This window comes from Quercus lobata, chromosome 2 (assembly GCF_001633185.2).
Source record: "Quercus lobata isolate SW786 chromosome 2, ValleyOak3.0 Primary Assembly, whole genome shotgun sequence".
Taxonomy (NCBI): domain Eukaryota; kingdom Viridiplantae; phylum Streptophyta; class Magnoliopsida; order Fagales; family Fagaceae; genus Quercus; species Quercus lobata.
In genome coordinates this window covers 26,708,834-26,773,343 of record NC_044905.1, presented here as the reverse complement: position 1 = coordinate 26,773,343, position 64,510 = coordinate 26,708,834, and the positions used below count along the sequence as shown (strand labels likewise).

At 34.7% G+C, this 64,510-nt stretch overlaps 7 protein-coding genes and 1 pseudogene across 12 annotated transcripts in view; 3 read left to right on the top strand and 5 right to left on the bottom strand.

The window, feature by feature from the left end:
• The first annotated feature begins 2,701 nt into the window (after nucleotides 1–2,701).
• LOC115975140 (WAT1-related protein At5g64700-like) lies at nucleotides 2,702–4,758 on the top strand. The gene is made up of 6 exons (XM_031095811.1): nucleotides 2,702–2,911; nucleotides 3,112–3,291; nucleotides 3,383–3,635; nucleotides 3,739–3,897; nucleotides 3,999–4,150; nucleotides 4,405–4,758. Exons 1-6 carry the CDS (start codon nucleotides 2,739–2,741, stop codon nucleotides 4,577–4,579), a joined length of 1,092 nt encoding a protein of 363 aa, XP_030951671.1. The 5' UTR covers nucleotides 2,702–2,738; the 3' UTR covers nucleotides 4,580–4,758.
• A 7,699-nt stretch (nucleotides 4,759–12,457) lies between these two features.
• On the bottom strand, nucleotides 12,458–17,955 carry LOC115978283 (probable cinnamyl alcohol dehydrogenase 1). The gene is made up of 6 exons (XM_031100308.1): nucleotides 17,788–17,955; nucleotides 16,846–16,959; nucleotides 15,374–15,604; nucleotides 13,215–13,500; nucleotides 12,948–13,098; nucleotides 12,458–12,824 (listed from the first exon to the last, which is right to left on the bottom strand). Exons 1-6 carry the CDS (start codon nucleotides 17,874–17,876, stop codon nucleotides 12,628–12,630), a joined length of 1,068 nt encoding a protein of 355 aa, XP_030956168.1. The 5' UTR covers nucleotides 17,877–17,955; the 3' UTR covers nucleotides 12,458–12,627.
• Nucleotides 17,956–29,127: 11,172 nt separating this feature from the next.
• On the bottom strand, nucleotides 29,128–33,802 carry LOC115975139 (probable cinnamyl alcohol dehydrogenase 1). Of its 2 annotated transcripts, XM_031095810.1 has the most exons (7): nucleotides 33,515–33,802; nucleotides 33,086–33,180; nucleotides 31,643–31,756; nucleotides 31,222–31,452; nucleotides 30,165–30,450; nucleotides 29,898–30,048; nucleotides 29,208–29,772 (listed from the first exon to the last, which is right to left on the bottom strand). In XM_031095810.1, exons 2-7 carry the CDS (start codon nucleotides 33,172–33,174, stop codon nucleotides 29,576–29,578), a joined length of 1,068 nt encoding a protein of 355 aa, XP_030951670.1. In that variant the 5' UTR covers nucleotides 33,175–33,180; nucleotides 33,515–33,802; the 3' UTR covers nucleotides 29,208–29,575. The 2 variants fall into 2 exon arrangements, with proteins under 2 accessions (XP_030951669.1, XP_030951670.1); XM_031095809.1 differs by lacking the exon at nucleotides 33,515–33,802 and having other exon boundaries at nucleotides 29,128–29,772; nucleotides 33,086–33,192.
• A 7,097-nt stretch (nucleotides 33,803–40,899) lies between these two features.
• On the bottom strand, nucleotides 40,900–45,187 carry LOC115975138 (protein FAR-RED IMPAIRED RESPONSE 1-like). 3 transcript variants are annotated; one of them, XR_004088089.1, is made up of 4 exons: nucleotides 44,943–45,187; nucleotides 44,728–44,827; nucleotides 41,497–43,673; nucleotides 40,900–41,392 (listed from the first exon to the last, which is right to left on the bottom strand). XR_004088089.1 is itself a non-coding variant. In XM_031095808.1 (3 exons), the coding sequence occupies exon 3, from the start codon at nucleotides 43,667–43,669 to the stop codon at nucleotides 41,681–41,683; it is 1,989 nt and encodes a 662-aa protein (XP_030951668.1). In that variant the 5' UTR covers nucleotides 43,670–43,673; nucleotides 44,728–44,827; nucleotides 44,943–45,187; the 3' UTR covers nucleotides 40,900–41,680. The 3 variants fall into 3 exon arrangements, 1 of the variants encoding a protein (XP_030951668.1); XR_004088090.1 differs by lacking the exon at nucleotides 44,728–44,827; XM_031095808.1 differs by having other exon boundaries at nucleotides 40,900–43,673.
• A 1,952-nt stretch (nucleotides 45,188–47,139) lies between these two features.
• Nucleotides 47,140–52,914, top strand: LOC115975136. 3 transcript variants are annotated; one of them, XR_004088088.1, is made up of 6 exons: nucleotides 47,140–47,402; nucleotides 47,653–48,620; nucleotides 48,764–48,836; nucleotides 49,541–49,736; nucleotides 51,932–52,247; nucleotides 52,574–52,914. XR_004088088.1 is itself a non-coding variant. In XM_031095806.1 (5 exons), the coding sequence occupies exons 1-4, from the start codon at nucleotides 47,283–47,285 to the stop codon at nucleotides 49,685–49,687; spliced, it is 1,308 nt and encodes a 435-aa protein (XP_030951666.1). In that variant the 5' UTR covers nucleotides 47,140–47,282; the 3' UTR covers nucleotides 49,688–49,736; nucleotides 52,574–52,914. The 3 variants fall into 3 exon arrangements, 1 of the variants encoding a protein (XP_030951666.1); XR_004088087.1 differs by lacking the exon at nucleotides 51,932–52,247 and adding an exon at nucleotides 51,566–51,649; XM_031095806.1 differs by lacking the exon at nucleotides 51,932–52,247.
• Nucleotides 52,915–53,535: 621 nt separating this feature from the next.
• Nucleotides 53,536–57,029, bottom strand: LOC115975137 (probable cinnamyl alcohol dehydrogenase 1). Its single transcript, XM_031095807.1, has 6 exons — nucleotides 56,963–57,029; nucleotides 56,575–56,687; nucleotides 56,224–56,454; nucleotides 54,504–54,789; nucleotides 54,234–54,384; nucleotides 53,536–54,114 (listed from the first exon to the last, which is right to left on the bottom strand). The coding sequence occupies exons 2-6, from the start codon at nucleotides 56,592–56,594 to the stop codon at nucleotides 53,918–53,920; spliced, it is 885 nt and encodes a 294-aa protein (XP_030951667.1). The 5' UTR covers nucleotides 56,595–56,687; nucleotides 56,963–57,029; the 3' UTR covers nucleotides 53,536–53,917.
• A 4,295-nt stretch (nucleotides 57,030–61,324) lies between these two features.
• Nucleotides 61,325–64,510, bottom strand: part of LOC115975135 — a 4,206-nt gene continuing 1,020 nt past the window's right edge. The window contains exon 2 of the mRNA XM_031095804.1: nucleotides 61,325–61,901. Coding sequence (XP_030951664.1) covers nucleotides 61,671–61,901 — 231 coding nt within the window. The 3' untranslated portion in view covers nucleotides 61,325–61,670. The remainder of the gene's footprint in view (nucleotides 61,902–64,510) is intronic.
• LOC115975134 lies at nucleotides 61,908–64,353 on the top strand (annotated as a pseudogene).

The window sequence follows — 64,510 nt, the reverse complement described above, 5'->3', positions numbered from 1 at the left end:
CTTCCTTCAAGATTTCTCACTTTTCAGACTCAGCTGCGTTTTTATTTCCTTGCTGTTATTATTCCCAAATAGTTGGAATCTTTTACTGCTGGGTTGAAAGTTCTCTTCCAGTTGCTTTTACGTATGATTTTCTCATTCTTGGTTCCTTGTGATACAGCTCCTTTGTTCATGAATGTTTGCTTTATACTTTCTGATTCTTTGCTGCACCCGTGGGTACTTGAGAAGGACATCTCTGTTCTTCATTTCTTGTATTTCGTGGTACCTTTGAGTTTTCTCAATCCTACAGCAGCTGTCCTGCATTACCTGAGGATCCCGAGCCTTTGAGGATCCCGGGCCTCTGGCAGCCTCTGGGTATCCCAGCCCAGTTCTTTCACTGAATTTTGCTGGACTTTTTGATGACCTTTTTGTTGGAAATCTGAATATAAATTGGGCCTTAATGTTGATTCTTCTTGCTGCTTGAATTGGGCCTTGTTTACTTTTCATGGAATGGGCTTTTTTTGTGAAATTTTAGCCTTCAACAACCACCATAAAAATAATTATCACGCACAACGCGCGGGTTTGTGACTAGTATTACTAAAAGCTGGAACGTAGCGTTTAATGCTGCTGCTCTCACGTTACACCACATCAGCTGCCACGTCATTTTTATTTTATTTTAAATATAATTTGTCCTACAATTTTAAAATGGTTTTTACAATTTTCAGCCCTATAAATGCAGTCTACTACTTATTTATTTACTTCCATTATCACCCTATAATAAATCCAGCCCACTACTTATTTATTTATTTACTTCCACTATCACCCTATAATAAATCTATATAATTAATCCAGCCCACTTCTTATTTATTTAGTTTCACTATCAAGCCCAACCCAAAGCCTTTTCAGTTCAGTTTTAAGGTTTTGTGTGAGCCTTTTCAGCTTAAAGGAAGGGGAAAAAAAAAAGTTGAATCCTTTCAAGCTTTAGGGGTTTTTTTTTTTTTTTTTTTTTTCAATTTTCCTATAATTTTTTTTAACATTTATTTTTTTTAATATTTACACTTCTCCAACCTTTCTCTATCCCTTACCGTTTCATTTCTCCACTACTTCTTCAATCTTTCTCCCTCCCTTACCTTTTCATCTCCCCACTACCCTTTACATTAATATCATTCTTCCTCTTTCCCTTCATCTTCCTTTATTTTTGTCTCTTCTTATTTACACCCTCTCACTATAAATTTGTCACTATCTCTTCTATTCTATGCATAGTTTTTCCTTAAAAATTAAAAAAAAAAAAAAAGAGGTTCCCTTTCTCTCTCTAAATTTTTTGGTGGATTTTTTTTTTTTTTTCTTGCATCTCTACTTTAGGTTGATAATTTTTTATATTCTTTAAAACTCTATTTTGGGTTAATGCGATTTAGTTTTGTTTTTTAAATTGTTGTTATTTTTTTTTTAATTTTTCTTTAATTGTTAAATGTTATCCTATTGTGTTCTAAAGAATTAAATATAGCATATAAAAATATAATATTATTCTATTACATAGCATGATTTGGATAATTTGATATTTATTTTGTTACATATCATGATTTTTTAAAGTGCTCAATTTAGATGTTAAACTATGAGACTTTATTATTTTTTGTTTATTTTCTAATCTTTTGTGGTGGACAAAGTACTCTTAATAGCTATATCAGAAGTATTCTATAATGTCATTCATTTAAAGAAAAGTAAAAGTTAGCCAAACGAAAATGATCGGATAGGTGACAAATTTTAACTTTTGCAATTTTATTTTAATTATTATTATTTTATAACAATGCATGTATAGAAATTTAATTCTTAGATTTTGCTAATAATTTTTTATTTGATAATATGTTTTGGGTGGCTGAAATTATAATTTCTACAAAGAAAATAACCTTAATAAATTATCAAAAACAAAATTTTATCCTAATATTGTTTCAATTAATCATTGTTAATTTTATTAATTTTTTTTAGTTTACGTTTTTTTGATGTTTTGGATGGTTCTTATATTTTCCTATAATAAATAAGAATATAATTACGAAATACATTACTCATTATTAAATTAGTTTAAATTGTAAAAAAAAATTTAATAAAACCACCATAAAAATAATTATCATGCGCAACACACAACTTCGCGGCTAGTTGTAATAAAAGTTTAAGCTATTAGGAAGTGGTAAATTTAATTATTTAATCATAGTTCAAACAAATATAAATTGGGGTAAAATTACAACAAAGCAAGCTAAATTACCTACTTATCAATCTTTTATGAGGGTTTTCCAAGATCAATAAGTGCTGAACTGTTCCTTCTGCAAGAAATAAAATGTGCTAAAGGTGTGTTGAACTGTTCCTTCTGTAAGGAAGTTCACTCAAAAGCAGTACAGCTCCTGTAACTAGACATTCCATAATAAAATTTCTCTATAGAAATCATAAAATTAAAGAAAATAGGAAATATTAATTGGGAAAAGAGACGGTATCTGATAGTTTGGCTTCTGTTTCAAGTGTGGTAATATGCTTTTCAAGCATACTGGTAGTGTGATAATGCATTCCACTTGCTATTGAAATGTGATTCTTCCCATATGAGGCTTAAAAAAATGATTCTTTGCGTGTGTTTGCATAGAAATGAAGCTGCGGTTTATGTTTTTGGCTGGGTCAAATTCTGGGTCCCACAGACCCTTTGAAGAGGTGGCTGAGGTTATTTGTCCACTACTTCTTAAACCAGATGAACATCAAGAGGAAATGCATTATGAATAGCCATGAAGTCCTATGCTTCTTATGGGGCAATGGTACTAGTCCAGTTAGCATATGGTGGAGCAAATATCCTAACGAAAATTGCCCTTGAAAGGGGACTCAATCAACTTGTCTTTGTGGTTTACAGGCATATAATTGCCATGCTTTTGTTAGGTCCCTTTGCTTATGTACTTGAAAGGTTAGTTATTCTTCTTATGGTCAGTCTTCAGTGATGTGTGTATGTGTGCGCGCATGCGTGCACCATTTTTTCCCCTATTGAGATGTAAGCTAATCACTAGAAAGGCATATGGTCAGTGATCATATGCCTTTTAGGCTCATGACTAGTTGCTGGAGCATTTGAGAAAAAAAAAATTTACTTATTTTCTTCTTGCAAAGCAGGAAAAATAGACCTCCACTCTCATTCTCTGTGATTGCAAAGATTTTTTTGCTTTCGTCACTTGGGACAACTATCCATCTTAATGTTTACTATGCTGGTTTAGCATATACTTCTCCAACAGTTGCAATTGCCTTAAGTAATGTTATCCCTAGTTTGACCTTCCTCATAGCAGTAATACTCAGGTATTATCTCAGCTTCCCTCATATAAAATGCAGTTACCTTCTTTACTAGTTTACCAGATGCCCTTCATTTGATTTTATATCTCTTATTTAGGATGGAGACATTGAACATAGCAAGTGTTAGAGGTCAAGCTAAGGTGCTGGGTACACTGATTTGCATTGGTGGGGCACTTACTTTTACCTTCTGGAAAGGAAGATATCTTTTCAAAGGCTTTGTGCACAGGCCTCTGATAATCATCTGTAGCACCAACAGTTGTGAGTTGAGCCATGGCAAGGATAACTGGATTAAGGGTGCTGCACTTATTCTGACAAGTCACATAGCATGGAGTGCATGGCTGATTCTCCAGGTGATGTACTATATATTTTCAAATGATAGCAATATATCATGTATGAAAAAATTCCTTTCTTTTTTCATATTTTTTTCCCCAAATTTGGTCTATTTATTCTCAGGCTGTGGTCTACAAAGTCTACCCAGCTAGATTATTGCTGAACACTTTGATTTGCTTCTTTGCATCATTGCAATCTTTTTTTCTTGCACTGTTTTTTGCAAGAAATCTAGACTTATGGAAGCTGGAGTGGAACATGCAGCTATTAACCATCCTCTACTGTGTGAGTGTTTACTCTTACAAATGCATGTCTTTCATGGAATTTGATACCTTTGAAAGTAAAACATTATAGTCTTCATCTCTTCCTGCTTACTTTTGTAATAGGGAGTGGTGATCTCAGCTTTAGTCTACTACTTGCAAACATGGTGTATCAGTAATAAGGGACCAGTTTTTGCAGCAATGTTTAGCCCACTACTCTTAATTATTGTGGGAATATTCTCGGCAATTGCTTTTGCAGAGAGACTACACGTGGGCAGGTGGGCTATAGATAGAACACAAATTCTTTCTGCCACTTGCAAGTCATTGGTTTCTGATTCTCCTATCATAAAAATTTGCTTATAACAATCCAGTTGTAGCTTTCTATCACAATTTTCTGTTTTCTGCTACATGTCACAATTGTTAGTAAATAATAAAACCTCACAAACAATCTGGCATTGTGTGTATTGTCCATATTGCTAGGGAGGAAATGAGGAACTAAACTACTTTCTTTTGTATATTTGGTGTTGCCCAGCTTGGTAGGAGCGTCTCTCATCGTTGTAGGCCTTTACTGTGTACTTTGGGCAAAAAGGACAGAAAATCTTGTCATTGGGCAGCCAGACGATGAAAAAGGATTTGATGATGACAAAATGCAAGAGATTTCCATCAATGAGACTCAGATGAATTCTGTCACAAATGAAACAAAATGAAATACACCTTTATTGGAAAATAAATATAAATATATAGGTGTTTTTCATTTCCCTTGTAAAACAGATTAGATGTTTTTCTTTTCATTTGATTGTCAAAACAACCATTCTTATCATTTCGTTTGCAAGTAAAGGTTGTAAACCTGCAACATCACTTTATGAAGTACTTCAGGAATTTGCAACTGGATTGGAACTTTCATCATTAGTAATCCTGGATGCCACTTGTGAACCGAACAGAATGATATGTACAAAAGAGAGAGCACATTGTTGCTATTTCAAGTTTAGAAGCAGGGAGTGCAACATGTGAAGTAAATTTTTACTCTGAAGGATAAAGAGATGCAAAGTTATTATAATCACAGAACATACAACATTTCATTTGGTAGAGAAGGGACCTGACACACGTTGAGACATGAATATTACTTACCCCAATCAATTAATGCCATTTTCTGCTTCTCTACTGTGGCATGTATTAAAGTCTTCTAAGATTTTCAAACCATTAGCAAAAATCTCCAAGATTTGTCCCATTTTCCGCAGTGTAGAGGTCACATTGTTCATAAGATTCCTCCCTACCAAATCGACATCCCGAATTTGACAAATTAGCAAGCATAATTTCTTCATTAAGATATCAGTTACCGAAAAAATCAAAATACCAGTATCCACTTTTTAAGCATCAAGAACATATGCTTGAGGTTGACAATTCATTCTAATTAATATATACGTTTACAAAACAACTCTTCCAATGTTCATTATCCTTAGAATTTCTCCTCCAATGGTATTTCTTCCCCTAATTAACTCAAATGCGCTTATACAATTACTATCCTTATCACACGCGATTTGCGCGTTGGATGAGGCTTTTTTTTTTTTTTTTTTTTTTTTTTTTTGGGTTGTCTAGTATCATAATTTCTCCCCTTTTTTATTTTATTTTTATTTGTATAAGTTTGCTTTAAAGACATAGATTAGTAGGAGAGTGCCCTATTTTGTAGGTATTTTAAGTGGGGTTGGAGATATATTTTTACCCGGTTGTCCTCAAGTTTTTCCCCTATTAAACTAAAGTTTAAGAGGGTGTTTTTGAACTACATAAAAATTCAATCCAAAAAGAAAAACCCTCTTATAAATAGTATAGATATTAAAACTTAAAACTAGTTGCATAACAACGCGATGCGTGGAAATATATAATTTTTTGGATGAATTGCAAATGATACCTCTAAAGTTTAGGGGTATTTGAATTTTACACTCTGAAGTCTCAGAATTTGGATTTTACAACCTAAAGTTTGTGGGTGTTTGGATTTTACACCCTGATGTTTAAGAATTTAGATTTTATCCCCTAAATTTTAAGGATGTTTGGATTTTATTCTCTAAAGTTTGTGAGTGTTTGGACAGAAGTAGACTGAAATGGATTGGAATTACCAAACTAGACCGAATGCCGAAACATAATTATTAAACATAACTCAAAATAATAATAATAATAAAGTGATGTAAAACCATATTCTATCATAAGTAATGTATTTGAATGTGATGGAAATGATTTGTTACTGAAATAACATCAATCAAATTTGTTATCACATTAATATTTTTAACTAAATTATTATGCATGTGTTTGTGATTCTATGTGCCTGTTAAAGGTTTTATTAAAGTTGGATTCGGTACCATGTAGAGAAAGTTTGTACACCATAAAAAAAGAATATCAGGAAAACCATTTGCCTGTAATACTTTATACCAAAAAAAAAAAAAAACCTCTTCGTTAATACTCATGGTTGAAAATGACATATGATTCTCTATGTAGAAGCAAAACTGGACCCTTTAACCTGGCCTGGAATAACATTAGCATACGGAAATGAATATAGTGGTGGAATGAGATTTTTTTTTTTTTTTTTTTTTTCAGATGAGTATTAAACTAAAAATAAATAAATGGTGTCTCTGCCCCAGGTGTTTGTATGACATGTATTTTCTATTATAAGTTACATTTAGGTTTTAAAATTTGTAAAGTCATAATAGTGAAAAATGATGGTCATATTATGATTGATAAGTTATAATTAATTTTGAAAATGAGTAAAGATATAATGCATTATTGCATAAATAAATATTTATATACATTTTTTTTTTTATGAAATGATGGAAATAAAATAATGACATAATCACTGATGTGATTCAACAAAAACGTATAACAATAAATATTATACTTCAGATTTTAAATATTATATATATATATATATATAATTATGGATAAAATATTGTTTGCATTCTTAAAGATTTCATAAGTTTTTTTCCGTTCTTAAAACTTAATGAGTTCTTTGTCCTTAGACTGCTGAAAACATTATATTGTTTATACCAAATCTTAAAAAAGATCTTTTGTACAGTGTACATGACCAACAGTTTCATGCCACTTGTTCACCTCATGTGTGTTCTTTTCTCATTTTCTTTTTAAAATATAATGATCCATGTGTCATATTCTCTAATGCTAAAACTAGTAACACCTACTTAGATATTAGATACGTAGGATAAAATTTAACCGAGCGAATAGAAGTACAAAAAAATGAAACATTTTCAACAGTATAGGGGAAAATAATACGTTTTGAAATTTAGGGACTAGAAAGAAATTTCAAGCAAACTTTATGGATTGAAACAATTTTTTTTTTCCTAAAATAAATCCAAAATGCCAAAATATATCCACAGCTTTTCAAACATATGACAAACTCGGTTCTAAAAAAAAAAAAACAAAAACAAAAACATGACAAGCTCAAATGCTTAGAGAAGTAGTCTTTGGATGCTTCTAAAAAGCATAAGCTTCCCAAAATTGGCGAAAAGCTAGGCAAGATGGAAGTAATTTCAATCTTAGAAGAAGCACCACTAGAAAAAGGCCTATCAAACAGAGTCCCCGTTTGGCATTGCCGCAGGAAGTAAAGTTTGAAGCATAGAAGTTTAGTAATAGAGTTTTTTGGCTTTAACTTTAACCTAAGAGTTGTTCAGTTAAAGTAAAAGCTCTGTATCGCAAAAACTCTATTACTAAATTTATATAGTTAAAACTTTACTTCCTACGGTAATGCCAAACGGGTATTAAGACTTTGTTTGACAGGCCTTTTCTAGAGGTTCTTCTTCTAAAGATTGAAATTACTTCCATCTTGCCTAGCTTTTCGTCAATTTTGGGAAGCTTATGCTTTTTAGAATCATCCAAAGGTTACTTCAGCTTGTCAGGTTTTTGTTTTTGTTTTTTTAGAACCGAGCTTCTCATGTATTTGAAATGCTGTGGATTACTTGCATCTTTTTTTTGAAACATGGATTACTTGCATCTTGATTCTTGACTATGCTATATTTATTTATTTTAGGCTAAAATATTGTTTCCACCCATAAAGTCTCGTCCCTAAATTTCTAAAAGAATTATTTTCCCCCTAAATTGTTGAAAATGTTACATTTTTTTTTTTTTTTGTCATTTATTCACTTGGTGAACTTTTATCCTACCTGTCTAATTAGGTGGTACTATTTTTAGCATTAGAGAATCTAACATGTTTGACGTGGATCATTATATTGGTCAAGTGGCATAAAACAATTGGTCATATGCACTGTATAAAAGATCTTTTTTAATGTTTGGGATAAATAATCTATAATGTTTTCAATAGTTTAAGGATGAAGAACTCATTAAAGTTCAGGAACGAAAAACAAATTTATGCAAACTTTAAGAATGCAAACAATATTTTATTCATAATTTATATAATATCTAAAAGTTGAAGTATACTATTTATTATTGCTACGCCTATGTTGAATCACATCAATGGTCATGTTATCATTTTTTTTTCATCATTTCTTAAAAAAATATGTATATAAATATTAATGAATGTGATAATGCATTATGCCTTTACTCATTCTCAAAACTAATTATAACTTGTCAATTATGATATGATCATCACTTTTCACTACCATAACTTTACATATTCTTAAACCTAAATGTACGTTATAATAGAAATTAAATGTATTACAAACATCTTGGATGGAGACACTATTTATTTATTTTTAGTTTATACTCACCCAAAAAAAATCTCTTTTCACCACTATATTCATTTATGTATTCTAATGTAGTATTCAAGGCCAAGTTGAAGGGTTAAGTTTCGCTCTTACTTAGAGAACCATATGTCATTTTTATCAATTTCAAGAGATAGAGATAATAAAGCTCTTAAGAGCATCCACATTGGTGGAGCCATAAATTTAGCTATTTGTCACTACAAAAAGCTACTTTATCTATTTTACCTTCTCACTTTACAAAATACCCAACATCAATGGTTTTATTTTAGCTTTTAACACAATAAAATAATATAAATAACACAATAAAATAATATATCCACTACAATAAACAACCATCACAACCACCGCCATGGCAACATCAGTGGTTTTATTTTTTTCCCTCTTTCTTTTTTCTTTTTGTATAAGATATTACATGCAAGTGGGTTTCTTATATGCTTTTTTTATGGTGTACCAACTTTCTCTACATGGTGCCAAATCCAACTTAAATAAAACCTTTAACATCCACATAAAATCACAGACGCATGTGTAATAATTTAGTTAAAAATATTAATGTGATAACAAATTTTATTAGTGTTACTTCAAAAACAAACCACTTTCATCATATTGGAATACTTTACTTATCATAGATTATAGTTTTACATCACTTTATTATTATAATTATTATTAATTTTTTGAGTTCTGTTTACTAATTATGGTTTGGCATTCAGTTCATTTTGGTCGAGTTCGGTCATTCTGGTCTAATTCAGTCCATTTTTGTCCATTCTGACCAATTTGGTCCATTTCTTCCATTGAGGTCCAATTCAGTTCACTTAGGTTAGTTTGGTGTGCTTTGAAAAAAAAAAAAAAAAAAACATGTTTGGGTTAAGAGTACTATCAATTATTTGAGTAATATCAATTACAATTATATAATAAGTTTTGATTATCATGATAATCTCCTTAATACTCAACTATGCGTATGCAAGGTTGAAACCCTGCATACGAATACTCGAGAATGCGCACGCATCCTTAACACAAAAATGGTAAAAATCACATATTAGACTAAAACAACTTCAAATCTAAGAACATACATGCAAGAAAATAAGAAGGAAATACTAAAGACTAAAAAAAATTTATACTATGGTCAAATTAACATAAATCGAATAAATAAAATAATAATCAAATAAAGGACATGTGAAAAGTTCTACATATTATAACACAAAGAACATGTTAATATAACATAAAAACTAAATAAAACCACAAAAGCACTAAGAACGTATTATAATCAACTCATAGCCATCTTAACACATATCTAAAGAACCATAAACATCAAACAAGTCAAGAACAAGAATAAAAAGAACCACAACAAAAAGATATGGATCCTATTAAGCAAATGAACAAATCATTGAAAGAATGCTCACCTTGCTTAAGAATCTCAGTTTGAAGTTTATTTAACCGACCCTCAGTGCCTACAACATAGAGATTAGACAGAGAACAAAAGATAATAAAGAACACAATAATTTGTAAAACGAAATTAAGAACAAGTTTATGCCTTAGTTTTGTGCTAGTGAAAGGTTTTGAATAGTTTGAAAAGGCGTGCAAAGGTGTTGTGTGAGTGTTTAGAAGAGAAAATTAGGGTTTTAGAAAAGTGGAGACTCTCTCTTTAGCTAGGGTTTGGATTAGAGATAGTATTTATAAGTTAAAAACTATAATTTTCAAGGCTTTTTAGAGGCCTTTGGATGTTCCTAAGGGTTTAGGAGTTGCCCCCCCCCCCCCCCAATCAAAGAATGAATTTTTGGGGGCCCAAAACTTAAGTTATGAAGTCCTGGAAATGAGGATGTGTACGCTTGGTTGAGGCTGCATACGCAGCCTCGACGAATGCGTATGCATGCTTGCTAAAAAACCCTAATTTCGACTACATTGTTGGCTTGACTTCAAACAACCATAACTCACTCATTTTAAATCCAAATTACAAAACAATTTATATTCAAATTAAAACGCAGGATGTCTACTTTCCAATGAAGCAAACCTCATTCAAATATTCTTTGTGAAAACAGTGAGCAAATGTCATTTTTAGCATTGTTTTCAAAGCCATTTGAGTACTTTTTATGATTACTTTCGAACTATGATTTATGATTACTTTCGAACTATTGAGAACTTTTTAATTACCCTTAGTTGAAGTATGTCAAGTGCATCATTGGGGTTGGGGACCAAAGGTTATTAACGGATACAAAATGAGGTGTCTACACCTAGCTACAACTGATAATTTGCACATTCGATTGTTTGATATTTAATCAAACTACCCACATCGAGTATGTCACCCCCACAAATAGTCTTAATTTTACTTATCAAAGATAAAACAAAATAGTTTAGTCGTACATTTTTTTTAATAGTATTTTACATATATTTTTCCAAAGACTAATGTGGACACTTATCTCTAATGGCATGGTAGGTGACGAGCGATGATTAACATACTAATTGTTGTGAAATTTTAAAGTACTCGCAAGTGTACGAACCGTACCGAAGTATAGTTGGACAAGAACGAGGTTGAACCCACAGGAACTTGAATAAACGTAGGAAAATTAATTAAACCTCAACCAAATTAATTTTAATCTAGTTTAATAAAAATTGGTTTTCTGAGATTAAATAAACTAAGCAAATAATAAAATTAAGCAAATAGTTAAACTAAGCAAAAGATATAAAACAATAAAAAGATGTAAACAATCAAGGGAAAGGAATTAAGGTTTTGGAATCCGCCTTGTAAGTCATATCAGTATATATTTATGATCATTAATTTTTTCCAACTTACTACATGATAATCTAGAAATCAATCTTGCTATCATGGAAAATATCATCATAAAAACTTATGTTTAAAAATCTAAAGCATGTTCTTCTTCGCTTCTTAAGTATAAAACTAAATCATCAATTGTATCTATAGCCAAACAAATCACAAGATATATCCAATTCTAAAAATCAAATCATAAATTGTATCCATTGACAGACAAATCACAAGAGATATCTAATTTTATAATCAAGAATTAATAAACCAAGCATTCAATTAATTAAGACAAATCCTAAATCATGAGAAAAACATGATTGAACTCATATCTAGAATCTCATCTTAGTCAATTGATATGAAGCAAGAACAATTTAAATCATTAAAGAATAACTATTGTGGGAAAAATCAAATCACATAAATATTACTGAAAATCCTTAACAAGGTTTCATCCTCAACCCTAATTATAAATTTAGCTACACATGGTAATTGAAAGAAAACACAAAAATAAAATACTAAACATTAAACTAAACAAATAAAATAAAACTAACTGTCATAGAAGAAAACCAAAGAAGTAGCCGCACTCTCTATACATTCAGCCCTCAGCCCTAGCACTAGCCTCCGCCCCCAGAATTTTGCCCTAAAGAGTCTTTAAATAGGTCAAGGAATCCTATTACAAGTTGAATTCCTGTTTGGAGAAAATCCCAGATTTTTAGACTTCACTTAATCAACTGTTTTGGCCCATTTAACGTCAGAATTTGGACTTTTGATAAACTACAAAGTTGTAGCCCTTTAAGTTAAAGTTCCAGCCCAACTTGAATCATCTCAATTGGACATCTGAGCCGAAATTTATGCCAAAAATACTAACTGAGTGTTAAACAAAGATATTCTGGTTGAGGGATTTTTCAGTTTGGTCTCCGGAAACAAAATAAAATAAAGAACTCCCAAGCAAAATGACATATTCCCTGCAAGTAGAGACTGCTGCGCAGGTACAAGACAAGAATACAAAAACACAACAGTTTAAAAGTCAATTCTTCTAACTTTTATTAATCCATTTCTCACAACACCACTCAAGGACCTAAGACAATGATACAAAAGTCTTTTTATTAAGCCATTTCTCACAAAACCACTCAATGACCTATTCACTTATTTCAGGCTATTACATGATGCAGAAGAGCAACACCAAATGCTTGTTAATAGAATTAATTGCCCGCCATCCAAAAAAGAACAATTGCCAATCACTGTATGCTTTTGAGAGGAGGAATTCCTTGTTTCTTTATCAGTATTATTTCAAGGAGTTCTCAATATCAATAACAAAACGGTACTTCACATCTTTATTTATTAGCCTCTCAAGAGCTTCATTTGCATACTGAACTGGAATTACTTCTATGTTTGGGTATATTTTGTGAGCAGCGCAGAAGTCAATCATTTCTTGGGTCACCTTTGTACCACCTACTAAACTACCAGAAATGGTTTTATTACCTGCAAAAAGGTCAATGCATGCAGTTCATTAAAATTTGTGTTCAAACCTGTTAAGGTAACACTATCAAACTAAAGAGTTCTTTAATCTCAAGAAATTTTCTAATCTAGAAATTGTCTAAGTACCTATATTAAGGCTTGCAGGACTGAATTTGACTTCACTTGGGAACCCCACCAGGGCTAGAACACCAGCAGTCTTCAACAGTGACATGTAGGGATCAAATGGGTGATCACCAGATGCTGTGTCAATTATAAAGTCAAATGACTTAGCCAGAGCCTAAAACAACATGGCAACAATCAATCCAACAAAACTTAAAGACGGTTCATCAATTTCTGCGTTGCTTACATGAACAGGGCAACAGATGGTCTATAAGAAGTTTTTTGTAAATCTACCTTCATCTGCTCTTGGTCAGATGAGACCACAAATCTGTTCGCACCAAGCACACTCAGGGCTTCCTCTTCCTTGGATACACTAGTGCTGAAAATTGTTACGTTCAACCCAAAAGCCTTTCCAAACTTCACTGCCATGTGACCAAGGCCTCCAAGCCCAATCACTCCTAGAGATTTACCAGGTTGGTTCATTTTGTGATGCACCATGGGAGCGTACACAGTAATTCCAGCACAAAGTAGAGGAGCTGCTGAAGCCAATGGATAGTTGTCAGGTATCCTGAAGCAGTACCTACATTTTCAAGGCCAAAACTGAACTGATTTACTTTAACCTGTGTTAAAAACTTGGCAAATTCCCGAGTATAAAGTCAATAGATCAAAATTATCACATCAGATTCTCATTTCTCAATCCCAAAATCTTAAAGTTGCTTCACGAAACTATGGTTGCTATTGACTATTTTAGAACCGTAACAAAGAAATGATAATTATCTTCTTTTCCTAATGGCATGCAAAATATAAATGCAAGCTCTAAAAGCCCAACCATAAGCAAGATCTATATATTGATTTGAACACCCATCCTTGATTGCCTTCATTGAAGACTCTATAGTACCAAGTAAAAGATTGAGAATTCTGAAAGTTCAAATAGTATATAAAACACCTTGAACGTTTAGACCCTTAATTTACAAATTATCAATTCAAGCTTATTATCAAACAATATATGTGTGGAATATGAACATAAGCTAAAAATGAATTGATAAAACAATCTAAACCAAATAAAATCACAATCACAACAGAAATTAAATAGCAAAGATTAAGGGAAGAGAGATGCAAATACAAAAACAACACAGCGATGTGTTATCGAAGAGGAAATTGAAGTCCTCGGCATAAAACCTCTCCGCCGCCCTTCAAGCGGTCAATAATCCACTAAAGAATGAAGTTGGAATACATGAACAGCAGAAGACCCTCCAAGCCTATCTACCCAGTGTACCTAAGCCCTCTAAGCTTCTTACTCCAACGAGGTTACGCCGAACCTTTGTCTTCTTTAGCTTACCAGATTCCGCTATAACCCATAGCATCAACCAATATCAATTGATCCTTTTCTAACTGCTTTTCCTAACTGCTTCCCAAGTGCCAAGTAGCCTTCTCACATATATGAGTATGGTGAGAAAATGTTTTGACTAATGTACCTCTCAAGGATGTAACAATGGAGATGGTGAGAGTTGAGGAATTTGAAGAGTCACTATGTAAAGATTGTGAATGAGTCAATCTTGTTTTTCTCTTAGGTTTCTCTCTCAAAATTCTCTCTAGAAGCTCTCTACATTTCGTGGGTATAAAAGGTATTTATACTTGTGTGAGAAGGGAATGCGAAGAGTCAGTTTTTCAAAACAAAACTGGCTAGCGACTTGGCCTCGCGACTTGACTGAGTCACAAGTTCAAACTACAAGCTAACTGAATGGCCAGTCTGGACTTTTTGTCCTGTAGTGCTACAGCTGGCATGACGGTTCAGCTTCTCTGCATACTTCACTCGTGTGCATCCTCTGGCGGCTTGCCAGTCACGAGCCACCCACGAGATCCAGTCACGAGTCCCTACTTCAGTGCACAGTCTTAAGCATTTCTTCACACTCTCTCACACACTACCCTTATATGATTCTCACCTAAATAGTGCTAAATTACAAGCAAATTGGCACGGAATAAAGCCAACAAAATGGTTGATTAAATTCAACCTTACAAATTCAAAGAATTAAAACAATGTACAAGAATATAATATGTCATAAATTGGAAGGAGGGGGAGAGAGAGAACAGCTAGCATGACAATGGAACTGTTTATAAACCTAGCCACATATGTGGTGGCATGTAGCTTATGTTTAGAAACTTGCGAATTTGCCAAAGACTTAGGCCCCTTGGGAAGCCTTACCTGACCGCCAAAATCTACAACCTCCATGTAACCCCCTTTTATCACCTCTACAAAATGATCAAATGAATTGACACAACTTCCACAAGGTGAAATTAACTCCGATTAGTATGAACCAAGACACTTCTTATTTTAGGAAGTGCTTCATGAGGTTAATAGACTTATATTTGAATACCATACTAATGTAACTGTGAATTTTGGTATGTAAAGGAAAATAAAGGAACTGAATGTAGTAGCATAAAGGAATACTTACCTTTCATGGGCAACAATGTAACTTGAATATCCTCCTTGGGTGATACTACCATCCGTGTCCACCCTACCAAAGGTGAAAACTGGTCCTTTTGCGCAATTAATTTCTTGTCCATCATTACAATACTCGCAACTTCTGCATGAGTTGACATAGGTACCCACTCCAACATGGTCACCAACTTTGAAGCGGTGAACATTGGAACCAACCTCTTTCACGATTCCTGCAATCTCATGTCTAGTTTGCAAGTATAGATAAATCAGTTCAAGGATAGTTTTTTTGTTGTTTTTGTAAGTAAAAATTTTATTGAAGGAGGAAGTGTTGGAATATTTTTATAAAGATTAAAATATTTTGAAAGTGATTTAATAGAAATCAGTTTTCTCTCTTTGATGCCTTTCCTATTATGAGTTGGCTAAATCAATGCATATTGTTTAGCTAAATTTTCCATACGTCGGAGCCTTTAAAACTATTTGGAATATTACCACTACGCACCCTTAGTGCTGTGGTTACCCCACAATTATAAGTACTTGTGGGGTGTGGGGGGAAGGACCGGGGTTCAAGTCTCCAGGAGGGAGTTTCACACACATATACACTTCGATTAGGGTAGAGTAGAATTTCTATCTTCTATCAAAAAACTATTGGGAATATTTTCCGTATTAAATCTTTTACTTTGCCAAACCTTTTTTTTAAAGGTTTAACATTAGTAAAAATGTAAAACTGATTGGTGTTTTGATCTAATGATAAAGAGTTATTATCAAAAGTACCATAAGTTAAAACTTTAAATAAATAAATAAAATGCAAAATACCAATCTGTTTCTCACAATAGATTTAATTGGTCAAAGCAATAAAAGGAAACTTTATTGCTATCTATTCATCGGCAAGTACCCTTTACTATATATATATATAACCACTGGGTAATATTCTATGACCGAGTTTTATGATATAAATATTGCTAGTGTCAAAAACATAATGTGGTCAATTTTTCCCTTATTTGACCCTTGCACGGCAGTAGCTATTTTTAAAAACCTTTGCTTGATCATTTTTCACTTCTTTTGAGAATATATGTTTTCATATATTATTTTTATGGGTAAAAGAGGGTAAAGAGCTCTATAATTAGCTGGATTATTGTATCCCGTTGCCGCACGCATAATGTTGTCAGTCTATTATACTGAAAATCGTATAAACGGCATACATTATCTCAAGATAGTGACATGGTCATGTCTTAACTCCACCATTTAAAAAATTATGAATTAACGGTAAATTATAAATTATATATCATGTGCACTTTGTGCAGTAATATCTCTCAACTGTTCTCTAATTTTATGATAAATTCTAATTTATGTGAATTATTATTATTTAAATGATATTATTTTAAATATTATGAAATTCAATTTATTTATTATTGTTCTTAGTAGCAACAGGAAGAATACATCAGTTCAAGGATAGCTAAGACTACTAAATACAACTGGTCCACTTACCCAGGCACTAAAGGATACTTTGAATTCCCATGTAAATTCCTGGTCGAAAGTAAATCAGCATAACAAACTCCACAGTGTGTAATTTTTAATGAAACATCGTCACTGCCAACAGCCCTGAATAAAATTTCCCAAAATCCATTCATAATCAGAATATATTACTATAAAAACATGTAAGTATTATTTAATCATATATAGTTCTAAAAATCATAGAGGAACTCATGTATGGGATCATTATGTCAACCAATGATAAAGATGAAGATATATAACTGACTTCCAGGTAACTTTTTTAATAATTTCACCAACTTAAGCAAATTGCTTCTATTTTTAAAATTAACTTAAGCAAATCGTTTCCATTATGAATATATAAGAGAATAGAAGCACCTCAAGAAAATAACATAATGTATAAAAAGATCGATATGTTTGTGCTTTCAAGCACAATTAGCGTTTCTTCTCATTTGTTTCTTTTATTCTTGTCAAGAAAGGAATCTTCAGGTCTAGTACCCACTTATGTCTACCATATACAAATTTGTATCAAGAAGTGAACTTGACCACTAATCCATGCTTCATAGGACATTATATGACTAATAATTGGATAAACATCAAGATTAGGACTTTAATTAGGAAGCAAAACATGAGTATAAGCAAGAGTATATGACCTGCAACTCTGCAAGGCATTCTCAAAGTTCCAAACCTCAAACAAACATCAAAGTAGGAGCCCTATTCATTCTTTCTTAAAAACATGATATCACCCATTTTCCATTTAGCTTTATTTGCTTATGTATATATATATTTTTCAAGTCTCACTTATTTTAGGTATAGCTATAGTTTAATCAACTTTGCAAATTAGCTTTCAAACAAAAGCCACATCCAAACGCATTTTGAATATTTGACTAGTACAAGCACATGGAAAAAATGAAGAAAAGTAAAAATAAGAACAAGGACCTGCGGCTGAAGCTGTAAGGTGATAAAACTCCAGATGGGTCTCTTGCCGCCCATGCAAGGCAGTCATCTTTTGCACTCAATGAGCTCATCTTGGTCTGGTTTATGAAGAGAGAGAGAGAGAGGGAGAGAGATAGTATACTTTAAAAGACCAATCCAATCTAATCCAAGTTAAGACAATAAGTAAGTGGATCAAAACAAAGGTGCTGCGTCAGTCTTGTATTTATAGGTAGACAAGATGATACCACCGCTCTTTACATCACACCCGACTACCTCACAGTCCCAGTTAAAAGGAGTTATAAACTTCAATAAGATTTTAGTATTTTACTTTCTAGTATTTCCTTTAACTTCATATTTCATATAGAGTACTACGAACAAGTCTACAACTACCCTGCATACTTCTTCTCTTCTTTCTTTTTTTGAGAATCCGACTTGGCGACTTCTTACACATAAATTATTAACTATTTTTAGAAGATAAAAAATTTGAAGAGCCTGTCGTAGGCAGTGACCTCCTTGTTGAGATAACCTTCCGTCAGCGCTGATGCAGGACGTTTACCGTGGCGAATGACGATTTTCCCCTGCGACGAAGACTGAATTTACAACTTTATAGTTTATAGTGCATGTATTATATTTATTTTTTGTAAATAAATTTCAATTATATTACATATTGTTAATTAAAAAAAAAATAAATGCAAATGGTTAGAATTAAGTATATAAGTACTCTATCATTTGTTTCTCAAAAAAAAAAAAGTACTATTGTAAGGACGCGATTCGTGGCGGACCGTAACAGTGTCGGGTTCGCACGTAAAAAGGCCCCTAACAATATCATTTGTAGAGCGTGGGTTTGGAAGGCTAGGCCCTGGTTGACAGGCGGTGGGTTTTTCACTGTGTTCGTACAAGTTTAAGTTTTCCTTCACCCCTGAAGTCTTTCTCCTGGAGGTGGGCTAGGAGGCTCTGGTTTTTGGCCATTTTTCCCAACCCCCTGTTGGTGCACCTTCCTTTTTACTATATAGTCCGTCTTGATTGATCCTGACCCTCCACTTGTAGGTCAGGCAGGAGCTTATTTCTGTATCCATCCCATCAACCGTCCCTTCTCACTTTCTATTAGTTGCATGGATCGAAGTTTACACCGTCCAAACGTCTTTTCTCATTAATCAGCTCTGGGTATTGGCAGGTGCATTTACTGAAGAGGGGACGCATTTTCCTTGGTCCAATTTCACACCCTGCTTCCCTATGGGCCCCATTCCGTTCACATCCCCTTAAGGGGGCTGTTTGGGGATTGCCTACACCATGGTGTTGGTCTTCCCATTGAAGTTCTGGAATGCCGAGGACAGGGTAAGTTCTCAGCCGTTCCCCTTGCTACCTCGGTCACTGATCATTCGTCTTCGGCAAGATACCTCTTCGGCACGGGCCCTGGGCCCAGATAGAGTTTGGGCCGAATTGCAGACCTCTCGGACCCACAATAGCCCCTCAAAATCCTGCTATCCGTCCCTTCGGATGGATAGGAGGGTTTTGATGACATCAGGGATCTGCCAATGCCTATCAATCCTTGTCATCTATCGATTCCCGAGGTTTTTCACCTGCCCAAGGCACGTTCCTAGAGCCGTTGGAAGGCGAAACGTGGCCTTATTAAATGCGGGTAGCTTGGTGTTTCCCACGTTCAATGGTGTGATGGAAATCGAACGATGGTGATCTCCTGGCCTCTTTGGGCGGGAAAAAGGGCGTGCAGTTTACCCTAGAAAGTATAAAAGATTTTTTTTTGGAGATGGATCCGTCTCTCCAGTTCTGTACTTAAGAGTTTTAGTGCGTGTATCTAGGGTTCGTCTGAACTTCCGCCCAAATTCAAGTCTATCTCAAGCACATATAGCCCATCCGAAGCGTAATTCTCCTTTTATGTAAGTTCTCTATCTCCATTACCTCGCGTTTTTTCTTTTCTGAGTTTATTTCTCTTTGGCTCCCTTTCTTTTCCGTCGCGGGTTAGGTTTGTTTTAGTAAATGACAAAGGCGACTAAATTGAGATTGAGGAAGTTGGTCGATACTGAAGAGGCGATGAATAAGTTCATTGTTGATTATAGGATTCCCCCCAATGTAAGTCTGGAGCACTGTAAGATGGGGGAATGGCACATTAAGAGGGGAACGGGCGCGGTTGTAATTCCCGTCCTCGCCTTTGTAGAGGAAGGAATGAGAATCCCTATGAGACCAGTGACGAGGGGTTACCTCAGGCATTTCCGTTTAGCCCCTACCCAGTGCGCCGGCAACGTTCTTAGGATTTTGGGTTGCGTGGACGCTTTAAACGAGAAGATGGGTTTAAGACTGACCCACCATGATGTAAACTGGTGCTATAACCTCCAGAAATTGAAAGGAAAAACCTACTATATGAGGTCGAGGGATGATAGGGTTCGGTTGATCCAGTGCCTCCCTGATTCCAACAAGGGACTGAACAAGGATTTCCTTATCGTCTCTGGGGAATGGCATGATGGCGATCCATGCCCCGTAGTAGAAGGAGAACCAGGTGGGGTATTAAGAATGGAAGAGGGATAACCCTTTAAACCATTCTAACCTAACGTCCTCCGATAACTAACCATGCATATATGTTTGTTGTTTTTGTAGATGAACGCGCCTATACACGGCATTTTCATTTAGTCAATCGGGCGGACTTGGAGACCGTTTTACAAGCGCCGGTTTTTGTGAATGACAGTGATGGCCAAGTCCGTGCAGCTCACAAAATACTAGGGTACCCTCCGGTTCAGAAATCATTCAGGGACGCGAAGCACGTGATCAATGTCCGTCGTCCTTGGCTTCCAAAAATTACCGTGGTAGAGAAGGGATTTTTAATCTCGCAGGAGCCAGCTGTCCCCAAGGACCTCCCCCTAGTGGGCCCCTCTTCATCTCATCAAGCAGCAGAGGACGAAGGTGAGCCAGATCAGCCGGAGGAAGGGTTTGGGGTATTTGACTTGGTCTACCAATCCGAGGACCCTCCTGGTGACCTAGGTGACCCAGCCTTGTCCGAGGCAGAATTGTCATTAATAGGCACCTCTTCTCAAGCCGAGATGGGAGTCAAGAGAATACCTTTAACCCCCCTTCTTCAACTCCTCGAGGACCAACCAGGGAAGGATACCCAGGCGGCACCACAACCCACTGCCCCTCCTCCACCACCTCGGCCCCTTACAATCCAAACCAGGTCATCCTCCACCAAGTCTCAGCCACAATCCACCCGACCCGAACCTCCCGCCTCCTCCCAATCAGCTCGGTCTCCTCAACCTGAAGGTGCTGATTCCAAGAGAAAGAGGAGCCCTAAGGGCAAGGACATCGTGGACGAGGGAAAATCCTAACCTCCTAAGGAGAAGGATGAGACTCCGCGCATAAAACAACTGAAGATCGGACCCTAAGGCAATGGCAAAGGACTCGCAGTTCAAACCTCTCAAGGCAAGGGAAAAGGAATTGATTCCCAATCCCTACCGAGCGCCTGGCTTCCTGCCCCAATGCTTCACGGGGGTCCATTACTGGAAACTGCCTCTCTGAGGGACCTTGGAGACAGCGAGGGTGGATACGTGGCGGATGCATTAGGGAGAACCATGTTACTCCCTAATGACATGGATGAGCTGAAGAGAATGAGGATGCAGGAGGTTTTTCTCAGTACTAAGAGATACTTGGGCATGGTAAGATTTCTTGAAATCTTACACTTTATTAACTTTTGTCACCGGTTTGTCACTCACTACACGTTCATCTTTCTTGACAGGCTCTCCAGGCAACCTATAGGATGGAGGAAGAAGTGCACGACAGGAGTAAGGCGGCCGAGAACGAACGCAAGAAGCGCATAACGGCCTCAAAGACTTTCGAAGCTTCTGAAAACGAACTTGCCAAAGTCAAGGATGACTTAACAATGACTACCCGCGAGAGGGATAACGTCTCGGCGGGCCTTGCTAGTGCCCAAAAACAGGCCAAGGACCAAACCAAGCGCGCAATTGAAGCCGAGGACCAGCTGCGAACAGCCAGAGATCTGATCGAGGATTTAAATAAGCAGCTGGCCGCGGCTCTGCATGAGAAAGGAATGGCAGAATATGCCTGTGATGAAGCCGTAAGGGCAAAGCAGGAGGCCAAGTTTGCCAGGAATGAGGCAGAGGCTGCCAAGAATGCGGCCGAGGATGATGGTTACAACATGGGAGTAGCCGAAACCCAAGCCACCCTTAAGGCGCAGATTCCTGGAGTGTGCAGGTTTTATTGCTCCCAGGTCTGGGAAGAAGCATTGAAGCGAGCTGGGGTGGACGCTTCATCAGATTTATGGAAGGCAGAGAGCGTATTCTATCCGGCGGCCATCCGCGAGACCACTTCCACCAGCTCTGCGACCACGGATGATCAACTCGAGGAAGGGGTCACCCCTTTGGAAAACCTACAAGCCAGTGGTTCCTCTAGCAAGGCGCCCAAAGAGGGAAAACCTCAGGATGTGATAGTGATACCGCAACATGCGGACCCTGGGGCACCTACAGAGGTTACTGAGCCCGAGGTTGGCATTCAGGTGCCCAGTACAGAAGAACCAGCCACACTTGCACAGCCGCCACAGGCTATTCCCCTTGCTGTGGTCCCTCAGAGTACCAGTGCTGACCCTGTTCAGCCTACCCCAGAAGGAACCGTCATTCCGGGCATCGAAGCTGATCTTGCTCCCATCTCCCAAGATGTCACCGACAAAAAAGCAGAAAAGTAGAAGCCTTCGTTAGGCTTTTGTATTCGTTTCTATTTGAACGATTAACTTGTTTCTTTTCCTTTCACAAACTTCCTAATTTATTGATGGTTTACAAGCATTTGAACATGTATATATGAAATCTTGTTTTTCCTTTTTCCTTCTGATTACATCGTTAACCGCCCTCGTTGATGCGCACTATTTGCTTATGAACTCTGCGCTGATTCATTTTAACATGTACAAATAGCTATGCATGCAATACATTTATCATCATGTTCCCCAAACCCTAATTTACTTGCACCCACAGAGGCCTTAGATTCATTTCTAACCTTCGTCTTACGAAGATATAAGCACCATTTTCGACGTCACGCATAATAGCTAAATCTCGCTTAGTGCCTGGTTTTCCTCATCCAAGTAGTTGGTTTCCCCATAGGCTTGAGTCCGAGGACCATGCAATGCCCTGGTTCTGTCCAAAACCTAGTTTTCCTCATCCAAGTAGTTGGTTTCCCCATAGGCTTGAGTCCGAGGACCATGCAATGCCTTGGTTCTGTCCAAAACCTAGTTTTCCTCATCCAAGTAGTTGGTTTCCCCATAGGCTTGAGTCCGAGGACTATGCAATGCCTTGGTTCTGTCCAAAACCTAGTTTTCCTCATCCAGGTAGTTGGTTTCCCCATAGGCTTGAGTCCGAGGACTATGCAATGCCTTGGTTCTGTCCAAAACCTAGTTTTCCACATCCAGGTAGTTGGTTTCCCCATAGGCTTGAGTCCGAGGACCATGCAATGCCTTGGTTCTGTCCAAAACCTAGTTTTCCACATCCAGGTAGTTGGTTTCCCCATAGGCTTGAGTCCGAGGACTATGCAATGCCTTAGTTCTGTCCAAAACCTAGTTTTCCTCATCCAAGTAGTTGGTTTCCCCATAGGCTTGAGTCCGAGGACCATGCAATGCCTGTTTCTGTCCAAAACCTAGTTTTCCTCATCCAGGTAGTTGGTTTCCCCATAGGCTTGAGTCCGTGGACTATGCAATGCCTTGGTTCTGTCCAAAACCTAGTTTTCCTCATCCAAGTAGTTGGTTTCCCCATAGGCTTGAGTCCGAGGACCATGCAATGCCTTGGTTCTGTCCAAAACCTAGTTTTCCTCATCCAAGTAGTTGGTTTCCCCATAGGCTTGAGTCCGAGGACTATGCAATGCCTTGGTTCTGTCCAAAACCTAGTTTTCCTCATCCAGGTAGTTGGTTTCCCCATAGGCTTGAGTCCGAGGACTATGCAATGCCTTGGTTCTGTCCAAAACCAACTTGGTTTCCCCATAGGCTTGAGTCCGAGGACCATGCAATGCCTTGGTTTTGTCCAAAACTAGTTTCTCTTGGTTTCCCCATAGGCTTGAGTCCGAGGACTATGCAATGCCTTGGTTCTGTCCAAAACCTAGTTTTCCACATCCAGGTAGTTGGTTTCCCCATAGGCTTGAGTCCGAGGACCATGCAATGCTTGGTTCTGTCCAAAACCTAGTTTTCCTCATCCAGGTAGTTGGTTTCCCCATAGGCTTGAGTCCGAGGACTATGCAATGCCTTGGTTCTGTCCAAAACCTAGTTTTCCTCATCCAGGTAGTTGGTTTCCCCATAGGCTTGAGTCCGAGGACCATGCAATGCCTTGGTTCTGTCCAAAACCTAGTTTTCCTCATCCAGTAGTTGGTTTCCCCATAGGCTTGAGTCCGAGGACTATGCAATGCCTTGGTTCTGTCCAAAACCTAGTTTTCCTCATCCAAGTAGTTGGTTTCCCCATAGGCTTGAGTCCGTGGACCATGCAATATCCTGGTTCTGTTCAAAACCTAGTTTTCTCTTTGTGTGGGATCTTGGCTTTATGGGAGTTAGCTCCTCAACCAAGCCCCTAGAGTTTATCCATACGATTAACGCTATCAAGTGCCTAGTTTGCTCTTTACGGGGGACCTTGGCTCTAAGGGAGTTAGCTCCTCAGCCAAGCCCCTAGTCAAGAAACGTAGCCCCTAGCAGAACTTTGTACTAGAACTCTATAACCAACGGTTAGAAATAACGAAGAAACTCTATCGACCCACATCCTATACCAACACGCAAGCCTTTCCCACAGACGGCGCCAATTGTAAGGACGCGATTCGTGGCGGACCGTAACAGTGTCGGGTTCGCACGTAAAAAGGCCCCTAACAATATCATTTGTAGAGCGTGGGTTTGGAAGGCTAGGCCCTGGTTGACAGGCGGTGGGTTTTTCGCAGTGTTCGTACAAGTTTAAGTTTTCCTTCACCCCTGGAGTCTTTCTCCTGGAGGTGGGCTGGGAGGCTCTGGTTTTTGGCCATTTTTCCCAACCCCCTGTTGGTGCACCTTCCTTTTTACTATATAGTCCGTCTTGGTTGATCCTGACCCTCCACTTGTAGGTCAGGCAGGAGCTTATTTCTGTATCCATCCCATCAACCGTCCCTTCTCACTGTCTATTAGTTGCATGGATCGAAGTTTACACCGTCCAAACGTCTTTTCTCATTAATCAGCTCTGGGTATTGGTAGGTGCATTTACTGAAGAGGGGACGCATTTTCCTTGGTCCAATTTCATACCCTGCTTCCCTATGGGCCCCATTCCGTTCACATCCCCTTAAGGGGGCTGTTTGGGGATTGCCTACACCATGGTGTTGGTCTTCCCATTGAAGCTCTGGAATGCCGAGGACAGGGTAAGTTCTCAGCCGTTCCCCTTGCTACCTCGGCCACTGATCATTCGTCTTCGGCAAGATACCTCCTCGGCACGGGCCCTGGGCCCAGATAAAGTTTGGGCCGAATTGCAGACCTCTCGGACCCACAACTATCATTTCAGTAAAAAAAAAAATATATATATATATATATAAGTATAATTAGTTGCAAACTCATGCGATGCGTGGAATAAATAATTATTTTGTAATTGTAATATAATGCATAATTTTTTCTCTAAAATTTGTAGAAGATAATTTTTTCTTCCTAAAATTAAACATCAATTGGGTCTTAAATTGATTCTTTTTTATGTTCTCATTTTCAAGTTTAGCTCAAAAAATCATTTTTTTTCCTTAATTTTTGGATTGAAAAGTATGAAATTTTATTATTATATTTTGGGCTAAACTCTTTAGTTTTGAGTTAAAAATTACAACAACAAAAAAAGATGTTAGAAATTAAAAATACGAGCCCTAAAAATGCAATAAAAGTAATAAATATTCAAAAGTCCTATTCGGTCCACTTTGGTTCTATTTAGTTTATTTTGGTCCTCTTCAGTCCATTCTGTTCACTTTGGTCCACTTCAGTCCTCTTCAGTCCATTCTGTTCACTTTGGTCCACTTGTCCATTCGTTCATATTCAGTCCACTTCAGTCCTATTTCGTCCACCTTACTCCCATTCGGTCCAATTCCATCCACCTTGTTCCCATTTGGTCCATTTCTTTCCATTTGGTCCAATACGGTCCATTTGTACCCACTTCAATCTCTTTTGGTCCATTTTTATGCACTTACATATAAGAAAAAGACATGTTTGGGTTAAGAGAACCTCTTCTAAATCTAAATTTATTAATTAATATATATATATATATATCTCAAACTCGTAATATCTAAAATCATAAGTATAGCATTTATTGTTACTACACTTTTGTTGAGTCACATTAACATAGTATTTTAAATCTAATATTTAGGGCAATTACTCATTTGTTTTAAAATCATTACTTTTAAATGAGTTGCATGAGGTTGATTATACCTTCAAGCATGTGTGTGTGTGTGTGTGTAATTTTTATTTAAATAAATTATTCAAATTCTTTGTTTTCTTAAGAGAGATTATTATGATAATCAAAACTCATAACAAACTTATACTAAATATGTATAATTTATTTTCTAAATTTTATTGTACATAATATTTTCTCCCTAAAAATTAAAAAATTTCAAAAATAATTTCCAACACTCTATTTTTACAAATCTATAATTTTATCATTTTTGATATATTTGATTGATATTGTTCTTTTTTGAAATGGTCTATATTCTTCTAACTATTGCTATTATGCATTATATTTTTCTAGTTTCTTTTGGTTCAATTAAAATTTTTAAGTTTCAAAGTTATTATTCAAATTCACATTCTCTTAAAGAGATTACTATGATAACATAAACTTATCATATAATTGCAATTTAAATTACTCAGCCCAAACTTTTATTTTCCTTAGGTACACCGAATTGGACTGAAGTGATCTGAAATAAACCAAATGGACTGAATAGACCAAAGTGGACCAAATATACCTAAGTGAACCGAATGCAGCAAATGGGACCGAAATGGACCGCATTGGAAGGAATGGACCACAGTAGACCAAAAATGACCAAATTGAATGAAGTAGACTGAAATAGGCTGAAGTGAACCAAATGGAGCAAACTAGACCTTATAGACCGAAGAGCAAGGCTTAGGTACAGTACTTAGGTATTGTTCCTTAGATTTCCCTTTATAGATTTTGCCATGTGGATTTTTTCTCATGGGATGGAAGTGTATTTTTTAGTTAAGTAGACATATGGTTGAATATTAAGAGAGGAACCTAAGGTACCGTACCTAAATTCTGTCCTAAACCGAATTGGACTGAATTGACCGAAGTGGACTAAAGTAGACCGAGCTAGACTGGATAAATGAAGTGGACAAAAATAGACCGAATACCGATCTGTAATTAGCATAGCCAAGATTGTGTTTTGATATAAACTCAAATTCTTACTTCCAAAATAATCAAGTATTAACTCAAACAAAAATCAAACCGAAACTATAGGAGAGATAGAGATACTACTTGTATTGGGGAACTAAAAGCTACAACACCAAAACGTATGAACCTAACATAGAGTTTGAAAAATCACAATGATTCATCAATATAAAGTAAAGTAAATTTTCGAGAAAGAATAAAAAAATAAAAAATAAAAGAGAATAACCACTTTTTCAAGAGAGAATGTGAGAGAAAATAATAAGAAATTTATAGAAAATAATATGAAAAGAAAAAAAGTAAAATAAAAAATATAGTAATAAACACCAAATTATCCAAGTCATGTTATATTATGTAATAAAATAACATTATATTCTTATATATTATCTTTAAAATACAATAGGATAACATCTATGAAATGATTGAAATCAAAGAGAAGAAAAAAGATAACAACTTAATCACATCAACCTAAAGTAGAGATGCAAGAAATTTTTTTTTTTTTTTTTTTTAAATGCTCCAAAAAATGAAGACAAAATTTTGAGAAAGAGAAAGAGAGGGAAATAACATTTTGTAAGTGGGAAAACTATGTATAGAATGAGAGAGAGAACTGTAAATTTATAGTAAGAAGAGGGGAATAAGAAAAGCCAAAATTAAGGAAGATAAAAAGAGTTGGGAAATGAAAAGGTATAACAATAAGTTGGAGAAACTATAACAATAAGTTGGGAAATTAATAAGGGAAAAAAAAAAAAGAGTTAAAAAAAAATGTTGAAAATAAGTGGATGATGTGGCTGCTGATATGGCTCAACAAGAGCGTAACAATAATAAACGCTATGTTCAACTTTTAGATATATATAGATATAAATTATAAATAAAATATTCTTTGCATTCTTAAAGTTTGCATAAGTTTGTTTTTCGTCCCTGAATTTTAATGAGTTCTTCGTCCTTAAACTATTGAAAACATTATATTATTTATTCCAAACCTTAAAAAGATCTGTACAGTGCATATGACCAATAGTTTCGTGCCACTTGACCAATATATTGATCCACGTCAAACATGTAAATTCTCTAATGCTAAAAATAGTACCACCTAGGATGAGAATTAACCGAGTTAATAAAGGACAAAAAAATATAACATTTTCAACAATTTAGGGGAAAATAATACTTTTAGAAATTTAGGATGAGACTTGATCGATGGAAACAATATTTTTGCCTAAAATAAATAAATATAGCATAGCCAAGATGCAAGTAATCCACAGCTTTTCAAATACATGAGAAGCACTACTCTAAAAAATCAAAAACAAAAACATGACAAGCTGAAGTAATCTTTGGATGATTCTAAAAAGCATAAAAGCTTCCCAAAGTTGGCGAAAAGCTAGGCAAGATGGAAGTAATTTCAATCTTTAGAAGAAGAACCTCTAGAGAAGGCCTATCAAACAGTCTTAATACCCTTTAGCGGCCAAAATGGCCCATTAGCATTAATTTTTGAAATATTTAGCAACAGAGCACTGTTTCGGAAATAATTAGGGAAGTACCACTTTTTCCGAAAACGCCGCTATAGGGCCCGAAAACGTCACTATAGGGCTTAAAAAACGCCACTATAGGGCGCCGCTATAGAAAACGTCACTATAGGACTTAAAAACGCCACTATAGGACCCCTTGAACCTGTTATGGGGACTTATAAAAAATTTTTGCAGGAAAACGCCGCTATAGGGCCCAAAAACGTCACTATAGGGCTTAAAAACGCCACTATAGGGCCCCTTGAACCTGTTATGGGACTTATAAAAAAATTTTGCAGGAAAACGCCGCTATAGGGCCCAAAAAGTGGTATTTCCCTAATTATTTCCGAAACAGTGCTCTGTTGCTAAATATTTCAAAAATTAATGCTAATGGGCCATTTTGGCCCCCTTTAGCATTACCGTAGGAAGTAAAGTTTTAACTACAGAAATTTAGTGATAGAGTTTATACGATATGGAGCTTTACCTTTAACTGAACAAATCTTTAGCGTTATGAGTGTTAAACAAAGATATTCTGGTTGAGGGATTTTTCAGTTTGGTCTCCGGGAAACAAAATAAAATAAAGAACTCCCAAACAAAATGACATATTCCCTACAAGTAGAGCCTGCTGCGCAGCCACAAGACGAGGACACAAAAACACAACAGTTTAAAAGTCCATACTTCGAACTTTTACTAATTCATTTCTCACAACACCATTCAAAGACCTAAGAAAATGATACAAAAGTATTTATAAAGCCATTTCTCACAAAACCACTCAAAGACCTATTCCCTTATTTCAGGCTATTGTATGATGCAGAAGAGCAACACCAAATGCTTGTTAATAGAATTAAATGCCCACCATCCAAAAAAGAACAATTGCCAATCACTGTATGCTTTTGAGAGGAGGAATTCCTGGTTTCTTTAGCAGTGTCATTTCAAGGAGTTCTCAATATCAATCACAAAACGGTACTTCACATCTTTCTTTATTAGTCTCTCAAGAGCTTCATTTGCATACTGAATTGGAATTACTTCTATGTTTGGGTAAATTTTGTGAGCAGCACAGAAGTCTATCATTTCTTGAGTAACCTTTGTACCACCTGTTACGCTACCAGAAATGGTTTTATTACCTACAAAAAGTCAATGCGTGCAATTCATTACACTTGTGGTGCTTAAAACCTAGAAAGGTAACACTATCCAACAAAAGAGTTCTTTGATTTCAAGAAATTTTCAAATCTAGGAATTGTCTAAGTACCTATATTAAGGCTTCCAGGGCTGAATTTGACTTCACTTGGGAACCCCACCAAGACTAGAACACCAGCAGTCTTCAACAGTGACATGTAGGGATCAAATGGGTGATCACCAGATGCTGTGTCAATTATAAAGTCAAATGACTTAGCCAGGGCCTACAACAACATAGCAACAATCAATCCAACAAAACTTAAAGACGGTTCATCAATTTCAGCATTGCTTACATGAACAGGCCAACAGATGCTCTATAAGAAGTTTTATGTAAATCTACCTTCATTTGCTCTTGGTCAGATGAGACTACAAATCTGTTTGCACCAAGCAAACTCAGGGCTTCCTCTTTCTTGGATACGCTAGTGCTGAAAATTGTTACGTTCAACCCAAAAGCCTTTCCAAACTTCACTGCCATGTGACCAAGACCTCCAAGCCCAATCACTCCTAGAGATTTACCAGGTTGGTTCATTTTGTGACACACCATGGGAGAGTACACAGTAATTCCAGCACAAAGCAAAGGAGCTGCTGAAGCCAATGGATAGTTTTCAGGTATCCTGAAGCAGTACCTACATATTCAAGGCCAAAACTGATGTACTTTAACCTGTGTTAAAAACTTGGCAAATTCTCAATTCCAAAATCTTAAAGTTGCTTCATCAAACTATGGTTGCTATTGACTATTTTTGAACCATAACAAAGAAATGGTAATTATCTTCTTTTCCTAATGGCATGCAAAGGATAACTGCGAGCTCTAAAAGCCCAACCATAAGCAAGATCTATATATTGATGTGAACAGCCATCCTTGATTTCCTTCATTGAAGGCTCTAGTACCAAGTAAAATAAAGAGAATTCAAAGAATTAAAACAATGAACAAGAATATAATGTCAAATATGTCATAAACTGGAAGGAGGGGAGAGAGAACAGCATGATAATGGAACTTTTTATAAACCTAGCCACATATGTGGTGGCATGTAGCTTATGTTCAATCACTTGTGAATTTGCCAAACACGTAGGTCACCTGGGAAGCCTTACCTGGCCACCAAACTCTACAACGTCCATGTAACACCCTTTATCACTTCCACAAAATGATAAAATGAATTGACACAACTTTCACAAGGTCACATTAACTCCGATTAGTATGAACCAAGACCCTTCTTATTTAGGAAGTGCATGAGGTTAAGAGACTTATATATGAATACCATACTAATGTGAGCAACAGCTTTAAAGATTCAGCAGATACCAACCATTAATTGGGTGCCAGAAAGGTAATGTTTTTCTGTGAATTTTTTATGTAAAGGAAAATAAAGGAACAGAATGTAGTAGCATTAGAGAATTCTTACCTTTCATGGACTACAATGTAACTGGAATATCCTCCTTTGGTAATGCTACCATCCACGTCCACAGCATTAAAGGTGTAAACTGATCCTTTTACACAATGAACTTCTTGTCCATCATTACAATACTCACAACTTCTACATGAGTTGACATAGGTACCCACTCCAACATGGTCACCAACTTTGAAGCGGTGAACATTGGAACCAACCTCTTTCACGATTCCTGCTATCTCATGTCTATTGCACAGGTAAAGATATATCAGTTCAAGGATTTTTTTTTTTTTTTTTTTTTTTTTTTTTTTTTAAGTAAATATTTTATTGAAGGAGGAAGAGAGACTGATACAAAGGATGTGCACAGTCCCATTCAAAGAATACATCAGTTCAGGGATAGCTAGGACTACTCATAGTATACCGTTGGTTCACTTACCCAGGCACTACAGGATACTTTGAATCCCCATGAAAATTCCTGGTCCAAATTAAATCAGCATAACAAATTCCACAGTGTGTAATTTTTAATGAAACATCATCACTGCCAACAGCCCTGAATAAAATTTCCCAAGATCCATTCATAATTAGAATATATTATAAAATTATGTAATCAAGAAAAACAAATTCATCAAGAAAATTTCAAGTATCATTTAATCATAGTTCTTAAAATCATAGAGGAACTCATGTATGGGACCATTAATGTTAACCAATGATATGAAAGATCAAGATATGTAACTCACTTCCAAGTAACCTTTTTAACTAATAATTTCACCAACTTAAGCAAATCACTTCTATTTTTTTTTTCTAATTTACTTAAGCAAATCATTTCCATTATGAATATCTAAGAGAACAAAAGCACCTCAACAAAATAACATAATGTATAAAAAGATCGATATGTTTGTGCTTTCAAGCACATTTAGAGTTTCTTTTCATTTGTTTCTTTTATTCTTGTCAAGAAAGGAATCATCAGGTCTAGTACCCACTTGTGTTCTACCATATACAAATTTGTATGAACAAGTGAACTTGAACACTAATCCATGCTTCATTTGACATTATATGACCACTAATAGGCTAAACAACATGGTTAGGAAGCACAACATAAGTATAAGCAAGAGCATATGACCTGCAACTCTGCAAGGCATTCTCAAAGTTTGAAACTGTTTGGTGTTATATGTGCAAGTGTAATTGTGAAATTGTTGACCATCTTTTCCTTCATTGCCCGGTTGCTTTGGAGTTGTGGGATATGGTGTTTGGTTTATTTGGAGTTTATTGGGTTATGCCAATGTCTGTTGTTGGGCTATTTGCTTGCTGGCAAGGTCGATTTGGTTGCCATCATAATGGAGATATATGGATGGTTGTTCCTCATTGTTTGATGTGGTGCATTTGGAAGGAGAGAAATTGAAGGTGTTTTGAAGACAATGAGAGTTCCATGCCTGACCTCAAGCTTCTATTTTTCAGAACTTTATTGCACTGGTTCTCTGTGTGGAGGAACCATCCTTTTTCTTCTATTTTGGATTTACTTGATTTTTGTAATGTTCATTTTTTATTTGTTCACCCCTGTGTACTTGGGTGTCTCTCTCTTTTTAATATCAATGAATCTTTATTACTTATCCAAAAAAAAAAAATTGAAGCCTCAAACAAACATCAAAGTAGACACCCTATTCAGTTTTCTTAAAAACATGATATCACCCATTTGCCATTTAGCTTTATTTGCGTTTGTATATTTTCTTGAAGTCTCACTTTTTTTAGATCAAAATATAACTACAGTTTGATCAACTTTGCAAATAAGCTTTTCAAACAAAAGCCACATCCAAACGCGTTATAAAAAATTGACAAGTAGCGCATGGAAAAAAATGAAGAACAGTAAAAATAAGAAGAAAACCTGCGGCTGAAGTTGTAAGGTGATAAAACTCCAGATGGGTCTCTTGCTGCCCATGCAAGGCAATCATCTTTTGCAGCCAAGGAGCTCATCTTGGACTGGTTTACCATACCATAAAGTAAGCAATCAAACACCAGTTTCCTCAAAGGAAAATATAATTGGAGAAAGAAATCAAATAAAGTTATAAAGCATTCCCACTTTAACATTTAATAAAATCAAGCAATTGAGGCTCATAGTCATAGCTTTGATAAAACAAGAGGCACCGATATCAAATTAAAAAAGGTAATCTTTTTTATTAATTTATATATTCAATGGAATTCAGAAAAGCAGCTATAAAAATATTTGGGGCATTCATAAATTAAATCCAAAACTGGAGTTCTTCAGATAACGGCAACTGTAATAGATTTGAGATTAAAGTGTGCGTTGGCTTACCCCAGAGGCAGAGGCAGAGAGAGATCAGATTTGTGCTGGGTTACCAGTTAGGAGGGAGGATGTTGGTTGATGACACAAACGTGAGAACAAGAATATGGATTATGGAGAGAGTGAGTGTGAGAGAGTGACAGAAAGAGAGATACTATACTATAAAAGACCAATCCAATCTAATCAAATCCAAGTAAAGACAATAAGTGATTGGATGAAAACAAAGGTGCTGCGTTAAGTCTCGTATTTATAGGTAGTCACGATGATGATACTTACCACGGCTCTTTACATTACACCCGACTACGTTCGATTATTTCTAACCCACCCAATTTGGATACTCATTCATCTTTTCTTGGGTATTGACCACCATCTGATCTCCACTTGTCCCTGAAGAAGTTATAAATTTCAACGTGATGGTGATATTTTACTTTGGGAAATGTTAACGTGCCCGGTAAGGATGAAATATTGGGAAGTTCACCTAATAAGAAGAGACTAAGGGTCCGTTTGGATATCGCTGAAAACTGAAAACTGAAAAATACTGTAACAAAATAATTTTTAAATGTGTGAATAGTATCGTGGGACCCATTTTTAATGAAAAAGTTACTGAAAAGTGAAATTTGTGGGTTCATAAACAGTACACGATATGCACTGATTAACTGAAAAAAGTTTGAAAAGTCAAAATTTACGGTTACTGTTCATTGAACAGTACATAAACAATAACCACAAATCTAAAAAACTGAAAAACACAAACACGCTGATTTTCAGCGCAATCCAAACGCTGGCTAAATATATTACTAAAGTGACAAACTGACACTCAAAGTGTTAATTTTATTGACTTTACATTCTACAGAATTGATCAAAAATCTAACATAAAGTAAAACAATATGACATAAGATGCCCCGTTAACACCACTTTTTACTTTCTAGTATTTCTTTTTTGTACTTCTTATTTCATAGTACTAGTACATACTTCTTTTCTTTTTTTGGAGAATCCCCCTTAGAACAGGTTCTTTTTTTTTCTTTTTCTTTTTTGTTGCTGAGAATCCCCCTTAGAATAGATACTTCTTAGTTTTGTTGACTATCACATAAAAAATTTTGGAAGAGAAAAAATAGCGCTGACATATACACTTGTGGCATATCCCCCCGATACACAATTTACAACTAATACTCATTTATTACCATGTGTAAATAAATTTAAATTATATTACATATCATTAATTTTAAAAAATGCAAATGAGCTGAATTATAATATAATTAAAAATAGTTTAACCAACAGACTTTTATTTCAAATGGAAGCTTTGCAATCAAAAAAATGTCTAGAGTTGAAATACTTCATCCCCAAATTTTGAATTATCAATATATATATAATGACGGGTTTGGCTTACCTCAATACTTTTTTAATTGAATGTGTCATTTTGTTTTAAATACACAATAGCAAGTGGTAGTGGGTTTTAATCTTCACATTTTATTTAGTTAATGAGTGATGTGTCAATTTCCCATTAAAACAAAATGAGATTCCAGTTAAAAAAGTATTGGAAGTAAGCCAAACTCTATAATGACATCTCAAATTGTGCAACCTCAAAAGCTTATTTAATTTCATTGCATTTATAAAGATTACTATTTATCATCTAGTCAAAATATGAATATGTTTCTTTAGTATGTAAACAAGATTCAATATAATAGAAATAGATTTTACTAGTTAAACTAACCCACGTAAATTTCCTTTGTTACTTATTCAAAATAATAATTATCAAATTTAATTACTCAATATAAATGTAGAACTCACCTATTAAGAGAGGTTTGCTGCATGCATTGGTAACCAGAGGTAGCATCTACTAAGTCCTAACTAACAAAAAATAACTTCAAGCACCCACAAAGAATCGAATTCTACTAATACACTCTCTATTCCTTATCTTACATTAACTGGTATTAGATTTGGATAGAAAGTGTATGTGGTAGGCTCTATAATAATAATGATTACCATGAAGCAAAAAAAAAAAAAAAAAAATTATCATCAAATGCAAGGCAGGCTCAATACAAATTGAGGCCTAAGACAACATTTTTTCATGGTTTTAAAAACCGAACCGGACATCAAACCGTTTTTTTAATTTCCGGTTCAACCCCGATTTTTGCCCCATTTTTTACCGGTTTTCCGGTTTGGACCGATTGTTGACCGGTTTTGGGAGTTTTAACCGGATCGAACTAGCTCTCGATTCCCAATTGAACCGATTGGACTGGCCGATCCGGTCCGGTTTTTAAAACTATGCATTTTTTAAGTGGACATTTGTTACATTTAAAGTCCATTATAAATATTTTTATTAATTAAACTCTATTCTTCTTTCTAAGATGTAGAATTACTAATTATGTTTTTGTGTCTAGGTTTTGCTAGCATATATTTTTTGAATTAATAAAATAATTTACTTAATTTTTTGGTGACAATTAATTTTAGGTAGAATTTCATCAATTTAAAAAAATGATAATAAAAACTTCCTTTTGAGAAAATAATTCTAACAAGTATTATTAGTAAACTTAAGTAAGAAATTTATTCAAAAAATAACTTAGTATTTTTTTGTAACCAGGAAATGTTTTTAACCTATTTAAATTTCATTATGATCATTTTCATTGTTATTATTATGTTGTATCATTTCGTTATCTTACAAAATCCTTTTTAATTTATTTGTCTTCTTTTTAATTCCTAGCAGCAACTTCATTTTTATTATTTTTTTCTTCTTTTTAATTCCTAGTAACAACTTCATCAAGGCATCGTTTAAGATTCACTTCATTTTCTATTTTCTCTCATTTTTTCGTAAGATTTTCTTATTTAGATTGATCTTTTCTAGTAGGTATTTATGGTGAAAAAAAAATATTTGCAAACATATATATATATTCCAGTTTGAAGGAATCTCCCATCATCCCACTAAAAAGAGGTCATCCAAATGTAGTTTTAATTACATAACTTTTTTTAATGAGTCACATGTTTAATTTAAATAATGCATATGGTTAGTATTCTTAGAGCATTATACACACTAAACTCGTAAAAATGAGCTCCATCCGGGTATGGAAACCTAAAAAAATTTTGCAACCTGCTACAATAAGTATGGGTATATACAACCTACTGTAGCAGGGATGGATAAATAAAATATTATTTTTTCTTTCCTCTCTCTTCTCTTTCTTCTCAATCTTTGACTCACTCTCTCCTCTCTCTCTTCTTCTTTTCTTTTTCAATCACTCTCACTCTGTCTTTGATCCCTATCTTTTCTCTCCTCTATTCTTTTTTCATCTCTCTCTCTTGATTTGGAGGTTTTTTTTTTCTTGGTTGTGGGTTGTGGGTAGAGTGGGGCTATGGTGGAGACGTGGGCTGTGGGTCAGATGGGGCTATGGTGGAGACAAGATCTGTGGGTTTCTAGTGGTCATGGGTGATGTGATGGTGGCAGCGTGGGGATTGTGGGTCAGATGGGCTGTGGGTTTTGGTGGATCTTGGTGGGTGTGGGATGAGTTGTGGGTTGGTGTTTAGGTGGCCGAATCAGTGTTGGTATGGTGATTGGGTGGCCGAATTAGTGGTTTTGGTGTTTGGTGGTCAGTCAGTGGTGGTTTGGTGTTTGGGTGGTGGTTGTGCTTGGTGATTGGTTTTTTTTTTTTTTTTTCCTTCTTCTTCTTCTATTTTGTTGGTGGTTTTTGCCTTGGTGGGGTGTGTGTGATGGTGGGGTGATGGTGGTTGCTACCTTGCTGGGGTGAGTGGTGGTGGTTGCTACCTTGCTGGGCATGTGTGGTGGTGAAGTGGTGGTTATGATTGGTTTGCTTGGGAGATCAAGACAGATTGGAGAAATAAAGACAAAGAAAGAGAGGAATGGAAGAGATATAATTTATATATATATATATATATTTGTATGGTTTATATTATTTTAATGAGTTGGGTGTAAAAATAGAAACTAAGATATTGGAGGAGTTGTAAAATAAGATGGTAAAATAAATAAAGTAGGTTTTAAGGATGCAAAATAGAACTTTTTTGCATTCCCGGATGCTAATGGTCTTATAAACAGTCATAAAGATCTCCCTATAGAGTAATGTGTATTCCTTGGCTGACTAACATTATCTATACTACTATTTAAGGGGCTTCCCCTGTTTGGATTCCTTAATTTTTATGCCCAAAATACCCTCAAATTCATCTGTTTCTAAGGCTTAAATTATAAGGTTAGACATGTAAAATTAGTAATTTAAAAACTCCTAATTTTTAGCTAAAAAAAAAACAGTTTTTTCTCCCACTTCTCCATTTCTCTCTCACGTTAGTTTTCCACTTTTTTTTTTTTTTTTTGATAACTTTCCACTTTTTATTTTGATTGAACGTTTCCAACTTTTTAAATTAACAAAATCATTTTTCCCCTTTTTAAAACCGATTAGATTTACCATGTTTCACTCCTAAAAAATTGCTTTTAATTTGCCAACCACGTTTTCCACTTATACAATTACTAAACTCAATTTTTTTTTTTCCCTTTTACAACAAATTGTAAACCAAATTCATTGTAAAATGCATTTTTCATCAGTTCCTTTTCAGTTTCTTTGCAGTTCACACTTTCTCCATTTTTTATATAAACAAATGCACTTTCTTCTCATCTTTTATTTATCCAGTATCTATATATATTTTGTTTTTAGGTGGAGAGAAGAAGAGGCTGCCAAAAAGAGATTTGGCCAGTGGGGAGAGAAAGCAAATCTTGGCCATTCTTCTTTTCTATTGCCACTCTAGAGTCTAGATCTAGAGCCATTCCGAATCCACTCATCTACTTGACTTTGGTAATTGGTAATATCCTCCCACCGAACAACCTCTTTTTTTTTTTTTTTTTCAGTCTCTTTAATATCTATTTGCTTTTAATTTTGTGGTACTGGTTCTTTTTTTTTAAATATTTTCTCTAATTGTTTCACTTTGGTGCGAATTCTTTTTCAAAGTATGGAAATGATAATATTTTTATCTCTTTTTTTGTTTTTGTGGTTATCAGTTTGAAATTATTGACTAATTAGTTGATATTGTATATTATAGATGATAAAGGCATTCCCTAATTATTTTAAGTGGTGTTCTCTCTTCCTCCTATTCTTTTTCTTCTTCACGTTTGATTGTTCTTCATTTTTTTTTCTTTTATGTTTCTGCATTTCATAATTTGGGGAATGTGGTGAGTTGTGTCCGTTGCTTTTGTGGTTAAATACGTGTTGTAGGTGTTTGTAAAAAATATTTGGTTTGCAAACGTCTAAAATTTTTCTTATTATTTCTCAGGTGAGTGACCCATTTTTAAAATGAAGCCAACGTTGTCTCCAAAGATGTTGAGCCCGGGCAGTGTTGTAGTTGATCATCAACGACATAGTTGTTAGCATTAATAGCGGTGAGAGAGATGGAAGGGAGTCAGTGATGAGCTATAGTCATAGTAGATAGTTCTTAGTTTTTAAAATTTATGTTAATTTTTCAATTTAAATTTGTACTACTATGAGCATTCAGTTTAGTTCTCAGAGTTACTATTACTCCATTTGGAATTTGGAAGTTTGATTGATTATTTGATTTTGCTATGAAATTCAAGGCATATATATATATATATATATATATATTTGGTTGCACCTACAGTTTAACCATGGTTGTTGATCTATTATTTGCACGTAGAGAAGATGATTTTTTCAACTACACAGATAAAGATTAGGATTTGAAATCAAAATGTGTCACAAAAATTCACAACTTTTTAAGAATATTACTAGCCTCTGAGCACGCGCGTGAGCGCGTGCTCAGAGGCTCTTCTATTTTTTGGGTAATGGTTAATTTAGAGCATTTATTATAATTTGAGATTATTACATTTTTCAATCACAAAAAAAACTTAGGGGTGTGATGAGTATCATGTGTGGAGAAATAATTTTTCATCACACCCCTAGATTTTTTTGTGATTGGAAAATATAGTAATCCCAAATTATAATACATGTTCTAAATTAACCCTTACCTAAAAAATAGAAGAGCCTCTGGGCACGCGCGTGAGTGCGTGCTCAGAGGCTAGTTTTTTTAATTGTTATCATATTACATTTCAAGAACCTGGATATAAAACACACACACACACACACACACACACACACACACACAAAAAAAAAAAAAAAAAAAAAAAAAAAAAAAAAAAAAAAAAAAAAAAACCTACTGCGGGACAGATCTGCAATGCAAACACACACACAGCATAAGGGAAACAGCAAAAAAACACAAAAACATTACACCCTACAAGGCCTACACTACCCTCCCTTTATAAAGGAAGAAGAAATACTCTGCCTGCTTCATAAAATCCTATCACAAATAAAATTAGGGTCATTTTGCATAAAGAGAATTTGAAACCCAAGTTCTGACATGAAACACCTCACATTCCTTTGAATCCGCCAGTGTGATACATACAGACAACCCAAGCTGATTTGCATAAAGAGGATTTGAAACCACTCTTCTGCAAGTTACTGACATCCCATTGAAATACTCTATTCACAAATATTTCAAGAGCACTTTTTTTTTTTAATATATGTAATTGGAAAATTTTATTTCGAGCGTCCTTTTTTAGAAATAAATGAAAAATTTTATTTCCACTTCAAGAGCACTTTTACTCAAATATAAAATAGAAAGCAACAATATGCCTGAAGGGCAAGGCTAGCTCACCTCATGACATGAAATATAGGAAGGTTCTATGAAATACAAATCCTGATTAAATGTCTTATATAAACCCATGCTGAGAGTAAATACAGGTACTACAATGTAAAATTGGTTAAATTATTTAGTCCATTACATGAGAGGGGGTAATACTGCAGAACACTGTTCACCAAGCATTCGAAGTAATGGCTCAGTGAAATTTTACTGGCGACAAAGCTTAAAGATTTGCATCCTGTGTATGCATTTTAATTAAAAATTATATTAAAAAGAGAGCTAGTTAGATAAAAATTATATTTAAATATTTAACCACATAAAAGTTAAATCTATTTCTTACATGATGATACAATTAATCAATCAAACACCTGAAATAATTTTGGACGTCTCTATATAACAATTGTATTCTATCACCTATGTTTAGCATTCATAGTTTCAGAAGAGGGGACTGGTTCAGTGACCTTGACAATGAAACATGAAACAGTGGTAGGTGATATAACATAAAACATAGAAATGAAAGTATACTGAATTTACAATTCAAAAATATCCCAAATATGAGTGATCCATTAAAGCTAAAAAGCATAAAACACCTCTAACTTTCACAAAGAGACAATAAATAATAACAAACCAATAATTTATATAGATATATAAATAATATTTATTATATTTAAATGCTAAGAGCCTTGAAGATAAGCTGGTTGGCACCTCCTACTATTTCCAACAGAGACATCTAAGGTTCAAACCTCCCTCCCCAATCATTGAATCATCAAAAAATATTTATTATATTCAAATGCAAAAAAACAAAACAATGAGGACCAAGACCTAGATGAAATTTCCTTTACTGGGAGACCAAAGACAACCTATAGATTAGACAAGAACCAGTTTATGATGAAAACAAATATGGGGTTCAGTTCAGACTTGAGATTTAAGATTGCAGAAACATAATTATACAAAATAATAACAATAAAAGTAACTCTTCAATTTTTTTCTTTTTTTCTTTTTGTATTTTTAAAAAAGAAAAAAGAGGAGCATGTAGGTTTGGGGATATGAAGGATGTGAACTCAAGGGTACAGAATGAGACCCCAAAGACCATTCTGGCCCTATCTATCACAGGCACTTGTATCACTCCTACCATCTTTGTGCAATCTTGGATTTTAGCTTTCACTATGTCATTCATATCAATCTGGTGAAACTTGAGGGATAGATTGCTGCCAAATCATAAATTGCCTTCCAAGATGGATGATGATGACCCTAAAATATAAAAATGAATGACAATAGATATTATGCTAAAGACACTCAACTTTGTTGTAAAATCTGTTTAAGCTATAAAAATGGCTAAGGGAATAAATGAGCACCTGATTCGTTATCATGGTAAAAAAAAGGGTGCATGCCAAACCCTTGTCTAATCATACTTGCGTAGAATGGAAAGATTGTTTCCTTTTAGATGTCGGTGGCTCTTTGAACAAAAAACCAACAAAATCAAGTATTTTTCTACTTTCTTTTGAAATTGCAAGATCATCTCCACATGAGGCTAAACCGTTAAATAGGCTTATTCCTTCCACAAACACCTTCCTCATTTTCAAACTCCCTTTTTAATTCCTGAATTTGTGCCATCACCTTCTCACACCTATCTTCAGAATCTGCTGCTAAGTTGGCAACCTCAAAAAAGTCTTTGCACATTTTATCATAGCGCTGTGCTTCAGGCTTCACAAACCAGTTGTCATAACTTATCCGAACTTTATTGTGGCTCCTTATGACAGTTTTACTCCATCTTTTTAAGATATACTTGTCTGGTATTCGATAAACCTCCCTATGAATGAACACCATAATTTGATGTCTGCACAATATCCCCCTAAACTCAAACAACCGGCAGTTACAGTTAACTTCATTGGTATCCTCATTAACATAAACACTAAAAATTGCAGGTCGATGTCTTTCTCCAAGTGATACATCTTCACGTAGTTCATATTCTGAAAAGACTGTACCCTTCTTGCATGAAAACAAATTACAACAAATGTTCCCAATTAACTCTTGTTGGAACTCTTTAAATTTTGCAATTGTGTAAGCACTTTGAAATTGCTTCTCCATTTCATAATGAGTGATACATGGAATGCACAAGTTAAAAGAATTGAAATCTTCATTATTTTCATTTGCCACTTTTTTGGCTATAGCAAGCTCATACTGGTCTAAAAATTGTTTCAAAGCAGTCTTCAAATTGATATACCCATCAAAGAATGCATGCATGCTTTCACCCTGCTTTGTAGTTGACATTCCTGCCCAAAACATATCTTTCACAAATGCAGGCACCCAACGACGACGCTCATCATACAACCCAAGTAACCATTCATTACTTTCAAGTTTATATTTTTCAACGAACTTCCCCCAACTTTCTTCAAACTCTCCTTTTGTTAAGGAATCATACACAGCATTTTGCATACAAATTTTGATTGATTCATATTCTTTGTACCCTCTCAATTTTTTAGATAGCTTTTCCATGATATGCGATAAACACCATCTATGTCGTGCTTTAGGGAAAACAATTTCTATCGCTTTTTTCATGGCTTTGTCGTGATCTGTAATTATTGCACAAGGAGGGCATCCAAACATGCATTTAAGCCAAGTTTGAAATAACCATGTAAATGTCTCTGTGTCTTCATTTGAGATCAATCCACATCCTAGCAATGTAGATTGCCCATGATGGTTCACCCCAACAAAATGAGCAAATGGAATGTCATATTTGTTAACCAAGTATGTTGTGTCAAACATGACTACATCACCAAACTCTTTGAATGTTGCTCTACTCCTTGCATCTGCCCAAAATACATTCCTTAATCGACCATTTTCATTAAAATCCATTGTGTAAAAGAAGTCAGAATTATCAACTTGCATTTTCAAAAAGAAATCTTGCATTGCAGCAACATCTCCTTCCCTGAGGTGTAAACAGCTGAGTTTATTTCTGCAATCCTTTTCTACAAATGACAAATTCTCATGCCCCCCTGCCTCAACCACAAATGATTTTAAATTCTTCTTCATTCTAATATCAGCTTTATCATTCGATGCAAACCTCTTTTTTGCATGTGGTTCTAGTAGCCTGTTGCATTTGTAATATCGAGTTCTGCTTGGACTCAATCCATGGTTATGGTCAAGTACCATGGCATTCAATATCCACTTTCCATCCGGGCATAAAACCGCCCTAAGCTGAGCTTTGCAATCCGTTTTTGATTCTGATTGCAATTTAAGTGGGTTGCTAGATCTATTCCTTGGCTTTCCAGCACGATTACAAGCAATAGTCACATACCTTACCTCTCCATCATCCCCCTTTTTAGAACTTCTTTTAGCCACTGCAAAACCTTTTTCCTTTCCATATCTTGTGTAATATTTCATTATATCATCAATGGAGTTAAACATCATTCCCACCTTAGGATCCTCTATTTTGTCTTTTACGTTTCTTGTTTCTTCCGTTGCATTCTCAATATTATTTTCATTCAACTCCACACGTGAAGAACCAATTGTTTTTTCTTCTTCCATGCCTCTACAATATAATGCATAAAAATTTATCAGAATATAACGTCATTTTAATCATAAAAATTACAATTTCAACATTCAATGATGTTTCTAAGGTTCTAGATTATTTCTTGTATTCCAACAATGGGTTAGAATCTCTGATAAAATTAAATAAATGACAGGGGATCACAAACTCAAAGGAATCAAAATCTCCCATATATCATAAGCGCATGATATAAACCTTGTCACACAGTTGGGATATTAACAGTTATGAAAGGACACGGACATTTGTAACAGTTTGCTTATTGATTGTTTTTCCAATCAAATAAGGCAAGCTAATCATACCAAAAGACTATGAGGAACATGTGAAGTTTCAGAATTTATTTAGCAAAAAAAGAAAAGAAAGAAAGAAGTGGCCAGATTTTAAAATATAAATTTTGGGTATTCCTTGATGCTTACCAGCTACGATGTGAAGTAATCATAGTACATGAATAATGAAAGTTATGGACTGTATGAACTTGGAAAATTAGAATGGTTGATCAAGCTGAGAATTCATTTCAAAATTAAATGTGGAGCCACTTGATTAATTACAATCTAAAACCTGCTGGCCGTTTTCAACATTTATGTCAATAAGCAAACTAGTACACCAAGCAATACCATGCCAAGCACATGTTTGTTAGAAAAGAAAAATATACTAATACGCCAAGGCACCTGAAACCTTACAGATCCTTTCAAAAAAAAAAATCGTATACAGTGGAGAAGGAATTGAAAATTGATTAAAACAAAACCATTTGATGGAGAAGAGCAACAATACAGCCAGCAAAAGAATTGATGGGTCAGAGAAATAATACAATAAGAAAAAGAACCAAAGACTAAAATAATAAAAATAAACAAAACAGAGCATGCTAATTACAAGCATATACACGTTTAGTAATTCCCTCCAACAACAACAAAAAATGTAAACTTTAGTGTGTATAAATAAATTTAAAGTTATACATGGAAGATGAAAGAGATAGTGAATAATAGCAGCATATTTAGAGTATATTATTATAGAGAAGAAAGTTCATAGTTAGTAATAGTACCAGAGGAGCTGTCTGTCTAAACTTTGAAGTCTGAAGAAGAAGAAGAAGAAGAAGAAGGTATCGCAACAGTGAGAAGTTTAGGGTCCACGGCAAGTAAAGCCTAATAGAAAAAGGCGAGGAGGGAAGCTAAATTGAATATGCAATGCCGATGCGATACAAAATCATAACTCATATCACAAAGATTTAAGTAACAGAAGAAGAAAAAGGAAACTCACCGTCACCGAGCAGAAATGGAAATGAGGAAGGTTAGGGTTTGGATTTTATTAGTTGGGTTTTGAAGTTTGAAGTCCGCAATTGAGAAATAGAAGAGTGAAGAGAAAGAGATCCGAGAGAGAGGAGAAGGAATTATGGGTTGTACTACACACTCATAATATATTAACAATTAACAAAAGAAAAGAAAAGAAAAGAGAGCTCCTCTAGCTCTACAGTGTCACACTAGTGGGCTGCCTGACTGAGCTTATCCCTGGACCCTGATGCCAATTATCCTATCCCCCACTTACTCATTATCAAATAATCTGTCATTTATTGTCAAAAAATAATAATAATAATAATAATCTGTCATTTAAATATATATATATATATAAATTAATTCTTTCTTTTACCACTAAAGTTTCTCTCTACTTTTATTTAAATAATATATTTTGCGTTTACTCTCTAACCACATAAACCGCTAAATAGGTGTTAAAAATTACAGGATTGGCAGCTTTGATGAGAATGCTCTAACATATATACTATTTTATGTTTTGTTTGTTTCGCTAAAAAATATTTGTTTTTACCATATTTGGGGTGTTCCTTAAAATGCTTTAAAAGACATTTATAAATGTTTGGTTCAATGTAAAATAAAATAAAAAATCCATCTCACAACCCATCCATCACGATGAGTCGATGAACAGCCCAAAAAATTCATACACAGAACCCATTATCATCCACTTTTAGTCACAATCCAACTAATCCATTTACACAAAATGAAAAATTCTCTCTTAAATCAAAATCACTAGTGATGGAGGACTATATATGTGCATTAGAAGGACTTGAATGTAAGGAGAACTAGGTTTGTGTAGGGAGGATGCGACAAAGGACTAGATATGTGAGAGGCATAGTGAGGAGCAACATGGCTGTGAGAGGTGAAGCCATGGTAGATCTGTGGAGAGAGAGAGAGAGAGAGAGAGAGAGAGAGAGAGAGAGAGAGAGAGAGAGAGAGAGAGAGAGAGAGAGAGAGAGAGAGAGAGAGAGAGAGAGATGACTCAAAGGCATTGATGGTGATGATGACCAACGGCGTAGTGGTGATAATGGCTCACTTAGACCTCTTGTGACAATGTCTCTAACATCAAAACATGCTAAGATTCAAAATCGTCCTCTCATAGAGTTCGCCAGACTGGTCGCCAATGATAAATGGAGTCAAATATGGGTGGTGCTGTCACTTGTGGGTGCCCTCTTTGGACTAGCTTGGGCGAGTGTAAGAGAGGGAGAAAAAGGCCCAAAATAAGATTTTTGTAAAATGTTTTACACTTGTTTTATATTTTTTTTAAAATACAAATTTTCAATCAACGGAATTATATTATACAAGCAAATAAAGATATGAAAAATGGGAAAACATTTACATCGAAACAAATAGAGCATAAGTTGATTTTGAATTCTTTCTCCAAATGGTTAGTTATACTCTTAGGGTGACCAATTTCGTTGCTCAAAATTTAACCAAATGAACTCTTTTGTGTAACTTGGATAGAATAATTGTAATTCTCATTTCATAGTTCAACTTCCAACATACAGGGTTTAAATCTCCCTGTCCTACCATCTAATTATCAATGACAAAATAATAATAATAACATGAGTGTGTACTCAGAGGCTCTTTTATTTTTTGGGTAAAGATTAATAATTTGCATTTATTATAATTTGAGATTTCTACTTTTTCTAATAAAAAAAAAAAAAAACTAACTAAGGGTGTAATGAAATTTAAAAAGAAGACAGAAGAAACAAATACATTGTGATGAAGTAAAAAAAAAATACGTAGGGTGTGTTTTGTAAATTGGAGGAATTTTAAAACTAACAAAAGAGTAATCCTATTTTGTAGGAAGATAGTGAGTAGAAGTAAAAATTTAAATCAACGTAAAAGTAAGAACTAGAAGTAGAAATTTATTATTTTTGTCAATTTACTATTTTAACCTCATTTTTAAGTTTTAGGTAAGGGTATTTTTTACATTAAAAAAAAAAAACTAACTTTTTTTTTTTCAATTTACTATTTTAACCATATTTTTAAGTTGTTAGTTAATTAATTTATGAGTATTTTTGAAAGAAAAAAAAACAATAACTAACTTTCTGAATACTCTTAATATATTCAGAAATATATGCAGATAATAATAATAATAATAATAATAATATAAATGCTTCGTTACAAAAAAGAATATTCCGATATCATCTGTGGTGGGCCTATTTGGTTGGGCCAGGAGGGAGGAGCAGAAATGGAATACAGTTTTGGCCTGTATCCTGGGAAATGGGAAAAACGGGGGGAGTGAAAGGGAAAAGGAAATGTTGTTGTGATCGGAATCGGAGAGAGAATGAGAAGCAAGAGTGGGCGCGGGGGTAGGCCCAAACACAATCGTTCCACTTCTTCTTCTCCTTCTATCACTGCTACTACTACTTCACTTCCTATGCTCTTCAATCGCAAACACAATCAGGTTTGTTTTTTCATTCATATTTTTGTTCTCTTCTTCTATATTTGTTTAACATTGCAATTTTACAATTGTTCGTTAGGTTTTCAATTTCATATCTATTTGTGTTTATTTTGAACTCTTTTTTATTTTTATTTTTTTAATCTGCGGTATAATTATGTAGGCATGCATTATGCAAATCCTCGCTAGTTTATTTTGGGAATTTAAGAATTACCTGTTCCTGTTTTTTGCTTAATGCGTGAGAATTTATCTTCAGTTCACACTGGACGAAGATAGCGTCTGTGGAGAAATGCTCAATGCTCAGCTACACAATGATGTAGCTCCTGATTTGGTTGACCACGCTCTTGCTTCCAAAACAAGAGTCCATTGCTCTACCTCTCATGACATTTCTACTCAAGACGATGGTATGGAGATTGATTGCTTCAAACAGACTTGTATAATATGCAATCAAGGCGGACATGTGTTTGTTTGTGCTGAATCTGGCTGCCCAATTGCTCTCCACAAGAAGTGCGTGAGTCGGGAACTTATATCTGATGACGACTTAGAACAATTCTACTGCCCATATTGTTTGCACAAACGAGCGTTTGTACAGAAAGAACAACTGAGAAAAAAGGCTGAATTGGCAAAGGAGGATTTATTGAAATTTTTGGGTACAAATGCCGTTGGTGGGGATGGGCTAAAGCAGAAAGATGGGGAAGAAAAGAGGTGTCAGGATCAGCATAATACAGATGAAGAACAGATGACCGAAGATGGTGCACTTGATGCATCAAAAGGATCTCAAGGCGGTCTAAAGATACACGAGGAAAACATTTCTGAAGCACATCAGTCTAAATTTGCAGAAGATGTAGAAAACATACAACTAGAGATGAATGCAGATGGTGCACTTGATAGATCAAAAGGAGGATCAAAGGACGGTTTAAAGGTATCTGAGGAAAATAAAAGCAGAAGCAAGGATGAAGAACAAATGCAGCCAAAATCACCAAAGCAGACTTCAAATGCCAATTTTGCCTCTGGAACTACGGATTCAGATATGGAGATACTTGCAGCACGAGTATGCCGAATCAAACAAAGAGCCCAAAAGAAGGCTTTCCCTCAGAATGATGATTCACCTAGGAAATTATCCTCTCAGGAAAATAGCACCACAGAGAAAAAGGTCACCTCCAAGAATAAGAAACATGCTGCCTCCAAAAAGTCAAGACAACCTCAAGTGTCGACTAAGCAACTGTGAGTTATTCATGTCATATAAGGTTTTCCTTTTTCTAAATAAGGTTTAATCTGGAGAGTGGAAATTTGGGGTGAATATTTATTTATAGTGTTTGGTGTGTGCCAACTATTCTTGGTTAGTTAATTTGCTTTTCTACATGCAGCACAACAATGCCTTTTCCTACTGCAAAGCGAAAGAGATTACTTTGGACAGCTGAAGAGGAAAGTATGTTAAAGGTATATGTTTTTGGACACAGTGCTCCTGCTTGTCTAGAGCTATGCTCGATCTTCACTAATAATAGAAAACATCAAGAATCCATTCTAATAAATTCATTTTGGTATCACAACACTTGTTTGGAAATATGAACAGATTAATTTTCATGGATATAGTGTGACCAGATACATGCAGTGTTAATATATTTGATATTCACTAAGAGATCTAAACTTAAACAAAGATTGATATGACAACCTAATAATGCTGGATTTCTTTATCTTCTTTGCCATAGTATCCAAGTTCCACTTCCATGATCTTTGCTGTTTGATTCCAATTTTTTCATTAGAGATTTTTTATTATTATTTTTTTAAATATGTAATTTGAAAGAGCTAAGCAGTACACTAAAGTTTTTCCATTTGTGGGTGTATATATTTCTTCCAGTATGTGGTAGAAAGTGGCGGTTTTTGGGTGGTAAATAAATAAGTACATTAGACACTCAAGGGGGCACAAGACAAGTATGAAAATAGTATGCACAAGAAAACGATGGCTTAAAATAAGAACATGTATAATTTTTTTTTCTTAAGTCAAGGATCTGTGAAAAGAAAAATGAGAGAGAGCACAATTGGAATTCTGAGATTAGAAGCTGTCTTTCAAAAGAGAGAGGGAGGGAGATATTAAATGTCTGGCATATTGACATCTGACTTTATCAAGCACTCTTATGTTGCAGGAAGGTGTGCATCATGTTTCAGCTTCAGCCAAAAAAAATGTCCCCTGGAGGAAAATTTTGGAACTTGGTCGTCACATATTTCATAAGAGTCGAACTCCAGAAGATCTCAAGGATAAATGGAGGACGATGTTGGCCAAAGAGCCTTAGACAATTAAGAGAAGATTGACTGAATTGCTTAGTACATCAGATGACAAAGGTAATTTTATTATTTCATAGTTTAGTTGATCATTATATTTTATTTTTTGAAACCTGCTTTGGAACGGGTGGATCTAAAGGGTGGAAGATTGTAGCTCATGTTCCATTTAAGATATGTGTTATGATGATTGTGTAACTCACTCCTAAATTTTTTAAGCAACCTTAGTAGTGGTGTCATAATTAAAATGTTGTCAAAAGTTGCATCTCGTATACTATAAATCTAGAATGACCAAGTTCATAGGGGGCTTTGAGTGGTGATTTGATGTAAAACATTCTTCTGGAGTTGGAGTTGGTTAGTGTTCTTGTCTCTTAAGATCACATCCAACATATGGCAAAACATTGAAGATATGACCAATGTTGTGGATGAAGATTAGAGTCAAGATTTAGTAATTAAAAAAAAATGAAAATTAGAGTCAAGATTCTTTTAAGTTTATTGGTTTATGATGTTAATGAGTTCCAACTTAAATGTTATCTGTTCCTCTTGTCAAAAAAGGTGGAGGGTGAGGCTGTGGGTTCAAGACTCTTTGCATATAAAAAGAAGTATATTGGTGTATGACTTTATGAAATAGCCTGCCATTACATTTAACTCAAATTTTACTTGATTCCATATTCATATACTTTTCCATGGATGATATAGAACCACCTTTCAACAGCTCCCTTCTAAGAGGACATAAGTTATACAAGGCTCGAGGTTGGATGCTTTTAATGAGTAATAATTAGACTAAAATACCTTTTGGTTCCTCTAAATTTTAGGTGGTTGTTGTTTTGGTCCCTCAATTTTCAGAAGTTGCAATTAAAACCTTCAACTTTAGGATTTTTGTCATTGTGATCCTTTAATCAAGATTCATCAACTGTAAGCTATAAATGTAGCAAAACAACATTTTTTTAATTTGTTCTGCCAAAAACAACTTAGTTTGGAGTATTTATTGGCACTCTACTAAGTACTAACAGATTTTAATAGAAGGTTTATATTGACAATGATTCTATTGGAGATTTAAATTGCAATTTTTCTTGCTTGAGGGGTTAAAATGCCAGCAACTGAATGGACTTGGGGGAGGATACTCACTATCACTGGTGATAATTTGAGGAGGAGAGGTTTCACTTTCCCTATTGTAGATTGGTGTTGTATGTGTAGGTATAGTGGAGAGACTATGGACCATTTATTGATTCATTACGAGAAGGCCTATCAGTTGTGGTGTTTTGTCCTTTGAGCCTTTGGGATCTCTTGGGTTTTCCCTAGAAAGGTGATTGATCTTCATTTTGGATGGAAGAATTGGTTGGGGAAACCCTCATCCAACATTTGGAATTTGATTCTGATGTGTTTGATATAGTGTACTTGGAGGGAGCGCAACAGTTGCACTTTTGAGGATGTGGAGAGTTCAGGCAATCAGCTGCTTGGCTCCTTTGTTGGCACCTTGTTTGATTGGGGTTTGGGGACTCACATCTAGTGTTTGTTTGAGAACAGCTTATTTAGCTGAAATTGAAAACTGTTTGCTAAGAGTATTGTAGATAAAGCTAAAAGGTAGCTGAAATAGTATAGTAGGACCCATGAATATTATCAAAAAGTGCAATGAAACCCATGAATAATAGTAAAAATAATCTGAATAGTAAAAAAAACTGGCTTTTTAAGCCAATGCCAAACGCATACCTAGTGAATCTCTCCTGTTGTTTGTAGAGTCGTTTCTTTCGTGCATTAGTTTCTGTTTCTTTTGTAATTTGTGGCTGCTTTATGTTTTTTGCATAAAGAATTCCTTTTTTGAATAAATTTTTTCTTACCTATCAAAAATAAAATAAAATGACAATGACTGGAAGTAATCCAAATTTTAACAGATGGTTTACGTTGACAACAATTCTATTGGAGGTTTAAATTGCAACTTTTCATTCTTGAGGGATCAAAATGACAGCAACCCAAAGGTAAAAAGAACCAAAAGGTGCTTTTTAGTTTTTGCTGGATAAGTTCTCAGGACCTTCTGTTAGCCTTAATGTATGACTAACATACAACGTACTATGCTGTCTTTTCTTATTCGACCACTAATATAACTATAATGTCAACTCTTCTTGTGGTGTGGATATATATATATTAAGGAAATCTTATTGTACTTGACCAGATGTAACAATTTCTGGTCATGCTTTTTGTTGGGTTGTGAAAGGAATGGAACAAATGGTTACAACATTTTGTGTTTTTTTGTCAATCAGCTAGTGAAAGGGGTGACAGCAGGGTCTTTCTCCTAGTCAAGTCTAACTGTACGTGTGTATAATATACCAGGAAGACCTCTTAAATGATGAAACATGTATATATATCAAATGGATTCACTACTGTTTTTTGCTTGTCAATGAAGGTTTTACATTTTATGAGAGGAAGAAAGAAAAGCAAGGCAGGATAAATTTGTTTCTAGGGCACAGGAGCAAACTTAACCCATGAATAAAACTTCCTGTAACTAGCATTTTGGATGGAGGAAATTGCCAAGGTTGACTGTAGATTGAAGATAAATGACCATAGAAGTTGTAATTGGTAAGTCCAAAAACATGTGGACTTGCCAAAATTATGATCAAGCTGATAGCATGAGATGATATTCATAGCGCACAAAAAATAGTAAAAACAATTAATTAATCCTCTGTTAATTACAACTTCGGGAGAAAGTGAAAAGAAAAAGATGATCTTGATGTTAGGAAACTAAGGGCATGCCACCAGCTTGGCAACCAAACTTTGGGCAGCCTGCTATGGCCTAAGGCCTACTCTTTCCATGGGAACACAGCTACAGGAATATCCTAATGGGGACTTCTTTCTAGTCTTTCATTATTTGACTACTAATTGCCTGTGCCTTTGTCCAATTGCAGGAGCTTGCTTAATAGATCCTGGCCTTTCGAAGTATGATAAGTATATCAGGAAGCAAACTTCTGTGCAGAGATTTTGACACAGCAGCAGGTGGATAGTAACTGGAATTACTTTGAAGTAAATAATAGTTTCCCAGCTAAGCAAAGGTGCTTTTATCTTTTTGCCAATTTTGAGAAGTAGCTTATGCATTTTTAGACGACTTTTTACTTAGAAACGCCCAGGGATTTTCTCATAGTAGTTAAGCAGCTCTACCAAACTAAAGAAAATAGATTTTCTCTTGTATATTAATATTGATATGAAGCCAAGGATTTGTTTCAATTTCAAGTAGTACAGCATATCCTTATGAAGTAAGACAAATTGCAAATGATTTAGTGAAAATTCAAACATATTGATAATATTTGTCTATCACTGGACCAAGAGGCGAATACCTTCTAACCCCATCAAAGGAGAGAGGGAGAGATTTCTGGCAGCCAATTTAGGCATCCAGTAAAAGTGTAAAACAAAGGGCTAGGTGAACCTTGCATGATGCCACAGAACCTTGCCACAGAACCCGTCACGTAAGGTAAACCTTCCGATCTATAAAATATAAATGGTGAGACGAGATCAGAAAGTCACATGTTTCGCCCAGCAGTTAGAACCATGAGCAGGGCAATGCTTTTACTTCTTAGCTCTTTGGCGGGTAGGAGAATTTCTCAATTCTCATGAATTTTTCCGACCATGGAGTATGAACTGTATGCAAATTTAGAAGCTTGGGTCATGGCTGACTGGTCTGTACAGATTCAATACTTTTTTTCTTCTTCTAAAATTAGGTAATTCGAGCTAATCATGATTGCACGGATCTCACCATAGAAAGTAACCACCTGTTTTATTAAAGGCTTTTTACTGTTTTTGTGAAGCAACCTGTGATCTTTTAAGCCAAAGCCTCTCATTCTTTGAAAGTCATGATTCCACAAAATGAAAATGGACCTTAATGCAAGGGAATTTCATTAAGAAATTAAAAAAATAATAATACAACTCATACCGCTCCCTCATTCAAGTAAATTAAATACTAATGGCTAAGGTTGACTACAGGATAAAAATATGAAAGGATTGTAATTTAAAATTCTATACTCATCATTTTTATTAAACTATCTGTCACAACACTACTCAACAACCCTTCAGTAATTTCAGGCTAGTTAGACACTTGCAGGATGTAGAAGATCAACACCAGGTGCTTTTTGATGGAAGTAAATGCCCACCATCCAACAAGGAAGACTTGCCAATCACAGTACGCTTTACGAGTATCAATATGTGATCCATATGAACATACATATTGGGAAGAAGAATTCCTTGTTTCTCTAGCAGTTTCATTTTAGGGAGTTCTCGATATCAATCACAAACCGGTACTTCACATCTTTCTTTATTAGCCTCTCAAGAGCTTCGTTTGCATACTGAATTGGAATTACTTCTATGTTTGGGTAAATTTTGTGAGCAGCACAGAAGTCTATCATTTCTTGGGTCACCTTTGTACCACCTACTATACTACCAGAAATGGTTTTCATACCTGCAAAAAGGTCAATGCATGCAGTTCATTAAAATTGTTGTGTTCAAAACCTGGAAAGGTAACATTGTCTAACTAAAAGAGTTCATGAAACTCTTCAAATCCAAAAATTGTCAGAGTACCTAGATTAAGGATTGCAGGACTGAATTTGGCTTCACTTGGGAAACCTACTAGGACTAGAACACCAGCAGTTTTCAACAGCGAAATGTATGGATCAAGTGAGTGAACACCAGATGCTGTATCAATTATGAAGTCAAATGACTTAGCCAGGGCCTGCAAAAACCAGATAACCATCAATCTAACAGAACCTGAAGATAGGTTATTGATTTCAATAGTGCTTATGTGAACAGGGAAACAAATGCTTTTTAAGAAGTTTTATTATATAAATTTACTTCTATCTGCTCTTGATCAGCCGAGACTACAAATCTGTCTGCACCAAGCAAGGTCAGGGCTTCCTGTTTCTTGGATAAGCTAGTGCTGAAAATTGTTACATTCAACCCAAAAGCCTTCCCAAACTTCACTGCCATGTGACCAAGACCTCCAAGCCCAATCACTCCTAGAGATTTACCAGGTTGGTTCATCTTGTGGCGCACCATAGGAGCATATACAGTAATTCCAGCACATAGCAAAGGAGCTGCTGAAGCCAATGGATAGTTGTCAGGTATCCTGAAGCAGTACCTGTATATTCATGACCAAAACTGATATGCTTATTCTGTGTTTAAAACAGCTAAAGTCCCTTAAGCATAAGGTCAGTAGGTCAATTATCGGAATAAGTTATCAAATCTAAACACTCTAAGTTGTGACATGAAACTATGGTTCCTGTTGACTACTCTGGAACCTTAATAAGAAATCATAATTTTGTCCTTTTCCCAATAGCATGCAAAGTATAGATGCAGGCTCCATCAGTAAGATTTATATACTGATGTCGATTTTCCATTCTTGATTTCCTTTATCAAAGGCTTTGATACCAAGTAAACAAAAAATAAAAACAATGTACAAGAATATTGTAGCTGTTTAGTCACTGGCAAAACTGCCAAAAAAGGCCCCCTGGCCCCTGGGAAGCCTTAACTGGACACTAAAATCTACAACTTCCATGTAATTTATTTTTTCCTTTTTTGGTTTTTTAAAAGTAACCTCCATTTAACACCTCCACACAATGGCGACTCCAAGATTTTTTTCTAGAAGGGTTAATAAGAAGATACATCTTGGGTAAAATATAAATCTTACGGTTTACACGATTTCCTTTTTACAAATTTGTCTATTGTACATACTAGTAGTAGAATAAAAAATAAATTACAGGTTCAATTGACATATTTTTTTTCTTAATGTAATGAACATGTTAATTATGTTAAGTAAATTTTAATTATTAATACTTAAAATACTTTTAATTATTAGTTTAGGACAACTATACGTTCACATTGTACTATCAATGCAAGATTTACATTGCAGACAATTATACTATACACGTTTGTTTAGAAACACTATAAATATACAAGGTAAACTATGTATTTTCTATTAGTTTATTTCAAATTTGTTAAGATCTAAATGGTTTTTATTTTATTTTATTTAAGATTTAAGATTTTTTTTTTAAAAAAAATTTACTTTTGTTGTTGGGCTTACTATTTCTCCCAAATTTTAGATAAAATTGGTTTATTGTGAGGCCTTTTTTTGTGTTTAAAAAGATCAAAACATTATTAAGAGAATCATAATTAAACTTATTTCAAGTGGGTTTTAAAAAATTTAGGGTCATAGTGTTCAAAATTTTATTTTAGGAGGGTAAAATAACAAAAATAAAATTATATATATAAAAATAAAATCTCAGGGGGTTCATTTGAACCCCCTGAACTATGCATGGCGCCGCCCATGCCTCCACAAAACAAATGATCAAATGAATTGGCACATAATCCAAGTAGTATGAACTTAGACTTCTTGTTTTGCAAGTGCATCAGAGGCCTAGATGTAAATACCATGCAAATGTGAGCGATAGCTTCATACATTCTGCAGAAACAATTAATTTTATCAAGGGAGGGATTGGTCCTAGTCCATAACTTTGAATTTTGTATGTAAAGGAAACTAAAGGAAGAGTATGTAGTAGCATAAAAGAATACTTACCTTTCATGGACAACAATGTAACTGGAATATCCTCCTTTAGTAATAGTACCATCCACATCCACGCGATTAAAGGTGTAAACTAATTCTTTTACGCAATGAACTTCTAGTCCATCATTACAATACTCACAATCTCTGCATGAGTTGACATAGGTTCCCACTCCAACATGGTCACCAACTTTGAAGTGATGAACATTAGAACCAACCTCTTTCACAATTCCTGCAATTTCATGTCTGGTGTACAATTACAATATATCAGTTCAAGGAATATATCTTAGACTTTTATTTATTTTTAAATATAAGTAAAGGTCAAGGATATTTAGGACTACTCATAGCATATGTTCGTCCACTTACCCAGGCACTACAGGATACATTGAATCCCCATGTTTATTCCTAGTCCAAACTACATCACCATAACAAACTCCACAGTGCGTAATTTTATTGAAACATCATCACTCCCAACAGCCCTGTATATATAAAATTTCCCAAGTTAATTCTTAATCAGAACATAATATTAAAAAAATCATATAACCAAGAAAAACACAATTCATGAAGCAAATTTCAATTATTTTTTAATTGTAGATCTCAAATCATATGGGAACTCAGGTATAAGATCATTATTGTCAACTAATTAATGATATAAAAAATTAACACATGGATTAACTTCTCTATAAAAATTTTAATATTTCATAAACTTGAGCAAATTGCTTACATTTTGTCACTCACTTAAGTAAATCATTACCTTTATGGACATCAAAGAGAATAAAAACACATCAACAAATAACATAATGTATAAAGAGAAGGCTATCCATCTTTCAAGCAAATATAATTTTTCTTTTCTTTTGTTTATTATATACTTGTACTTCAAGAAGGTATTCATCACGTCAAGTACCCATCACGTCAAGCAAAACAAAAGCAAGCAAGACCTGCAAGGCATGCTTAAACAAACATTTTCTTAAAAAAAGATGACACACATTGGCCATTTAAGAAAAGGCCGAAGAAGGTAGGTGTAAATTTTTTGCTACTAATGCATAGACAAATCAAGAACTGGTTACTCTATGACATTTGACGCCTATACTTAACTTACACATGCACCTGATAAGTCTTGAATGGGCGACCTCATTCCTCCACCTTACGCTAACAATGGGAGGAGTTGCAATTTGAGCTAAACAGATTGGCCACTCATATTTCTATAATTTTTCGGGAAACAAATCCAACATTTTCAATGGGCAATTCAAGAATCACAACCATCGTAAAAAGTTTAATGAAAGTAGAAATGCTTTATCCCATCCCTTGTAGTGATGGCTTCGATGTTTTTGATGGTCCCATTCAAGATGATGGATTTGTATGTCAAAATAAGTTATGAATGGCGGTGTTCAAACTCATGGACAACCAAATGTGCCCTTAATGAATGATGAATAAACATGCAAGCTTTTTCTTGTTTTATTTCCTTGAAAAGCTCTACTCGATCATCTTTTCCCCCCTCAACGAAGAATAAATAAACACACCTGCGGCTGAAGTTGTAAGGTGATAAAACTCCAGATGCATCTCTTGCCGCCCATCCAAGGCAATCATCATTTGCAGTCAAGGAGCTCATTGTTGTGGACTGCTTTACCATAAAGCAATAAAGCATCAGTTTCCTCAAAGGAAAATATAATTGGGGGACTGAAAGAAATCCATCAAGGTTATATATATATATATATATATGCTAATATGCACCTTATGTTGCTTCAAATAAAAATAAATTAGCTGACAAAACTAGCTTATATATATATAGCACCTTCTCTACCTTAAAAAAAAAAAAAAGTTAAATGGTATTGTATTGAGTTCAAGAACCACTGTATATCTATGATTAAAAAGGTAATCGAATTCAAAACCAGCTATGAAAATTATTGGTCGTTTTAGAAAATAGAATTATAGAGTTTAGATAACGGCTACTTTTAATTAGCAAAGATGAGACTGTTTGGCTTACCAAGATTGATGAAGGAAGTATATATATGTATGGAGAGGGACAGGGAATAAGAATGATAGATAGAGATAGAGATAGTACGAGGATGAAAACAACCTCTTCTCACTCTACTATTTGAAATTCGACAGAGAATAAGAATGATAGATAGAGATAGTACGAGGATGAAAACAACCTCCCCTCCTCGCTCTACTATTTATAGATAGACATGATTCCACGGCTCTTTACCATACACTCGAAAACGTTCGATTTTTACCTCTCCAATTAGAATCAGTCTTTTTAGAATCCAATATAGATAGGTTAACTTTAGTTTTATTAATACTAAGAATATGTTATATAATATTGCTCTCTCGCTCTATTTTGTTTGTCAAACTCTAGAAAATCCAGGATTACAATACATTATCCTTTAAATTAATTAAGAAAAAAATTATCAAAATTACTATTTTAATTTAAACTTAAATGAAAAGGTAGGTTATGAAAATAATGTCTAAATGAATAATTTTTTGGGCACCCCAAAATGAATTAAACAATAAATAAATAAAATGATGATTTCCAGTTAACTCAATTAGTAAAATTTTGTCTTCTCCCAAAAAAAAAAAAAGTAAAATTTCTAATAATTGAATAAGAAATTTGGAATTTAATCTCTGCTTACACCAAACACCAATAGGTGTCTTGGACTCAATAAAGAGCACAATCATTAAAAACAGGCCTCTATATATAAAATAAAATAAAATAAAAAAGAAGAATGGGTCAAATTAAACAAAATGAACTCAAGAGGCTTTTAATATCAAAGAATTATCTAATCAGACCAAAAAAGATGAAATGATTTATTTCATTTTGAGTGCTATTGACCATGGTCATCTCATCTCCCCTGTCAGGCAGCCACAAATTTAAAAATTTCACTAGTGACTCTATCGTTACGTATGCAGTGACCTCCTTGATGACCTTGAATATTTATTTATTTTTTATATTTTTAATATGAATGAAATTATTTATTCAAGAATCATGATGAAAAAAGATCAAATTACTTATATTGACTAGCGACGTTACTACGTAGGCAGTGACCTCTTTTGAATTGGAATGGTGGAGCTATGGGACTATTCCTATTACAGAATTCAAATGAGTCAAAGCGCGCCAAAACATTGGTTTCTCTACATACAGCCATAGCTTCTCTTCAATAACTCGACGATTTTGCTCAATAATATTGCTTTCGAACTATTTTGCCAAATAAGATTATATTAAATTTATATATTAGAAAATAATCTCTTTTTGCAATTTGAGTCTTTCCTTGAATTTTAATTCTTCAAAGCGCGCCAAAACATTGGTTTCTCTACATACAGCCATAGCTTCTCTTCAATAACTCGACGATTTTGCTCAATAATATTGCTTTCGAACTATTTTGCCAAATAAGATTATATTAAATTTATATATTAGAAAATAATCTCTTTTTGCAATTTGAGTCTTTCCTTGAATTTTAATTCTTCAAGAAGAGTAAGGGTGTGTTTGGATACCGTTTATTTTATTGAAAATACTGTAACAAAATAATTTTTAAATGTGTAAATAGTGCCATGGGACCCATTTTTAATGAAAGTTTTGGTGAAAAAAGAGGTTTGTGGATCATCCCGTGAACAACAGAGCACAAAACCCACTGGAAAAGATACAAAGCGCTTCTCCAAATAAATTTTTTTTAAAAATGATTCACTTAGATCACAACTTTTTAAGAAGCAAGTTTCAAGTGGATTTTTAAAATAGTCTATTTGAAATCCACTTATTTTGCTAAAATTGAAAATTTTTTGCTAAAAATACTGTTGATAAAGATAAAAATTAGATGATATAGTATCGTGAGACCCATAAATAGTATCAAAAAGTGCAATAAGACCCATAAATAGTAACAAAAATAAGCTGAATAGTAAAATAAACTGATTTTTTTAATTTTGATAGAGCCACTTGAAAGTATATCTCAACTCTTCAAGAGTTGAAATGATATTCGAGTCATTCGACACTAGTTTCCAGGGTAGTAGTGCCATTATGAATTCTCTAATTGCCGATCAATACTTAAGTCTTTGACGTAAAGCGTCTTTTGTTAAAACTCATTTCTGAAAGAAGCAAAATTGGCTTAAATGAAACTCGCCTCTTCAAGGCGGTTGATTCCATTCTTCAGGTCTCATAAACTGTAAACATACAATCAATAAAACCATCTCAAATGCTAACCCATACCTTAAAAACCTCCTTTTACATTTCCATTAATTTATATATAAAATCAATGGGTTTACTTTATCAAAACCAACACTTCGAATAGTGTTTTTTATCATCTAAAATCTAAGGCATTAGTTACAAAAGCAAAGAATGAGAGACGTGGATATGAGCTAGACTTTGAGATTTAAAAACTAAGGAGAAACAACAAGGTCATTACAGATTCTATTAAAGAATCTGCCATTACAATATAATATTATAGAATCGTCTTTCTACCACACACACACACACACACACACACACACACACACAAAAAAAAAAAAAAAACAGAGCTAGACTTTGAGATGTACCTTCAAAGCATGAAATAGTGGCTCTAGGTGGCAATTTTAGTGGCTAACAAAGAGAGAGAGAGAGAGAGATTTTGGAAATGGGAGAGGAACTAAATCTATTTACATGCATCTCGCCTCATAAAGAGTCAAGATCCAGATGAATATTATTTTTACAAACACTACATAAACAACAACCACACCAGCAGATGTGGCATGAAACTGAGTTAAAAAAAGAGGTTATTTTTCCATATAAGTTTGAAACAATTCTATTTGGCAAATAATTTGCCAACCTGCATTATTGAGCAAAACTTGAGGTTAATAACTTCTTTATTGCAGACAAAAAACTTAACGTACATATCTAGATTCTCAAATTAGTGGCTATATTGACTTATGAGTCATATAATCGGAGTTTTTTTTTTTTTTTTTTTTTTTGAGAAACATATAATCGAAGTTAATTTGTGAGAAGATTAGATATTTTATTTTATAGTGTATTGGCCAAAATACAATCACATAGTTGAATTTAATTAGGGAAGCGAAAACCACAATCTCCTATTCATTAGGAGAATATTTTAGAATGGAAGTTAAACCGACTCATTTATAAATAGCTGGGGCTTGGTTCAAGAAAAAGCTTGTTTATATAAATTTATTTAGCAATCGAATCAAACCCAAGCCCAAGTTTAGGCTTGAACCAAATTTCTCAATAACCAAATTTCTCTGTTCCCAATCCCACCAAAACATGAAAATCAATAGTTTGTATCTTAACAATCCATATTGGATCCAACTACATAGAAAATGGGAAAGAAGCAAATTGGGCAGCATACAAAAGCCTAACGAACTAGCAAAACAGCTTTAGACAGCAATCTTGATACAAAAAACATGTTCAAGACATCAACTGAAGGAAGCACTCATGTTACCACGGATTATACCAACTCCGGATGAAAGTAGGTCTGGATACATACATTTTATTTCTTTTGCTTTCTCTTCCTCTTTATGGAAGGCTTCTCAGTCTGCGATTTCAGTTCTGAGTTTTTAATAAACTGTGCAATTTGAGGGTCTTCTGGCAAAGTACATAGCAGAAATTTCTTGTTGGAACCAATTTGGTTGCAGAACAGCTTCAGCATCTTCCTCCCCCTCATCCATTTGAGCATTAGCTTCAAGTGTGTCTTGCTGTTCAATCCACTAATACCAGATTCCTGTAATGAAAAATCAAACCTAATCAAAAACATAAAGCTTACACAAGCAGATATAATTTCCCATATACATTTTTTTAAAAGAACAACATATAAGTGACTCATTTCGAGAACATATGATTATCCTCTATCTGTGACTCATATTTCAATAACATATTATGATGTACCACAGATGATCTATATATCCTCAGGTGCCCTGTGCACAATCCAAAGTTAGCAAGTTAGTAGCAACATAATTATTCCATGGCATAGTACAGTAAAAAAAATCTCATCCCAGGCTCAGTAAACGAAGGACATGTGCAGTGTCAATTAATTCAAATGATTGTCCATACATCCATAGGCACATAAATTGCAAAAGAATAACATTAGAAAGTTAACTACAATTACAACAACAACAAAAAGGCTTTGGGATTGGCTATGGATCCTCAATTGATTCATAGACGAACATAAACCACATTTAGATTATACAAATTTTAGTGTGTCATAACCATCAAAATAGGTTACAAAAATCCTTTTAATAACTTGAATTTTACTAAAAGAGCTAGTCATAAAGTCATATTTTGTCTTTGGCATTATATATAACAACTAAAGAATGAGTCTAATCAGCAGTACTATACAAGGAAGAAAAGGTCAATCTTGATGGTAACACAAGATTTATAAAGTGTTACACCATCCATATAGATACTAATGTTAGACAAATATTGGAGAAGTGTGAAATGGAAAAAGAATTGAAACAAGTGAAGTTTAGGAGTTAAAGAATAAGTTAGGGCTAATATAAACCAAGAATCATGAACAAACGCAGCTTCAAAAAGGAGGAAAAAAAAAAAAAAAAAAACTTGTTTAATAATGAAACCAACTTCAAACCACTCTTTAAGAGTTAAAATCATAGCTTAAATATGTTTAAATGTTTCATGAACAAGCGTGTGATTTAAGTAGCTTCATAATGGTTTGTCTGTGATAGTGGAAATGACTTTTTTTTTTTGGCCAAAATGCAAAACTAACCCTCTAAGTTTCACCATTTTTCATTTCAGTCCTATAAGTTTGGGTTTTGTTATTTCAGTCCTCTAAGTTTCATTCTTTCCCAATTAAATCCTCTGTTAACCTGCTATTAATTTCTACCGTTAACTTACCAAAAAGGCGTTGTTTTTTTTTTTTTTCTGTTACCAAAAGCCAACCATTCCTTGTTTCTCATTTCCTATTCTTTTCTAATCATTTTTTGGTCCAGACAATTTCACAAACACCTGGTGCGATGGCTGAAGAAGGTGCCGTCACAATCTACAATAGCATCGCCATCACAGATGCCAAGAAAAACCATTTTCCCTCAAGGCTGGGCTAACCCAAATGCTACACAGCAGAGCCATTGTCGAAGTCACAAATGCCGAACAAGCCAAGATCGCCGAACAAGCTGGTGCATGTTGTCTCATTGTGTCAGACCCATCTCAACGAGGCATTTCTTGCATGCCAGACCCATCTCTCATCAAGGAAATCAAGCACATCGTTTTGATCCCCATAATGGTCAATGCCCGGCTCGGCCATTTCATCGAGGCCCAGATACTTGAAGCCATTGGGATCGATTACATCGACGAGAGCGAAGCTATTGCTCTTGCAGATGAGGACAATTTCATTAACAAGCACAACTTTTGTTGCCCATTTGTTTTTGGGTGTGAAAACCACGGAGAAGCATTGAGCAGAGTAAGAGAAGGTGCGGCTATGATAAGGATTCAAGGGGATTTATCTGGGTCTGGAAATGTAGCAGAAACAGTCAAGAATATGAGGGCTGTAACGGGTCAGATAAGAATCTTGAATAACATAGATGAAGACAAAGGACTTAATTGGGTTGGATCTTGAATAACATGGTAAGTTAACGGAAAAAATTAACAGCAAATTAACAGAAGACTTAATTAGGAAAGAATGAAACTTAGAGGACTAAAATGATAAAACTCAAACTTATAGGACTGAAATGAAAAATGGTGAAACCTAAAGGGTGAGTTTTGCATTTTAGCCTTTTTTTTTCACTAAAAATCAGAGAAGAGTGCGCCAAAGTACATGGGCTGTATATGACAGGAAACACAAGAACAAAGAAGAAACAATAACGAAAAATAGATATTTCAATTTAACCATGCTTAGTTCTTGACCCTCAAAACAACAAAGACAACAAAATTTATATGGTTCTAGTGCATTTTGTCTAATTATAAAACCTTTTCAAACACAAAATTGATAGAGTGTGTTTCATTCTTTTTATTTTAAACAAATGAAAAGTTAGTCTGTGTAATTAACTTGACTAGGAACATCTCAACTATAACACAGGTGACAAAGAGTGAGGATGGATTTTGGTAGAGGTACAAAGTTTTGCTCATGATGTTTGTGAATCAAAGTTCTAATCGGTATTCTGCAATTGAGAAATCTCTATATCTACAAGTCTATTTTCAATTATCAATACATTTATTCTACTCATGATCAGGGTTTTTTTTTTTTTTTTTTTTCCCTAATAATTCAATAATTGAGGGTGGGGGGATTTGAACCCTAAACGTCTCCATTGGAAACATCAAGAGGTGCCAATTAAGACAAGGCTCTTGACTTATTTTATACACACACTTATGATTAATACGCAA

What these genes read in the sequence shown, in the direction of transcription:
- LOC115975140 (XM_031095811.1), top strand. Translation starts at nt 2,739, where the DNA reads ATGAAGTCCTATGCTTCTTATGGGGCAATGGTACTAGTCCAGTTAGCA. An exon ending in TTTGCTTATGTACTTGAAAG is followed by an intron (nt 2,912 to 3,111) that starts GTTAGTTATTCT and finishes CTTGCAAAGCAG; the next exon opens with GAAAAATAGACCTCCACTCT. An exon ending in TATTAACCATCCTCTACTGT is followed by an intron (nt 3,898 to 3,998) that starts GTGAGTGTTTAC and finishes CTTTTGTAATAG; the next exon opens with GGAGTGGTGATCTCAGCTTT.
- LOC115978283 (XM_031100308.1), bottom strand. Translation starts at nt 17,876, where the DNA reads ATGAGCTCATTGAGTGCAAAAGATGACTGCCTTGCATGGGCGGCAAGA. An exon ending in TACATTGTTGCCCATGAAAG is followed by an intron (nt 13,501 to 15,373) that starts GTAAGTATTCCT and finishes TTGAAAATGTAG; the next exon opens with GTACTGCTTCAGGATACCTG. An exon ending in TCCTGCAAGCCTTAATATAG is followed by an intron (nt 12,825 to 12,947) that starts GTACTTAGACAA and finishes ACCTTTTTGCAG; the next exon opens with GTAATAAAACCATTTCTGGT.
- LOC115975139 (XM_031095809.1), bottom strand. Translation starts at nt 33,192, where the DNA reads ATGGTAAACCAGTCCAAGATGAGCTCCTTGGCTGCAAAAGATGATTGC. An exon ending in CCTTACAACTTCAGCCGCAG is followed by an intron (nt 31,757 to 33,085) that starts GTTTTCTTCTTA and finishes AATTTTATTCAG; the next exon opens with GGCTGTTGGCAGTGATGATG. An exon ending in AAGTATCCTGTAGTGCCTGG is followed by an intron (nt 31,453 to 31,642) that starts GTAAGTGAACCA and finishes CCTGTGCAATAG; the next exon opens with ACATGAGATAGCAGGAATCG.
- LOC115975138 (XM_031095808.1), bottom strand. Translation starts at nt 43,669, where the DNA reads ATGGAAGAAGAAAAAACAATTGGTTCTTCACGTGTGGAGTTGAATGAA.
- LOC115975136 (XM_031095806.1), top strand. Translation starts at nt 47,283, where the DNA reads ATGAGAAGCAAGAGTGGGCGCGGGGGTAGGCCCAAACACAATCGTTCC. An exon ending in TCAATCGCAAACACAATCAG is followed by an intron (nt 47,403 to 47,652) that starts GTTTGTTTTTTC and finishes ATTTATCTTCAG; the next exon opens with TTCACACTGGACGAAGATAG. An exon ending in AAGAGGAAAGTATGTTAAAG is followed by an intron (nt 48,837 to 49,540) that starts GTATATGTTTTT and finishes CTTATGTTGCAG; the next exon opens with GAAGGTGTGCATCATGTTTC.
- LOC115975137 (XM_031095807.1), bottom strand. Translation starts at nt 56,594, where the DNA reads ATGTATCCTGTAGTGCCTGG. An exon ending in CTGATCAAGAGCAGATAGAA is followed by an intron (nt 54,385 to 54,503) that starts GTAAATTTATAT and finishes TGGTTTTTGCAG; the next exon opens with GCCCTGGCTAAGTCATTTGA. An exon ending in TCCTGCAATCCTTAATCTAG is followed by an intron (nt 54,115 to 54,233) that starts GTACTCTGACAA and finishes ACCTTTTTGCAG; the next exon opens with GTATGAAAACCATTTCTGGT.